The sequence below is a fragment of the Hoplias malabaricus genome, chromosome 6 (assembly GCF_029633855.1).
Source record: "Hoplias malabaricus isolate fHopMal1 chromosome 6, fHopMal1.hap1, whole genome shotgun sequence".
Classification (NCBI taxonomy): Eukaryota; Metazoa; Chordata; class Actinopteri; order Characiformes; family Erythrinidae; genus Hoplias; species Hoplias malabaricus.
Genome location: NC_089805.1, coordinates 51,504,330 through 51,576,418, shown reverse-complemented (window position 1 = coordinate 51,576,418; position 72,089 = coordinate 51,504,330). Strand labels below are relative to the sequence as shown.

The window sequence follows — 72,089 nt, the reverse complement described above, 5'->3', positions numbered from 1 at the left end:
TACTAAAACAGTGGATTTTAGTCCATAAAATCCCCAATAAACACTCATCTACACTAAAACAGGATATATTAGTCCATAAAATAACCGAATACACATTAATCTACATTAAAACAGGACATATTAGTCCATTAAAACCCCAATTAACTCTCATCTACACTAAAACAGGAGATATTAGTCCCTTAAAACCCCAATAAACATTAATCTACACTAAAACAGGAGATAGTAGTCCATAAAAACACCAATAAACACTCATCTACACTAAAACAGGAGATTTTAGTCCATTAAAACCCCAATAAACACTCAGCTACACTAAAACAGGAGACATTAATCATAAAAACACCAATAAACACTCATCTACACTAAAACAGGAGATTAGTCCATAAAATAACCAAATAAACACTAATCTACACTAAAACAGGAGGTATTAGTCCATAAAATAACCCAATAAACATTAATCTACATTAAACATGAGTTATTAGTCCATTAAAACCCGACTTAACTCTCATCTACACTAAAACATGGACTAATGTCTCATTAAAACTCCATTAAACACTCATCTACACTAAAACAGGAGATATTAGTCCATTAAAACCCCAATAAACACTAATCTACACTACAACAGGAGATATTAGTCCATAAAAACCCCAATAAACACTCATCTACACTGAAACAGGAGATTTTAGTCCATAAAATAACCAAATAAACACTCATCTACAGTAAAAAAGGAGATATTAGTCCATTAAAACCCCAATAAACATTCATCTACACTAAAACAGGAGACATTAGTCCATAAAAGCCCAAATAAACACTTATCTACACTAAAGCAGGAGATATTAGTCCATAAACCCCCCAATAAACACTCATCTACATTAAAACAGGAGATATTAGTCCATAAAATAACCCAATAAACACTCATCTACACCAAAACAGGAGATATTAGTCCATTAAAACCCCAATAAACACTCATCTACACAAAAACAGGAGACATTAGTCCATAAAAACACCAATATACACTCATCTACACTAAAACAGGAGATATTAGTCCATAAAATAACCAAATAAACACTCATCTACACTAAAACAGGAGATATTAGTCCATTAAAACCCCAATAAACACTCATCTACACTAAAACAGGAGACATTAGTCCATAAAAACACCAATAAACACTCATCTACACTAAAACAGGAGATATTAGTCCATTAAAACCCCAATAAACATAAAACAGGACATGTTTGTGCCTGTAAGAGACTCCACATTATTTTACTGCATCCTCTTCCTGGCAGTCTGGAACCTGCCATTTCCCATGGAGTGCGTCCTGTCCAAACCAGATTTCACAAACTAAAATAAAAAGGGCTGCTATGTTTGAAGATCAGGAGCATAGGAAAAACCGATAAACTCAACATTTAGATATCTGTGTGTGTGTTGAGAGTGTGTTTGATGTGTTCTGTGTATATTTTTGATTGACTTATGGGAAAGTATAGCAAGGAATTTTATGATTTGGACTTTATTTTACAAAATTATTACTGTTTAATTAAAAATTACTAACACTGCAGTGACGCTGATGTGGTGGTGGTGTGTTAGTGTGGGCTGAGAATAATCAACCAACCAAAAAAAATACAAAAAAAAAAAACAGCATCCTGTGGGCACTGATGAAGGACTAGAGGATACTAACACAGCAACATTTGAGTTATTGTCTTTGACTTTACATCTAGAAATTGGACCAACAAGAGCGGTGTATCCAGTAGAGTGAACAGTGAGTGGACACAGCAGCACTGATATGTCTGATTCTCTTACACCTGTACAATACACACTAACAACACCACCACCATATCAGCGTCACTGCAGTGCTGACAATCATACATCACCCAAATAATACCTGCTCTGTGGGGGTCCAGATCACTGAAGAACAGCACAAAAGGTGGATAAAAAACTAAGCAGAAAAACAGATAGACTACAGCCTGTATCTGTAAATATCTTAAAAAGTGCAAGTGTATGGTCAGTTGAGCTGATAAAATGGACGAAAAATGTAGACACAAGAAGGTGCATTTAATGTTATGGCTAATCAGGGTGTGTGTGTGTGTGTATCTATTTATCTATCTACACATACACAAACATACTTAACATAATTAATTAAATAAATGAGGCATTTTTGAATGTCTGCCTTGAGTACAGACATTGGTTGATGTAAATCATCTCAAAAAATTGTATTAATTGAAATTAATATTAAACGACTACTAATATACATATCTGTAGGTACAGTTAACAAAGTCTGAGGTCATGGATTCAGTTTACAAAACAGGGAATATGGATTACAAATCAATGGCTACAGTTTATAAACTGAGAGATGGATAACTGTGGGGACATTTGGTAATGTTGTCTCAGGCCGGGATCCAACGGTGGAGAGTAGGTTTTAAATGGTGATGTGTAAACCCTGCAGAGTGCTTTTTGTTCTGACATGCATGATTTGGCCCATGTGTGGATGGATACAATTTTGCTAGCTGGGTATGAACCAAGATGTTGGGACACAGCCTTTTCTAAGATCTTAGATATAAATGTCAGGTTAGAAATAGACAAATCAGTTGCATCAAGATCTCTTAAAAGGGGACTAATTGTAACTGGTAGTAAATCTTTGAGTATTTTGAGGGAATTGCATTGTGTGCAAATTGTACAATTTAGTTGTACAATCTAGTTGTACAATTTTTTGTACAATTTAAATTGTACAAAGACTAGTTCTAGCTGTGGGAGTGGGTACAAATTTCCAGCCTTTCTTCTAAAACTACATTGTTTTATATCAGTCACATTTAGATGACAGCTAAGTCAGATTAAATATTGTGGGTTGAATTTGTTGTGTAATATTTTAGATTTTATTATTAAAAATTCCATAAAAACTTCACTAGTATTAAGGTACAGGTCATTGTACCGTGAGGTCGGTCCTATCCTTTTCATTTTAAGTGACGCCACATTATCTGAAATACAGTACCAGCCAAAGTTCGCACACATCCGCTAATTAGTGATTGTATAGAGCTGTGTACCAACCCCTACCCCTGCACAACCCCAGTTAAGGTCTCAAACACATTAAAAAGGGAGCAGTTCTACAAAATAACTCTCAATGAGGCCACAGCTTTTCACCAGGTGATGACCTCATGAAGCTGACTTAAAGAACAGCAAGAGTGTGCAAAGCTGTCATCAAAGAAGGGCTACTGTGAAGAGTCTAAAGTATAAAACAAATTCTGGTTTGTTTGACACTTTATCTGTTTACTACATATTCCCATAGTTTTAATGTCTTCCACATTAATTTACAATGTAGAAAAAAAAAGTAAAACCATTGAATGAGAAGACATTTGACTGATATTGTAGATGCAAAGGTATTTTCTAAATAATCAGTTAGTACATTTAGCTCCTTTGGGACTAATGGAGTGCAAACTGGGGTTGATAGTTTTTGGAGGTTTTCTATAAACTGTAGGGTGGTAGATGGTTTTATTTAGCTCTTTGTAGTGCAAGGGGATGTACATATATTATGACTAAGACGTAGCTCATATGAAATCTCGTTGAACTTCTGCCGGCTGGCTGTGGTTATTTCAAGGAAGGAAGGTTAAGAAGAGGTGTGAAAGGAGGGGTATGATATGATTGGTGGGAATGGGGGATGGGACTATGAGAGGGATAACAAAAGGTCACACAAAGATAAAAAAGACCATATAATTTATTTCAATTGGAACACACTGAAAGTGAATTTTAAGGTGTGGGAGAGAAAACACACACAAACAGACAGAGCACATACTACTGGACAGTCCATATGATTTCCTTCTGATATTCTCTCCCATATTGTTTTACAGATTAGTCATCTGTAATCTATCAGTGATGTCATGTGAGTATCTCCTGTCTGCTCTACAATCAGAGACCTGCTGTCTGAGAGAACTGGACCTCACTCACAATGGCCTGCAGGATTCAGGAGTGGAGAAACTCTGTGATGCACTGAACAGTTCACACTGTAAACTAGAGATCCTCAGGTTAGCTTTCTAGGAATTAATTACATGTTTAAAACTAACACCTGAGAACACATTGTAAGGTAATCGTCAAAGACTACTGTGTGATTTAAGCTGCATTACAGATAAAGTTTTAGGACATTCACTCATACAACCACACATTTCTTTTACTTATGTTATATAAAATGATATTGAATGCGAAGGAACAAAATTACTTAAATTATTATTTTCGATAAACTTGTAATGATAAAGTTTAAGTATTATTTTTTAAATTATGCAAAACTGTTATATTACACTGAATAAGACAAAAATAATTAAATTATCATTAATTTCTTATTTTCCATGAAGTTATAAGAAAATAAATAAGTTTCATTTCAGTTTAGTAGGGTGACTAAGACTTTTAAGTGAAAAATAATCAAAAATGTAATCTACCCTATAGTGTCCCAGGCTTATTCTAATGTAAAAACCAGTGAGCCCTGGACATTAAAGGGCTAATTCTGTGTGGGTGTTCTGTAAAATATTTCCTCTGGTTTTAGACTAGCCTTGTGTGATTTGAGGGAAAATTCTTGTGAAAGTCTGGGTTCAGCTCTACAGTCAGAAAACTGCTCTCTGAGAGAACTGGACCTCAGTACCAATGACCTGCAGGATTCAGGAGTGCAGAAGCTCTCTGAAGGACTGAAGAGTCCACACTGTAAACTGGAGATTCTCCGGTAAACATTCATTTCTCAAAGGATCATGTTCAGCTGTTAATCTCAGTGCTTCTATGATATAAATTTTATTATCAAAACAGATTACTAATCCAGTGAACAGAGCCGTCTGTCACAAACAGCTGGTTTTACCGGGTTACTGAACTACTACACACCACTGATTTCCTGTGTTCTTTATGTTCTTCCTGTATTTTAAAAGACTTTACTTTATCTCTAGACATTACCTTTAGATTTAATCATTACATATAATGACAAAATTGTTTTTATTTGAGATAAATTTATACCAGTGAAACAAGTGCAGAGTTCTATGCAGAAAGCTTTAATTTCATTCCAGTGTTGTGTTTGTAACTAGAACATATTTTTTTATTAGGATCTAAATTTAATTACTATTTTTGTGTGTAATGTTTTGTTGTCTTTGTACAAATGTATATTTTTATTTATATTTTATTCTTGTTTATGTATAATTTTAACAAAAGTGAATGTAATTAATGTAATGTAAACATATTGTTAACAATCAGGAATATGTCACAAAATGAGTTTCATTTACGAGATGACATATGTGTAGTTGTGTTTGGTGAATCTTCTTTCACTACATTCTTCTCTAGATTATCTGGTTGTTTAATAACTATGGAAGGCTGTTCTTCTCTGGCTTCAGCTCTGAAATCAAACCCCATCTACCTGAGAGAATTGGATCTGACCTACAATCACCCAGGAGAGTCTGGAGAGAAACTGCTCATTGATACACACTGCAGTCTACAGACTCTCAGGTATGAAGAGAGAAAGACAGAGAGAGAGAGAGAGAGAGAGAGAGAGAGAGAGAATCAGATTATGTAAAGAATTGACAGAATAATGCTGAGAGAATACACCTGAGAGTCTCTTACTCTCCAGTATGTTTTTCCAGGTAAAAATATAAAAGCCCTGAGTGCATCTGTGCCACTGATCACCTGTGTCCAGGCCAAAGTCATCCACCTCTCTCCTCCAACACATTTTCAGCAACGTTGTCACTCTCAGCAGTCCCTTCCCACGCCTTTTTCCTTTTACTAATGTCTCCTCTAAAAGCTCTTTGAGAATAAAGGGGACATTAGTATGACCTACTTCCTCCATCTGGACAAAGACCAGCACAAACTCATCAGGACAGATATATTACTTTGGTGTCATCACACTCTGTCCTCTGTGTGTGTGTGTGTGTTTCAGGATGGAGAATTCAGGGCAGAAGTGGATCAAATCCAGTCTGACAAAATGTAAGTATCATGCTCTCCCTCTGTCTTCCACATTCTCTTTTACTTTACCATTTGTTTCCTCTCTCTCCCTTTCTGTCTTTTTACTTCTCTATCTATCAATCTATCATTATTTTTGTCTCTCCCTTAACCTCCCTCCACCTCATTGTCTCTCTTTAACTGAATATGTTCATCATCTTTCATCATCGACATATGAACCTGCGGTCATATAGGCTCCTATATAGTGGGGTACCTTCTGTCATCCTCCTAAAGTGACATGTATAAACCAGAGGTTAGATCCATTGTACTGAACTGTGCATTTCCTCGAAGAGCAACCAAATTCCTATCACACACACATGTTGTTATGTTGTCATGACAGTTTCTGGGTAGATGCCTAAGCACTCTTTTTCTGTATATTATCCAGGACCTGTTCAAACATTTTCATCATACGATTCAGCATGACAACAATTGGGCTGGAATGTTATTGAAACATCACCACAATAAGGTTGTCAAAGCTAGATATGTTATTGCTGCCTGCAGCTACTTATTGTCCATTCCGAAACATGTTACTCTCTGCCACACAAATCACAGCAGTATTACATCATAAATGTGATGCATCTGATACACCAGTGATAGATTTCACAATATTTTCACAATTTTAGCATGGTGCTAACTGGTGATGTGTTTCCAGAAGGGTTAGCATGCTGCTAGCTGGAGACACAAGTCTATCTTAGTCTCAGTTTTACTCTCTTTCTATCACAGTCTCTTTCTCACTCCCTCACTTTGTTCTCTCACCATTCTTCTCCCACTGTCTCCCTTATTGCTTCTCCCACTTTTCTGTTTCTTTCTCTCTCTCTATATCACTCTCACCCTCTGTCTATCAATGATGGTGTGTTCTCTAATGTGTGTTTATTGTGTGTGTAGATGCATGTGATCTCACTCTGGATCCAAACACAGCACATACTACTCTCTCTCTGTCGGCGGGAAACAGGAAGGTGGACTGTGTGGAAGAGAATCTGCTGTATTCAGATCATCCAGAGAGATTTGACTATTGGGCTCAGGTTCTGAGTGTGGAGAGTTTCAGTGGACGCTGTTATTGGGAAGTGGAGTGGAGCGGGGGTGTTTATATCTCCGTGTCGTACAGAGGAATAAGGAGAAAAGGAGGCGGAGCTGAGTGTAGATTTGGACGCAATAAAAACTCCTGGAGTTTGATCTGCTCTGGGAACAGTTTCTCTCTGTTCCACAATAATCAGGAAACTAAGATCCCTGCCCCTCCCTTCCCCTCTAAGAAAGTGGGGGTGTATCTGGACTGGGAGGAGGGCACTCTGTCCTTCTACACCATCCCCCCCAACAAACACACACTCACACACTTACACACACTCACCGCCACATTCACTGAACCCCTGCACACTGGGTTCTGGGTTTGGGGTGGATCATCAGTGCAAGTGTGTGAGGTAGAGTAAACACTGGTCTGTGTGTGTAGTTCCTCTCCTCTTTTTCTTTCTCTACATTACTTTTTCCTATCACATTTTTAAAATATTTTTCTCTTCAGCACGTTTCCTTTTATCTCACTCTTTTCTCTCTCTCTATTCTCACATTTATCTCCCTGTCTTCTCTTTCCATTGTTCCATCTGTATTCTCACCTTTACATCATTTTCTTCCTCTGTCTCTGATTTTAATCTTTCTTTCTCCATTTCTCTCTCATACCTTTTTATACACCTCTTTCTCCTTTCATTCTCTCTCCATCTTGATTCCATTTTTTCCCTTTCTCCCTCTTCCCTTTTTCTCACATGTTCCATAATAATTACACATGAATTTCTGAAACATTGAAACAAATATTTTTTTAAATGTATTTTTAATTTACAAAAGATAAAAATAAATAAAACAATAAAAAAGAAAGTTCATTTTAAATCTCTCTGTTAAATTTATTTAAAAAATTAATTTTCTATTCTAAATTATAAAATGTATGTATGATAAGAGAGAATGTATTTAGATATATTCATCAACACCATTATCTACTACTCATCATGGTCTGGTTTGTGGGGGTAGTCCAAGTAAAGAAACCCAGACCTCCCACTCCCTAGCCACATCTGCCTCTAAGGGTGAGTCCAAACACCCTGCAGAGGAAGCTCATTTCGGCTGCTTTTACCATGTCATTATTTCAGTCATTACCAAAAGCAGATGACCATATGTAAGCATTGGGAAGTAGATTGTGTGGTAAATATTGAGTTATGAAACTGAAAATAGGGCGGCACGGTGGCTCAGCAGGTAGTGTCGCAGTCACACAGATCAAGGGACCTGAAGACTGTGGGTTCGATTCCCATTCCGGGTGACTGTCTGTGAGGACAGTTGTGTTGGTGTGTTCTCCCCGTGTCCGCATGAGTTTCCTCCGGGTGCTGCAGGTGTGCCCTGTGAAGGACTGGTGCTCCAGGGTGTATTCCCACCTTGCGCCCAATGATTCCAGGTAGGAATTGGATAAGCGGTTACAGATAATGAATAAATGAATGAATGGACTCAAAATAAGTTTGTGAGAAGGACCACACCCAGACTCCTCTCTTCTCACATTCTCGTGAAGAAATTCACACAGATGAAACGGTTTCCTGTTCACCACCAGCCCTACTGCTCCTCTTTCACCAATGATTTTGCATCTCAAGGGGGGTCCAGGTTCACTTTTCACTAGCAGAAGCCACCCAGAACCCTAGCCCAAGTCCTTCTGAGTTCCCCTTGCTTGCTCTGCTAACATCAGGCATGGTCCTCACTTTGCAAACAAGAACTTTTGTTTCATCTCAGCTCTCTTTTTAGCACAACGGACCCATAGACAGTCTGCAGTACTGCAGATGCTGCACCAATCCATTTGTAGTTTCATGTGTCCTCACCAATGAACAAGACCAGGTGCAGATGTTATGACTTTTGACATGAACCATTTGTGTCCTCATGAGAAGACTCCACCCACATTCAGTGGACACTCAATAGAAGAGGAGCAAAATATAAAAGATTCTCTGCATGGGAGTCCTACCAACATTACATTATGTCAGGCAGATCTTTACAAAAAGACCAGCTGAAACAAAAGGATGGCAGTCCAGGAGGCTCTGGAAGTCATCATTGATCATGACAGTGGGATAGGAGGATGTGTCTGAAGAGGAAGACTATCTTGAGTTCAATTTTGATTATAATAATTCTGATATTGGGGTTTCACGGTGGCACAGCAGGTAGTGTCTCTGTCACAGCTCCAGGGACCTGGAGGTTGTGTTTGAGTGCCACTCTAGGTGACTGTCTGTGAGTAGTGTGGTGTGTTCTCCCTGTATCGTCGTGGGTTTCCTCCGGGTGACTGTCTGTGAGGAGTGTGGTGTGTTCTCCCTGTGTCTGTGTGGGTTTCCTCCAGGTGACTGTCTATGAGGAGTGTTGTGTGTTCTCCCCGTGTCTGAGTGGGTTTCCTCCGGGTGACTGTCTGTGAGAAGTGTGGTGTGTTCTCCCTGTATCCTCTGGGTGCTTCGGTTTTCTCCCACAGTCCAAAAACACACTCAAGTGTCCATAGGTGTGAGTGAATGTGTGAGTGTGTGTGTCACCCTGGGAAGGACTGGCACCCCCTCAAGGGTGTGTTCCCACCATGCGCCCAGTGATTCAGAGTAGGCTCCGGACCCACCGCGACCCTGAACTGGATAAGCGGTTACAGACAATGAATGAATGACAAATCCTCCGGGGTCTCTGGTTTCCTCCCACAGTCCAAAAACATGGAGGTTACGTGAACTGGCTTTTCTCATAACTGTCCTGGTGTGAGTGAATGAGTGTGTATGTGAAAGAATATCTGTATGTGTGATTGAATGTGTATGTACCCAGGTATGGATCGGCGCCCTTTCCTGGGTGAAACCCTAGTGCCCAATGCAGTCCTCCAGGTGGACAGTCATTCCTGGTTGAGAGTATGGTGTGCGCATTTGGCTGCTGCTTCTTGCCAGTGTGTGTGTGGATCGAATGATGAGTGTTGATTGTAAAGCATCCTTGGGTTTCTAGAAAGGCGCTATATAAGTGTAACGTTAAATAAAACACATTTAGATGCATATTTGGGGCTCCTCATCCTGGCTGGCGTCTATAAGTCAAAGGATGAATTGACAGCCAGTCTTTCAAAAGTAATAAAATAGTGAAACATTAAAAAAGGTGTATTTTTATGCAAAACGAGTGTATTATCCTAATTGAACCATTACCTGTTAGAGGTAAGTAACACCACTGCACAAAATATTGATTGAATAATTAGTAATGGAGTTAGTAATGAAATATCCACACTGCTTGCTATGATTTTGTGGGTTTCAGACATCTTTTGGATAATTAAACATGCACCAGGTCAAACTGACCCAGGAACACCATTGCTTTTCCTGACAAATGAACATAACAGGGGGGTTAAAAAGGTTAACCACCACCCCTGTATTCAAGTCTAGAAGCCCTGCCCCCAATGTCCAAGTGTCAGCCAGGACAGCACCTCAACATCCAGAACCTTGAGGAACTCGGGGCATATCTCATCCACCCTCAGGGTCCTACCACCAAGGAGTTTTCTGAATACCGTGGCAAACTTGACCTGGGTCATAGTTGAGCCATTCCCGACGTCCCCTAAACTCTGCTTCCTCTGTAAAAATGTTGGTGGAAAAGTGCTTTACTCTCTCTGGGATTGCCACCACAACAGGCATCAACAAACTTACAGCCACAGATCCAGTCAGTCGCCTCAGCAATGGAGACACAGAGTGTTTGGGCCTGCCAGTTCTGTCCAGCTGATCCGACTCACCACTAGGTGGTGATCAGTGGACACCTCAGCCCCTAACTTTACCCGAGTTTCCAGAACATATGGCCACAGTTCTATATTTTGACTGTGGAATCAGTCATCGAATCAAAATGTATTTAAGGATACACATGCTCAAAATCTGTGTTTATTACAGAACGACTGTGATGAGCACAGAACTCCAATAACTGAACACCGCTCAGGTTCAGATCGGGGGCCGTTCCACTCAATCATGCCCCTGCATGTCTCACTGTCATTGCCCACATGAGCATTGAAGTCCCCCAGCAGAACAATGGGGTCACCAGGTTGTGTCTTGTCCAGCATTCCAAGGTCTAAGGTCTCCAAGGAGGCTGGGTACTCCAAACTGTTATTTCGTGCATAAGCACAAACAACGGTCAGAGCCAGTTCCCAATCCAAAGAAGCAGGTAAACTATTCTTTCATCCACTTAGGTAAATACCAAAATGCTCACACTCAGGCTCCTTTCTCATAGACAGGTTACAATACATGTTCCAAGAGGGAGTTTTTCTAACCGAGGATCAGAGCACGAGGGTCTCTGCTCTAGGCTGCCACCAGCACCCGAGCTATAAAGTGTCCATAGGTGTGAGTGTGTGAGAGAATATGTGGGTATCGCCCTATGAAGGACTGGCCACCCCTCCAGAGTGTGTTCCTGTCTTGTGCCCAGGTGTGCCCCAAACAATGAATGAATAAATGAATGAATGTGTTTATGTTTTTGTGTTATTTGTACCTAATCTTAGGTATCTTCTATTTATACGGTTCTGTAAACTGAACATTAGAACAATGGAGACAACTAGGGACAACAGAGCTAAACCACAACGAGAATCTAAATACACCACAATCACATACACCAAAGAAACACAGGCAAAAGAACAGGGATCAGCTCTGGATCATCAGTCACTGAGGAATTGTAAATTCATGTGTGGGAGAGCACAAGGAAGGGCAGAGGCAGAGACCAAAACTTAAACACAACACAGTTCAGTAGTGGAGTCTGTATTTATTCTTACAGACAACAAAGGGTGCTGTGCTGTAGATCAGTCTGAGCCTGAATACACTGTTTATAACTGATTATAACTGTTACAGTTCAGGATTGGAGTCTGTATTTACTCTTACAGACGATAGAGGGTGCTGTGCTGTAGATTAGTCTGAGTCTGAACACACTGTTTATAACTGAATATAACTTACAGTTCAGGAGTGGAGTCTGTGTTTACTCTTACAGACGATAGAGGGCGCTGTGCTGTAGATCAGTCTGAGTCTGAACACACTGTTTATAACTGATTATAACTATTACAGTTGAAGATTAAAATGTTCTTTTGGACCGTTCTCAAAGTAATTAAAATATAAAAATATCCAAAAGATCCAAAATACACCCTCCCTCTTCGGGGAGACGTCTTCGTTCTGGAAGAGTTGCAGAAACCAGTCGAGTGAAGTTCAAAGCAAATCAAAGTATTTATTTAACAATATTGGATTCAAGAGAACTAATACATGAAAACAGTCTGATGCCCTTCCCAAGTAAAGTTCTGACCTCTCCCCCCTCTGACTCCACAGTTATACCCCCTATGACGTGTACCCTTATGGTGGGGCGTTTCTGGCTGATTAACATATATTAATATGCATAATAAGACATGTTAGTACTCAGCTCTCTCGTGCCAGTTTCACATGCACCCGAGACCCCAAAAACATTCATTATTAGCGAGGGTGACAACGTACCTTTCCTTTCCCATGCCTTTTTCCCTAAAAAAAGATTTAATGATCTGGCTAATGGACTTCAGGGTCAAAATGGCCCTAAAGTTCAGCCCCCCCTGGCTAACACTTGTAATTTATATCAGCATGCTAAAAGCCTTAAAGTGCACATCTGTTCAATGTTAAATGTTTAAGAATTTAGAAAGGTGTAAATATCAGTGAGTCATCATGCCAGTCAGTGTGCAGGATCTAAACTGTTTACTACATGGGTAAATACTGGTTAATCATTCATATGAGTGCATATAAAATACAAGTTTTCATACAATGAATATGTAATTATACTTTCTAATTTTAACTAATCATCATTTAAGGATATTTGTCCACTAATACAAAGTAATAAAATTGTTTCCTACAACACAGTTCAGGAGCGGAGTCAGTATTTACTCTCACAGACGACAGAGGGTGCTGTGCTGTAGATCAGTCTGAGTCTGAACTTACTGTTTAAAACTGATTATAACTGTTACAGTTCAAGAGTGTAGTCTGCATTTACTCTTACAGACGATAGAGGGTGCTGTGCTGTAGATTAGATTAGATTAAACTTTATTGTCATTGTGCAAGTACAAGTACAGAGCCAATGAAATGTAGTTAGCATCTAACCAGAAGTGCAATGTATAACATTATTTACATAAAGTGCAGTTTTGATTATTTACATAAAGTGCAGTTGTGATATAACATTGTGATTATGGAAGTTAAAGTAACCATATATACATATTGAAATATAAAACATGTAAACAAAGTAACATTGTGTAGGTGATGCATTATGTACTGATGGATGAATGAAATACAATTTTACAGAAGGTGCAATGAAATGATTGTGCAATGTTTATTTAAAGTGCCTGAATAATGTTCATCCGGATAACAGCCTCAGGAAAAAAAACTTTTACGAAGCCTGTTAATGCGGGAACGGAGGCTTCTGTAATGTCTTCCAGATGGTAAAAGGCTGAAAAGTCCATGATTTGGGTGTGTGACATCCTTGACGATATTTCTTGCCCTGTCCAGGCACCGTTTATGGTAGATGTCCTCGATGGTAGGTAATTTGGTGCCTATGATGCGCTGTGCTATTTTTACCACCCACTGGAGAGCTTTGCAGTCTGCAACACAGCAACTGCCGTACCATACAGAGACGCAGTTGGTAAGTATGCTCTCGATGATACAGCGATAAAAGTTCACTAGTATCCTGAGAGACAAGTGAGCTTTCTTCAGACTCCGAAGAAAATAGAGGCGCTGCTGTGCCTTTTTGATGAGGATGGAGGAGTTCAAGGACCAGACGAGATCATTGGAAATTTGGAAACCAAGGAACTTGAAACTGGACACCTGATCAACTGCAGTTCCGTTGATGTAAATGGGGGCGTGAGCTTGATCCCTTGTCCATCTGAAGTCCATGATGATCTCCTTTATTTTGAGCGTGTTTAGTACCAGGTTATTGTTATGGCACCACAAGGACAGATGCTGTACTTCATCCCAGTAGGCCGTTTCATTATTGTCTGTAATCAAGCCTGTGGTGTCATCTGCAAATTTCACTATGGTGTACAGAATCGGGCTCAAAACACAACCTTGTGGAACGCCAGTGTTCAAGGTGATGGTTGATGAATGAAGGTTGCCTAATTTAACAAATTGGTGTCTGTTAGACAGGAAGTCTAAAATCCAGTAGCAGAGTGATGTGCTGATGCCCAGATGGTTGAGTTTGGATATCAGCATAGACGGAATCACTGTGTTGAATGCAGAACTAAAATCAATGAACAGCATTCTCACATATGAGTTTTGACAGTCCAGGTGGGTTAGTGCAGTGTGTAGTGCTGTTGAGATAGCATCCTCAGTGGATCTGTTGCTATGATAAGCAAACTGGTGTGGGTCCAGCGTAGCAGGCAGGCAGGATTTCAAGTGGGAAAGAACTAGTCTTTCAAAGCACTTGGAAATTATTGGGGTGAGTGCAACAGGTCAAAAGTCATTTAAGTCTGAAGCAGTAGAGTGCTTAGGCAGAGGCACAATGTTGGCAGACTTAAAGATGGATGGTAGAGCTGCCTGGGCAAGCGACACATTAAAGATGTGAGTGAAGACACCCATGAGTTCCACAGCACAAGCTCTTAGCACGCAGCCTGGTACACAATCAGGGCCAGCTGCCTTTCGTGCATTCACTTTGCTCAGCATGCGACTGATGTCTGAAGTGGAAAGTACAAGTAGGTTGTCGTCTGATGGAGGATCGTTTATTGAAGATATTTGTTGCCCTGGTTGAACCGAGCGTAGAAGTTTTTTAGCTCATCAGGGAGTGAAGCACTGTTATTGATCTGTTATTTGTCAGGGCCATGTCTCCACTTTTAGTCGTGGGCCTGATAAAGCCCCTGTTTCCACACTGAGGGACACTGGATCAGCTCAGTGGTGTATTTTAGCCAGTGATCTCAGAGTTAATAAAGACTGGCACCGCAGATGGCAACACTTGTTTGGAGCCCCATTGCGCTTTGCTTGTATTTTCTTGTTTGTTTCATTACAAGTGAACCAAACACTTTCACATACAGTGCAGAAAACCTGCTGGATATTCATAACATCATGCATTGCTCCTGATTTTTCATTCTCATTAGACAATGGGAAGGCACCCCTGAGAAAACCTATCCACTTGAGAGTTTTGTTCCAAAACTGCTTGCAAAACTCAGGAATCAGGTGCACAAAACCCTGAGCATTGGCAGAACTGATGGAGTTCTCATGGAAACTCATACACAATTCATGGAGCACAATCATCAGAGCTGGATATTTTGTTTGAAAGTTATAAGTTTTATGTTTGAGATTAATTTTTTGTGCAATTCTTTTTGGCACAAATCTGATTCTATATGATTACAGTTATTGTGGTCTGTGTGAAGGCATAGTTAAAGTTCTGGACAGGTGCACGTCAGGCTATGGCATAGGCTATAGTGTAGGATTTAGGTCGACGCATGGCCTATGGCATAGGCTTGATGCAGAAGCATAAATTGGACTTAATACACAGGAGACAGTGACCTCTGCTGGTTTGGAGGGGGAACACACTGGGTGTATGTGACAGCTGATATAACATTCATTCATTCATTATCTGTAACCGCTTATCCAATGCAGGGTCGTGGTGGGTCCAGAGCCCACCTGGAATCATTGGGCGCAAGGCTGGAATACACCCTGGAGGGGGCGCCAGTCCTTCACAGGGCAACACAGACACACACATTCACTCACACATACGGACAACGTGTGTTTTTGGACTGTGGGAGGAAACCGGAGCACCCGGAGAAATCCCACGCGGACACGGGGAGAACACACCAACAGACAGTCACCCGGAGCGGGAATCGAACCCACAACCTCCAGGTCCCTGGAGCTGTGTGACTGCGACACTACCTGCTGCACCACCGTGCCGCCCTCTGACATAACATCTTTAATTATATTTTATCTTTGGCCATTTCTGCTGTGTTAATCTATGTCAAACTAATTAATAACATTCTATTAAAGGACTGGTAAACCAAGAGTGACACCAGAATCTTTTCACCCACAATGTGTTGATTAACCAAGAGCCTATTTTTAATTTATGGTACTTTTACACTAAATACTTAAGTGCATTTGAAGGTAAATACTTTTGCATTTTTAGCCAAGTGGAGATCTACAATGAGGACTTCTAATTTTATTGGAGTAATATTTTATTTTGAGTATTTGTTAACAAATTCACTAATTAATTAAAAGTACATAGTTTGTGTACTTTCATCCTGTTCTTCAGCGTCCCAACTTGGATTGGAATTGAGGTTGTACACTGGATGAGTGCCCCTGTGTGGTCAGTTGAGCTGAGAGAATGGACTGTCAATGTAGAAATAAAGAAGTGGTCATAATTTTATGGCTGAACAATGTACCAAATATTTAAAATTTAAATCACCCAAATTGCTGACCTATTACTTCTCCCAGCCCACCATAATATAGCAGGCTACAACAAGCCCTGTTGACGTCACTACATCCTCTCCCTGGAGGTATGCAGCCTGACCCTTCCTTCAGAGACTGTCTAATCCAGTCCAAACCGGAATTTAAAAACAAAAGTAGCAGGGCTGCTGTTTGTGAAGATCAGGAGCAGAGAGAAACAAAGGTAAACTTAATATTTTACTACTGACCTGATGTTTAAACGTGTGTGTGTGTGTGTGTTTGTGCATGTCTTTATATTTGTGAGGAACAGACGTATTAAATATAATTTAGTAATGAACTACATTAATCTTTATTTGTTTGGAAGTTCCACACAAGCAACAAAAATAGCAAGAGCACCTGTGCATGTGTGTGTGTGTGTCTTCATATATTTGTGTCCTCAAGTATAGGAGTATCTCACATTTTATGGTAATGTCAGGATAATTTTTCATGTAATGATTTTTTTACTTTACTTTTTTGTACTTTAATGTGAACACTGAAAGTTTCTAAAAATAAATGATGTATGTTTGTTTAGTGAGGTTAAGTTTAGAGTTAAGTAGGAAATGTATTAGTAAACCACATTTAAAATCAGTGCTGTACATAAAAGGACAATACAAACACACAGCACATTGACTTTAAGACAAAAACAAAGACCAACTCAATCAAAGAGAAGAGTTGAAAGCTAAGCCATATAAAGTAGGAACAAAATGCAGACCTAACATACAAGGAAAGGCTGCTAGTCTATTAAAATGATATTAGTCCATTAAAACCCCAATTAACTCTCATCTACATTAAAATGTGAGACATTAGTCCATTAAAACCCCAATAAACACTCCTCTACACTAGAATAGGAGATATCAGTCCATAAAAAACCCAATAAACATTAATCTACATTAAAACAGGAGATATTAGTCCATTAAAACCCCAATTAACTCTCATCTACACTAAAAGAAGGACTAATGTCTCATTAAAACCCCAATAAACACTCATCTATACTAAAACAGTGGATTTTAGTCCATAAAATAACCCAATAAATACTCATCTACACTAAAACAGGAGATATTAGACCATAAAAACCTCAATTAACATTCATCTACATTAAAACAGGAGATATTAGTCCATTAAATCCCCAATTAACTCTCATCTACACTAAAAGAAGGACTAATGTCTCATTAAAACCCCAATAAACACTCATCTATACTAAAACAGTGGATTTTAGTCCATAAAATCCCCAATAAACACTCATCTACACTAAAACAGGATATATTAGTCCATAAAATAACCGAATACACATTAATCTACATTAAAACAGGACATATTAGTCCATTAAAACCCCAATTAACTCTCATCTACACTAAAACAGGAGATATTAGTCCCTTAAAACCCCAATAAACATTAATCTACACTAAAACAGGAGATAGTAGTCCATAAAAACACCAATAAACACTCATCTACACTAAAACAGGAGATTTTAGTCCATTAAAACCCCAATAAACACTCAGCTACACTAAAACAGGAGACATTAATCATAAAAACACCAATAAACACTCATCTACACTAAAACAGGAGATTAGTCCATAAAATAACCAAATAAACACTAATCTACACTAAAACAGGAGGTATTAGTCCATAAAATAACCCAATAAACATTAATCTACATTAAACATGAGTTATTAGTCCATTAAAACCCGACTTAACTCTCATCTACACTAAAACATGGACTAATGTCTCATTAAAACTCCATTAAACACTCATCTACACTAAAACAGGAGATATTAGTCCATTAAAACCCCAATAAACACTAATCTACACTACAACAGGAGATATTAGTCCATAAAAACCCCAATAAACACTCATCTACACTGAAACAGGAGATTTTAGTCCATAAAATAACCAAATAAACACTCATCTACAGTAAAAAAGGAGATATTAGTCCATTAAAACCCCAATAAACATTCATCTACACTAAAACAGGAGACATTAGTCCATAAAAGCCCAAATAAACACTTATCTACACTAAAGCAGGAGATATTAGTCCATAAACCCCCCAATAAACACTCATCTACATTAAAACAGGAGATATTAGTCCATAAAATAACCCAATAAACACTCATCTACACCAAAACAGGAGATATTAGTCCATTAAAACCCCAATAAACACTCATCTACACAAAAACAGGAGACATTAGTCCATAAAAACACCAATATACACTCATCTACACTAAAACAGGAGATATTAGTCCATAAAATAACCAAATAAACACTCATCTACACTAAAACAGGAGATATTAGTCCATTAAAACCCCAATAAACACTCATCTACACTAAAACAGGAGACATTAGTCCATAAAAACACCAATAAACACTCATCTACACTAAAACAGGAGATATTAGTCCATTAAAACCCCAATAAACATAAAACAGGACATGTTTGTGCCTGTAAGAGACTCCACATTATTTTACTGCATCCTCTTCCTGGCAGTCTGGAACCTGCCATTTCCCATGGAGTGCGTCCTGTCCAAACCAGATTTCACAAACTAAAATAAAAAGGGCTGCTATGTTTGAAGATCAGGAGCATAGGAAAAACCGATAAACTCAACATTTAGATATCTGTGTGTGTGTTGAGAGTGTGTTTGATGTGTTCTGTGTATATTTTTGATTGACTTATGGGAAAGTATAGCAAGGAATTTTATGATTTGGACTTTATTTTACAAAATTATTACTGTTTAATTAAAAATTACTAACACTGCAGTGACGCTGATGTGGTGGTGGTGTGTTAGTGTGGGCTGAGAATAATCAACCAACCAAAAAAAATACAAAAAAAAAAAACAGCATCCTGTGGGCACTGATGAAGGACTAGAGGATACTAACACAGCAACATTTGAGTTATTGTCTTTGACTTTACATCTAGAAATTGGACCAACAAGAGCGGTGTATCCAGTAGAGTGAACAGTGAGTGGACACAGCAGCACTGATATGTCTGATTCTCTTACACCTGTACAATACACACTAACAACACCACCACCATATCAGCGTCACTGCAGTGCTGACAATCATACATCACCCAAATAATACCTGCTCTGTGGGGGTCCAGATCACTGAAGAACAGCACAAAAGGTGGATAAAAAACTAAGCAGAAAAACAGATAGACTACAGCCTGTATCTGTAAATATCTTAAAAAGTGCAAGTGTATGGTCAGTTGAGCTGATAAAATGGACGAAAAATGTAGACACAAGAAGGTGCATTTAATGTTATGGCTAATCAGGGTGTGTGTGTGTGTGTATCTATTTATCTATCTACACATACACAAACATACTTAACATAATTAATTAAATAAATGAGGCATTTTTGAATGTCTGCCTTGAGTACAGACATTGGTTGATGTAAATCATCTCAAAAAATTGTATTAATTGAAATTAATATTAAACGACTACTAATATACATATCTGTAGGTACAGTTAACAAAGTCTGAGGTCATGGATTCAGTTTACAAAACAGGGAATATGGATTACAAATCAATGGCTACAGTTTATAAACTGAGAGATGGATAACTGTGGGGACATTTGGTAATGTTGTCTCAGGCCGGGATCCAACGGTGGAGAGTAGGTTTTAAATGGTGATGTGTAAACCCTGCAGAGTGCTTTTTGTTCTGACATGCATGATTTGGCCCATGTGTGGATGGATACAATTTTGCTAGCTGGGTATGAACCAAGATGTTGGGACACAGCCTTTTCTAAGATCTTAGATATAAATGTCAGGTTAGAAATAGACAAATCAGTTGCATCAAGATCTCTTAAAAGGGGACTAATTGTAACTGGTAGTAAATCTTTGAGTATTTTGAGGGAATTGCATTGTGTGCAAATTGTACAATTTAGTTGTACAATCTAGTTGTACAATTTTTTGTACAATTTAAATTGTACAAAGACTAGTTCTAGCTGTGGGAGTGGGTACAAATTTCCAGCCTTTCTTCTAAAACTACATTGTTTTATATCAGTCACATTTAGATGACAGCTAAGTCAGATTAAATATTGTGGGTTGAATTTGTTGTGTAATATTTTAGATTTTATTATTAAAAATTCCATAAAAACTTCACTAGTATTAAGGTACAGGTCATTGTACCGTGAGGTCGGTCCTATCCTTTTCATTTTAAGTGACGCCACATTATCTGAAATACAGTACCAGCCAAAGTTCGCACACATCCGCTAATTAGTGATTGTATAGAGCTGTGTACCAACCCCTACCCCTGCACAACCCCAGTTAAGGTCTCAAACACATTAAAAAGGGAGCAGTTCTACAAAATAACTCTCAATGAGGCCACAGCTTTTCACCAGGTGATGACCTCATGAAGCTGACTTAAAGAACAGCAAGAGTGTGCAAAGCTGTCATCAAAGAAGGGCTACTGTGAAGAGTCTAAAGTATAAAACAAATTCTGGTTTGTTTGACACTTTATCTGTTTACTACATATTCCCATAGTTTTAATGTCTTCCACATTAATTTACAATGTAGAAAAAAAAAGTAAAACCATTGAATGAGAAGACATTTGACTGATATTGTAGATGCAAAGGTATTTTCTAAATAATCAGTTAGTACATTTAGCTCCTTTGGGACTAATGGAGTGCAAACTGGGGTTGATAGTTTTTGGAGGTTTTCTATAAACTGTAGGGTGGTAGATGGTTTTATTTAGCTCTTTGTAGTGCAAGGGGATGTACATATATTATGACTAAGACGTAGCTCATATGAAATCTCGTTGAACTTCTGCCGGCTGGCTGTGGTTATTTCAATACCCCGCGGACGTCAGGTCGGGGAGGAGGAACGGCGACAATTTTTAAAAATAATTTTAAATGTAAACAGCACGCTGTATCACCTTCATTTTCCAGTTTTGAAGTCACTTTATTTGAGGTGGGCCGCTCTGACCCGGTGCTGTGTGCTGTCATCTATCGGCCCCCTAAATACAATAAGGATTTCATAAATGACTTTTCTGATTTTTTGGCGGGACATATGCCGAAATATGATCGCATCCTTATCGTCGGGGACTTTAACATTCACGTCTGCTGTCCAGATAAACTGCTGGTGAAGGACTTTGTAAACATCATTGATTCTTTTAATTTAGTGCAGTATGTGTCTGGGCCCACACATGAACATGGACATACCTTAGACCTTGTTCTGTCTTTTGAGTTGTCTGTGTTTAATTTAGAGATCCATGATAGTGGGTTTTCTGATCACATGCCTGTTTTATTTGATGTTGCTTTATCCTGTGCTGCTTTTAAACCTTGCGCTCCTGCTCGGCTTGGTCGGAGTTTTAACTCTTTCACTGCCAGTCAGTTCACCTGCGCTTTCGACCAGCTTTGTTCTCCTCCTGACTCAGCCTCTGTTAATACGGAGGACCTTAGCTCCTGGTTTCACTCCTCCTGCCGAACCATACTGGACTCAGTGGCTCCTTTAAGAACTAAACAGCCCAAAGTTAAACCTGAGCCCTGGTTCAATGACCGAGCGTGTGCAGCAAAGCAGAAGTGTCGCAGAGCTGAACGCCGATGGAAAAAGGATAAGCTGCAGGTTTCATTTCAAATGTTAAAAGACTGCTGGCATTCTTACCACAGCACCATCGAAGAGGTTAAGAGAGAACACTTGTCAAATATTATTATGGCAAATTGTCATATGCCACGTGTGTTATTTAAAACCATTGACTCTGTTCTTAAGGCCCCTCAGCCAGTCTGTTTGGAAGCATCTCCTGACATATGTAATGACTTTCTGCACTTTTTTATTGATAAGATTGTTACTGCAAGAGCTCTTATCACAGCTCCTGCTGTTGACCCCTCTGACTCTGCCCCTTGCTTGGCTGTGTTTGATAGGTTTGAGCCAGTGACTCTGTCGCACTTGGAGGATGTGGTGGGCCATTTAAAGCCCTCAGGTTCTCCTTGTGATGTTTTGCCTCCTCACTTTCTAAATAAGATTTTTTCATACTATAGGGCAGCAGGTTCTGGCCATTATTAACAGCAGTCTGTCTTGTGGTGCTGTTCCTGTGAGTTTTAAACATGCTGTAGTACAACCCTTGCTCAAGAAACCTGGCCTCAACCATACGGTATTGGCTAATTATAGGCCTATTTCCAAGCTGCCTATTATTTTAAAGATCTTGGAGAAAGTTTTTTATGCTCAACTGAAATTATTTTTGGATGAGCATAATATCCTGGAGGTTTTTCAGTCTGGTTTTAAAACCTTGCATAGTACAGAGTCAGCGTTGCTTAGGGATTTCAATGACATTCTCCTGGCCAATGATTCTGGGAACCATGCAATTCTTGTCCTGCTGGATCTAACAGCTGCTTTTGACACAGTGGATCACAACATTTTAGTTTCCCACTTGCAGCATCTAGTCGGCATTTGCGGTAGTGCGTTGGAATGGTTTAGGTCCTATCTGACGGACAGAACTTTGTGTGTGAGTTTTGCTGGCTCAGAATCCTCCTCAGCTCCCCTATCATATGGAGTTCCACAGGGCTCAATCTTAGGACCCCTCCTTTTCTCACTTTATCTGCTCCCATTAGGCTCCATCTTGAGAAAACATGGCATTGAGTTCCACTGTTATGCTGACGACAGCCAGATATATGTCCCTTTGAAGAAGAAAGATGCTTTCTCGATTAAACCACTTTTGTTATGTCTCAATGACATTAAAGACTGGATGGCTTTAAATTTTTTACATTTTAACGAAAACAAAACAGAAGTGATGGTGTTTGGTCCCAGTGGTCCCTGTGAAGCCCCTCCAGTTGATTTGGGCCCCTTGACTTTGTATGTGAAGCCAACTATCTTAAATTTGGGTTTTAAGATGGACAGTGATTTTAAATTGGACCGCCAAATAAGCACAGTAGTTAGGTCCAACTTTTTCCACCTGAGGCAGCTGGCAAATGTGAAGCCATTTCTCACACATGAGCACTTTCAAACAGTAATCCATGCCTTCATTACATCCCGGCTGGATTACTGTAATGCACTGTATTTTGGAGTCAGCCAGTCCTCCCTCAGACGTCTCCAATTGGTACAAAATGCTGCTGCCCGACTTTTAACGGGCTTGTGTAAGAGGGAACACATAACTCCCATTCTGGCCTCTCTCCACTGGCTGCCTGTGCATTTTGGAGTACATTTTAAGATTCTCTTATTTGTTTTTAAATCTTTAAATGGACTCGCCCCACCTTACCTCACTGGGCTGCTACATCCCTGAGCTGCCACGTCTCTGCTCGGTGCCTCAGGTCAGCTGATCAGCTGCTCCTGGAGGTGCCGAGGTCAAAACGTAAGCTCACAGGAGATAGAGCCTTTTCAATTGCTGCGCCGAAACTGTGGAATAGCCTACCATTAGAGATTAGGCAGGCTTCTTCACTTTCGATTTTTAAAACTTATTTTAAAACCCATTTTTATTCCTTGGCTTTTAACCCACAATGAGACATTTGTTTTGTTTTATTAGTTTTGTTTTTATTTAAGTTATTTATTTTTCCTTATTGGTCATTTTATTTTATTTTGTTTTATAAACATCTTTTGTACAGCACTTTGTTTTAGCTGTTGGCGTTTTAAAGTGCTCTATAAATAATGTTGAGTTGAGTTAAGACCCAGTGTCAAAACTACATCTAAACCTAGACTTAGGTCTAAACCCAACTTCACCCAGCTCACACTTTACAACACATACAGGACTTACTGCACAGAATTTTCATTTGTCACTTTATTTTTTGAACTGCATTAATTTGCACATTCAAATGCACATTATGCACTTTAACTCACATCTGTATGCCATAAGGCGAGGCAAGGCAAGTTTATTTATTGGGCACCTTTCATACACAATGGCAATTCAAAGTGCTTTACAGAGCGATACAGAAAGGTTACAGTAGAATTTAAAAAGTAAAAAAAAAAAATAATAACAGTTAGAAAGTATAAAACAGAATTAAAACAGAATATATAATTTAAATAAATAAACAAAATGATTAAAAGGTATTCATTCAGTAACATTTAAAACAGTAATAAAAAAATGGACAGTTATTAAAATGGTACAAGAAATAAAATAAGTATATCTACATTTTTATTTAGTCTAAGTGCAGTGCTACTCAAATGCACAGGAGAACAGTCTTTAGTCTAGATTTGAAGGTAGTAATATTTGGGGCAATTTGGGTCTTCCAGGAGTCTGTTCCAGGTGCAGGCAGAATAGTGACTGAGAACTCCCTCCCCATGTGAGGTTCTGACCTGGGGCACCACTAGCTGACCAGTCCCGAGTGATCTGATGGGCCACAGGGTTCATACACTTCAAACAAATCTGAAAAATATTTTGGTCCGAGGCAGTTTATTGATTTATAAACAAATAACACTTTAAAATCAATCCTGTGTTTAATAGGGAGCCAGTGTCATGACCCAAGGACAGGAGTGATATGCTCGGTTCTCTTGGTTTTGGTAAGAGTTCTAGCTGCAGCGGCCCAGCTGTGCACTTTGGAAGTCCAGTAAAGAGACCATTGCAGTAGTCCAGCTATCACCTGATGACAGAGCTAAATAGATCTGAGTGTCATCTGCATAACTATGATAGGCTATTTTATCACTTTTAAGGATTTGTCCAAGTGGTAACATGTAGAGGTTAAACAGTAGATGCCCAAGAATTGATCCTTGTGGAACACCGCAGGTCAACCATGTTCGTTTTGAATTATAATTACCAATAGCAATAAAGTAGTCTCTATTCACTAGATATGACCTTAACCACCTGAGAACTGTTCCTGAAAGCCAAACCCAGTTCTCTAGTCTGTCTAAAAGGATGCTGTGATTGACAGTATCAAATGCAGCACTAAGATCGACAAGCACTAGCACAGATATTTTACCGCTATTTTTGTTCAGACAGATGTCATTTAGGATCTTTATGAGGGCAGTTTCTGTGCTGTGATGTGGCCGGAAGCCTGACAGGAAGTCATCCTAATAATAGTGTTCATCCAGAAATTTGCTGAGCTGAATAAAACAACTTTCTCAATAATTTTGCCTATGAATGGAAAATTAGATATTGGTCTGTATTTGTTCAGGAGAGTGCTGTCTAAATTGCTCTTTTTAAAGAGAGGTTTAAGTTTAGAGCTTGAGGGAAGGTCCCTGAAAGTAGAGACCCATTTATTATTTGCAGTATGTCCTCAGATAGACAACAGAACACTTCCTTCATAAAGTGCACTGGCAACACTTCTAATGTACATGTGGAAGGTTTTAGATGCTGGACAGTTTTCTCTAGAGTTTTCAAATCAATAGCAGTGAATTTGAGAGCTGTAGCTGAACAGATCTGCTGTCAAGAGACGTATCGAAGATCGCTTGCCAGATGTCAGGAATTTCATTGCTAAAGAAAGTTGCAAATTCATTAAATTTTTCCACAGAGAGTAGTTCAGGGTGGTGGTGGGTTTCTCAGCTGATCAGATATTGTGAAAAATGAGCGGGTGTTGTTAGAGCTTTTACTAATGATGTCAGAGAAGTAGGTTTGTCTGGCTTTTCTAACTTCCAATTTGTATTTTTGGAGTTTTTCTTTATAAATTTTCAAGTGAATGTGAAGTTTAGTGTGCTTCCATTTACGCTCAGTCTTTCTGTGCTTGTTTTTCTTGGAATTTACCCCCATGCTGCATCTCCATGGTGATTTCTTCTTACCAGATACAGTTTTTGTTTTCAGAGGGGCCAAACAGTCAGTAAGATTCAGAGCTTTGGAGCTAATTTCGCAAGAGCACTTTCAGAAGAGTGAGATATTATGCACTGTTTATATATATATATATATATATATATATATATATATATATATATCCATAAACAGCTCCTTCATGTTCTCAGTAAAATATCATTTCTTCACACTGACAGACCTGGTTTGAACAGCTGGAATGGTTTCAATATTAAAACAGACACTGAAGTGGTCAGAGATCCCAAAATCATTCACAGATATAGATTAAATATTCAGCCCTTTGGTAATAACCAAGTCCAGTGTGTGCACGTGATTGTGGGTAGGTACATTCACATGCTGGGACAGACCAAAGACATCAAGTAAAGAATAAATTCCTTAGTAGTTTTGTCCAAGGCATTATCTATGTGCACATTAAAGTCCCCTGAGATGACAAAGTGATCAAAGTCAGTCATAATCACAGTTCAATTTTTATTATTTTATACAAAACAGATTCCAAAAAAGTTGGGACACTAAACAAATTGTGAATAAAAACTGAGTGCAATGATGTGGAGGTGCCAACATTCATTCATTCATTCATTATCTGTAACCGCTTATCCAATTCAGGGTCACGGTGCCTACCTGGAATCATTGGGTGCAAGGCGGGGAATACACCCTGGAGGGGGTGCCAGTCCTTCACAGGGCAACACAGACACACACACACATTCACTCACACACTCACACCTACGGACACTTTAGAGTCAGGTGCCAACATCTAATATTTTATTCAGAATAGAACACAAATCACAGATCAAATGTTTAAACTGAGAAAATGTATCATTTTAAGGGAAAATATGTTGTTTCAAAATTTCATGGTGTCAACAAATCCCAAAAAAGTTGGGACAAGGCCATTTTTTTACCACTGTGTGGCATCCCCCTTCTTCTTACAACACTCAACAGACATCTGGGGACAGAGGAGACCAGTTTCTCAAGTTTAGAAATAGGAATGCTCTCCCATTCTTGTCTAATACAGGCCTCTAACTGTTCAATTGTCTTGGGCCTACTTTGTTGCACCTTCCTCTTTATGATGCGCTAAATGTTCTCTATAGGTGAAAGATCTGGACTGCAGGCTGGCCATTTCAGTACCTGGATCCTTCTCCTACGTAGCCATGATGTTGTGATTGCTGCAGAATGTGGTCTGGCATTATCTTGTTGAAAAATGCAGGATCTTCCCTGAAAGAGATGACGTCTAGATGGGAGCATATGTTGTTCTAGAACCAGAACATAGTTCTCTGCATTAATGGTGCCTTTCCAGACATGCAAGCTGCCCATGCCACAAGCACTCATGCAACCCCATACCATCAGTGATGCAGGCTTCTGAACGGAGCGTTGATAACAACTTGGGTTATCCTTGTCCTCTCTGGTCCGGATGACATGGCGTCCCAGTGTTCCATAAAGAACTTCAAATCGTGACTCATCTGACCACAGAACAGTCTTCCATTCTGCCACACTCCATTTTAAAAGACACCTGGCCCAGTGCAAATGTCTGAGCTTGTGGAGCTTGCTTAGAAATGGCTTTCTCATTGCACTGTAGTTTCAGCTGGCAACGGCGGATGGCATTGTGGATTGTGTTCACTGACGATGCTTTCTGGAAGTTTTCCTGAGCCCATTCTGTTATTTCCTTGACAGTGGCATTCCTGTTTAAGGTGCAGTGACGTTTAAGGGCCCGGAGATCATGAGCATCCAGTAGAGTTTTACGGCCTTGACCCTTACGCACAGCAATTGTTCCAGATTCTCTGAATCTTTTGATGATGTTATGCACGGTTGATGATGATGACTTAAAAGTCTTTGCTATTTTACGCTGGGTAACACCATTCTGGTATCACTGCACTATCTTTCTGCGCAACAATGGTGGAATTAGTGATCCTCTTACCATCTTGGCTTCAGAGAGACACTGACACTCTGAGAAGCTCCTTTTATTCCTAATCATGTTGTCAATTGACCTAATTAGTGTTAATTGGTCTTCCAGCTGTTCGTTATATGCTCAATTCCTTTTTCCAGCCACTTATTGCTACTTGTCCCAACTTTTTTGGGATTTGTTGACACTGTGAAATTTTGAATCAACATATTTTTCCATCTCCACATCATTGCATTCAGTTTTTATTCATAATTTGTTTAGTGTCCCAATTGTTTTGGAATCCGGTTTGTACATTTTTATATATTTAATTTTTCTTGTGTCTTTGTCATACAGTTTTAGCTTAATTTTTCAGTTTAGTATTATTTATTCTGAAAATGTCTATATTTTATTTTATTCTATTTCTAGTTCCTATTTCCTTAACTCCTAATTTTGTTAATGTGTGTGGACAGTTGTTAAAGCATTTCACTGCAAGTTGTACCATGTGACTAATAAACTTTAATTTGATTTGGTTTGACATCTAAAGTGTGACTAAAGTAGTGCCTAGGCCCTGTTACATTTTGAGTAATACAAAAAGAGTCTAGGACTGAAGTAAATTCCTTTTTTCGTGGGTCTTCTGCCTTCTCAAAATGTATCTTAAAATCTCCTACTATTATTACAGTATCTTTGCACACCTAGGTTTGCAGCAAAATTACTAAATTCCTTTAGAGATTCCGAGTAGGGCCCTGGTAGTCTGTAAATATTAAATAATGAAAATGCTTTCTTGATTATGACCGGATTTTTAAAGATGATGGAAGAACCTCAGAAGATGTAGTTGTCACATGGTTTCTGATTGATTTCGAGGGTATTTTGGTAGATTACACATATTCCATTAATCTTGGGCTATGTACATAATTATAGCCTACAGGGGTGGCTTGAATAATCATCCGGTCAAAGCCACATTTCTGTGAGGCAAAAAACATCAGATTTATGATCACTTTAATTTAATTTAATTTAATTTTGGTGATCTTATATTGAGTAACCCAAATTTTAGATGTGAGTCTATATGTCTATATGCTATGCTGCAAGAAAGTAAGACATAACCCTCGTACATTGGGTGGACAGCATCCCTACCTATAAGGCAAGGCAAGTTTATTTATAGAGCACCGTTCATACAAAAGTGCTTTACAGAAAAAAGATTTAAAAAACAGTTAAATTAAAAACAAGAATAAAAATCATAAAAGTCCAATAAAACAATTAAAATAGTGCAGTAAAAGGAAATAAAAGTAATTTAAAAGTGTCTAAAGTCAGGGCTCTTCTAATATTCTCAGCTGGTTCCATTTAAAGCAGTTACCCAATCAGCATTTTAAGAACTTAAGTAAGATCAGAGATTTTCTGACTAAACGAGACCTGGAGAAACGTATCCATGCTTTTATTTCTAGCATTGATTACTGTAATGGTCTCTTAACTGGACTTCCAAAAAAGACCAATAAACAGTTTCAGCTGATTCAAAATGCAGCTGCTAGAGTTCTCACTAGGAGCAAAAGAATAGATCACATCACCCCCATCCTCACATCCTTACACTGGATACCAGTCTGTTACAGAATAGACTTTAAGGTGTTATTACTGGTCTATAAATATCTAAATGGGGTAGGACCAGTGTATTTATCAAATCTACTACAGAGATATGAGCCGAGCAGAGCTCTCAGATCTTTAGGAAATAGTCAGGTAGTCCTGCCTCAGGTCAAAACTAAACATGTAGAAGCAGCATTTAGCTCCGGCGCCACCCTTAACATGAGACTTAAAATGATCTGATCCATTAATACACCAAGGTTGTGAGCCAGTTCTTTTTGAGGGCTCTCGAGTCCAGATATGCAGCCAATCATTGCTGTTCCCAAATATTATAATCTCAGTTTTATCTTTGTTCAGCTGCAGAAAGTTGTGTCCCATCCAGTTAGTGATGTATTCAAGGCACTTACACAGTGAGTCATTGGACCAGAGTCGTTTGGGGACAGGGCCATGTAAATCTGAGAATCATCTGCATGGCTGTGATAGGAACAGCCCATAGTTTTGTAGAATCTATATAAATTAAATAAAAGTGGACCAAGAATAGAACCCTGGGGTCACCACAAGTCCCTGGCATGTTCTTTTAAATATTATTTTCTATTTCTACAAAGTAGTTCCTGCATTCCAGGTAAGAAACAAACCACTTCAGGATGGTTCCTGAGAGTCCAACCCAGTTTGCGAGTCTATCTATAAGAATCTTATGGTCAATGGTATTAAAGGCAGCACTGGGGTCAAGAAGTAATAGAAGAGATACCTTTCCATTTTCCATATTTAAGTGAATGTCATTAATTACATTGATTAGAGCAGTCTCAGTGCTCTGTGATTAGACCAGAACTCAGAATGGAATTTGTCTAGTCTACTGTTTAAGGACAAAAAGCTAGTGATTTGCCTGAAAATTATTTTCTCAATGAATAAATGAATAAATTAGAAATTGGTCTATAGTTACATTTCTGAGACGATTCTAATCTTTTCTTTTTTAGAAGACGCTTTACAACTGCAGTTTTTAGTGATCTCGGAAAGACCCCTGACATGAGTGAGGTGTTTAGAATGTGGAGTAAGTCTTATATATAACAGTATATATATATATACATATATATATATATATATATAATATATATATAATTTATATAATATAATCAGCTATCATTGACCATTTAAATCCTGGTCCAAACCAATAGGGTTGCTGTGGCTGTTTATGCTCTGATCAGCAACCAGCTACACCTAACACTGAAGGTTACTCATTGGGCCCAGCCCATGCTCACACATCTTGGCCTCTGCATCTCTAGCTCTTTACAGGGATCATCAGGTCGGCACCTCCCCTCATTAATGTTTCATTCAATTAAGCCTATGACACCTCCGGAAGGCTCAACATTATAATCTTGCTGCCCAGATCCAGCCCCAGCTTTACAACTCTCTACCATAATTTTAACCATGACTGACAGTAAATGCACATTGGCCTCCCTGGTAATTAAGGCTGTACCAAGCCCTACTGGCACCACTCAGTGCCACCAGTTCCATGTAAACTTATATGTAATACATCACTGGCAGTTGTAACAAAACAGCACTCACCTGTCCTGTCTATTTCCCCGACTGCTTTACAAATACTACCTAGACCTTTCAGCTGCTTCTGATAACTCCTTCACAGCTGCCCTTAATTTTTGGCCCCTGATGCTATACCGCAGAAGAAGGGCTGTAGCAGACTTGGTTACAAATGCCCTAACAGCTATCTGCACCGGTCTTACATGTGCCTGCCACCAGCATTTCTTCACCTCATCCGACAGGTCTGTGTACACCAGCTTCTTCCTTTCAAAAGCTTCATGTACTGCATCCTAAAATAAAATTGTTACCTCCATGTTATAAACTATCTGATTATGTTCAGTGTATAACACCATGTCTGGCTCAGTGTAGTTAACTTAATACACTCTTGGACATGTAGTTTTACCTACATTCACCAGCAATGTATTTCAACCCATTTATTAATATTTATACCCTGCACATGCTCCTAAATATTTTCCCCCTCATGCACAAACCTAACCACTCTATTACTACAACCACTCAGCAATGTATTAAACTCTAGACATTTGCTGTCCAGCCCTAAGCACCTGATTATGTTTCCATGTATACAGAGCCTGCAACAAACTAACCTTACAAGCTGATAGAATATGCTTCAGCATGCCAACCCCTGTACATAATCTACAACTAGAGTCTTCATCTACCTACTCTACACGATTTTGAGGACGTCGTAAGTTGCTCCCAGCAAAACCTAATATAACTTGACTCCATTGCCCACAGCTCTTGCCAAGTGATCCTCCATTACTCTAAATTCTCCTTGTGACACTGCTGTTGTGCACCTTGACTCCTCTTCCTGCTTGTGTTTAAAACTAGTCATCATATGGCTTCTTTCTCATAATGTTTCCATGAATCACCACACCCAAAACCTGCTCTTCCACATTTCACTTGGCCAATCACATCCCTTAGATCTCATGAGCTAGCTACCTCCACTGCCACTTGCAGATTCCACTACCTTTTTGGTTTTGTGATTAGCACTGCTGCTTCTACCACTGCATCCTTAGACCATAATAAAATAATCTAATCTTCATTTAACCTCCCCAGCAACTGCCACATGCAAGGCACCATACTCATACCCTAACTGGGGGAACTGCAATTTCTCCCTGCTCTATTCACAGCAGTCACAAGGTAAACTAGAAATTGTAATTATACACAGGATATACTATAAATGAATGTGTGAGTGGGTGTCACCCTGTGAAGGACTGGCGCCCTCTCCTGGGTGTGTTCCTGCCTTGTGCAGTACATAAAGTGGTTACAGATAATGAATGAATGCATATAATATAAATGAATGAAGAGCAATATACTTAAAAATGAATTCATCAGATAATTTTCCAATTAATACACAATTAAACAAATATATTTAAAAACATTATTTAAATTATTACTTAATATATTTACAATTATTTTAAAGTACAATGCATTTTAAAGTGGAATTAATCAAATGATGTTCCAAAAAAATATATCATACATGAATTAAGACCATTCATTTAAAAAATGAAATAATGAAATACAAATAAATAAAAATTATATCGATTTAAAATTAATTTAATCAAATAAATAAATAACTATAAAATTAAATGTATAAATGAAAACCAGTAACTTGATTTCAGCTGCAAAATAATTGGCGCTCACGTATGTATTTACATAAGTAGTTGTAAAAAAAAAATCTGAAATACAAACTAGAAAACAGTGGTCTCAAAAAAAGCATTATAAAAATTAAGTGGATGTCATGTATAGCCCTGTCTACTGTTTTCCTGCTGTTTGTGTATCATTATTTCCTTTGTTTATCATGTTTTTAAGCACATGGCTCTTTGTTTTGTTCCTGTCTTCCTTGTCTCTGCCTTTGCTCCTCCCTCATGTGCCTCCTTTGTGTTCCTGCCCCCTTGATATCTGTCCCAGGTGTTTCTTTTGTGTATATATATCACCTTATTTATAATATAGAATATAATAAATATATGAATAAATATATAAATAAATACATTATAAACAAGTTGTTTAGAGTCATTTGTCTTTCTAATAATCTACACAACTATGCATAGGAAAAATTTAAACAGAATCATTTCCAAATACACCAAAATTAACTCCACCTCTCACCAAATAAAAAGTGTCCTTGGTTTGTGAAAGCACAACATACATTAAATGTATTATTGTTATTGTTTGTTACATCCCACCATCTATTTTGTATGACGGCATCTAGGGGTATCAAGGAATGGGTATAACAAGTAGTGTGTGATGCAATATGGAAGTGAGGGAAACACACAAAGTGCTCTGTACAACTTTTATCTGAAGCTAGTTTACAGGGTACAATAAAGCAGCAATTGTAGTGTGATATGGTGTAAAATATACGACATGTAAAGGCAAATGTAGTTATAGAAGTAAAGTATAAAGTAGAAGACAAACAATCCAACATGCTAAAACCAACCAAATACCAATACTGGGTGGATAGTGCCAAAGAAAAGAAATAAACAAAAAAACAACTTCCCTAACAAATAAAACTAACCTACACCAAAAATACAGATATGACACCCACACCTTACCTAGTGTATATATACACAGGTTTGATCCTAACATGGAAGTGTACAGGCACCTGTCAACACCAGCAGTGGTGGTAGAGATTTTTAATGAGGGGAAAGGAATCAACAGTTTTCAAAATGGCTAATATGAAGCTAGGCTAAACCTAAGCTAGTAGCAGCATAACTAGGCCTCAAGCTCTAGCTAGAGAATGTAATGAAGTAACTGTAATGGAAAAATGCAGATTAACACTAATGAGTAATGTTTCATAATAACTAATGACAAAAGATATGGGGTTTTGATTAATCTTAGTTAATTCTTAGTCATATAGTAGGCCTTAGTGCTTGAAGTTGTGGTTACAGTGACCTGTGGAAAATTACAGGCCTGAGCAGTTTAGAAGGAACTGAAGGACATTCTCACCATTTCTCCACCAATAAGGGAATGTTAAAACGTTGCTGGTGTACGTGACTGGGACACTATATGTATGACTTGATTTTGTTCAATAAACTCGTGAGATTAGAGAGAATCTTTGACTGTGTCTTATTCCTCTGTTCTCCCCAAATAATTCTTTGAGCAATTGATCTATCGATCTTCCCTTCTGGTCTCATTTATTAAAAAGGAAAAATTTAGGAAAAGGAACCTTAACAGCAACAACCTCAATAACCTCAATTTAAGCTAGCACAAAGATCAAACAAAATAGCAGCAACCTCTGTAAACCTAAGCTAGCAACAACAAACCTCAAACCATAACCAACAACAACACACTCTCATACAAAAGCAGAAATCTCCCTTTGCTTGTTACCCTTCCTTGTGTTCCACTTGGTGGGCTTTATATCCAAGAAGTCCCGCCTCTTTAATTTATAATAATTATAATTATTATAATAATAATGCATTATTAGGTGCTGTCCTGCTGATAATGACACCTTCAGTTGTAAGTAATATACTTTTTAAATTTAAAATTATTGTTTATAAAAAAAATCTGAGCCAAATCCAATAAAAAATCTGTAGACTATTTAATGTTAGTAGGTTATGGCATCACATCAATGTCAAAAGTAGAGGGTGCAAAATCACCAGGGGGAAAATATAAATCTGCAAGTTTGTGTGTGTAAATCTTTTTCTTGGGAGCACAGACAGAGGAACTCTTCACACACACATCATAATCTTGCTCTCTAACTGTCCTATTTCCCTCTGTTACCTTCTGCACTCTAGAGGATATTCCATGCTCAGGTTTGAATTGGCTGGGTATTGACAGTTTGGGGACGGGGTCAGGGTCATTTCTCTGAGTGAATGTTATTGGCTGAGGTTTCACTTTTCTGTGACTGCCCGCCTCATATATTGTATATGGCCCACATTAGACTGTGTGTGACCAGCACAAACTCATCAGGACACGGATCTGTTTATTCTTTATTAATTCTGTAATATCACACACTGTCCTGTGTGTGTGTGTTTCAGGATGGGGAATACAGGGCAGAAGAGTCTCAAAGCCAGTAAGAGAAAAGGTAAGTTTCTCTCTCTCTCTCTCTCTCTCTCTCTCTCTCTCTCTCTCTCTCTCTCTCTCTCTCTCTCTCTCTCTCTCTCTCTCTCTCTCTCTCTCTCTCTCTCTCTCTCTCTCTCTCTCTCTCTCCCTCAATTGTTCTATCTCTCTCATCTCTCTCCATCCCTCACTCATATCTCCTTCTCTCTGTCCCCATTGGTCTCTTTCTCCCTCACTGTCTATATCTGTTTACTTCCCTACCATGATTTCTTTCTTTCTCTCTCTAAATTTACATTTACAGCATTTAGCAGACAATCTTACAAATGTGCTTAGTGTTCCAACAATGTTTATCCTCGCTAGTACAAATAGGTTAGAGTCAAATCTCCTCTTGAGCTCAGACACTGCCAGGACAAGGGCCAGTGATGATACCTAGAAAGAGCTAAATATATTAAGTGCAATACACATCATATAGTCAGTGCTATACCAAGAATGAACAACTCATTCTCACTCTGCCTCTTGCCTCTAAATGACAGACCATATAAGATCATAGAAGGACAGACATTTGTCTTGCCCTCTATTTGTCCTTCTATGTTGTCTGTCCTTCTCTGTAATCTGATAAGTGTGTAAAATTAATCACATGAAGCGCTGAAAGCACTGTGAATTCCAAAATTCTGAGAAGGCTAAAGATGGAAGATGTCTGTCGTTAGATAGCTGAAATTGTTTCCTAGGCTTGACATATCAGTTGTTGTAGCTGGGATTTAGGAAGTGTATGGTTTCTGAAAATGGTGGCACTGGTGTGGGTTAAATGAAGTGAAAGATGTTAGATAAAGTTAGTGAGGCCATGAGCTGGTGGTGAAGAAAGGCGATCGATAACAAGAATATCACCAAGAAAATGGAGAACAAAAGGAAGGTTTTGTACACAGAGCAGGATCCAAAAGAGGGTTTCTGCAATGGTAGATTATTTTTGGACTGGTTTACAGTGAAAGGTGAGAGACAGAAAAGTAGTATTTTTTGTTCTAGCAGATGCCCCCAAAAATATACCAGAAATCCGGGTGGAGAGGCAGAACCTTAAAAGCAGAAATGATATCGGACTTTGTCAGCTAAGCACCACGAACGGCAAGTTTGATTAAGGTGATGTCATGACCTACACTCATAAAGCAGAGTGAGAATTTGGTGGGCCCAATTCATAATCAGGTTCATACACTGGATTTAGTGTTCACTTTATGCTTGTGTCCCCACAGTTTCTGTGACTGATTTATTTGCATCTGACCATAAATGCATTACTTTTAATATGTCATTATTTATGAATAGGTTTGGCTCTTTGTACAATCAGGGATTTTAACACTGAAGTGAAATCATAGTTTTCAAATGAGTTTACAATGTTTAGTGACCATTTGTCCCTCATTGTACTAATGTTAATGAACTGGCCAGCTCTTTTAACAGTGTAGGTTTAAATGTTTAGACAAGGTTGTCCTTATTAGAAGAAGGATGAAAAATCTGGTATATTGTACCCCATGGATAAATGATTAAATCATGCACTTGAAAAGGATATGTAGGAGAATAGAATGAGAATGGAAAAGGTCACTGCTTCAGATTAATTATTTATATTTAATGGATTAGTTGTTTAATACTAAGATAAATGAGGATAGGGCCATATATTTCAATAACTAAAAAAATACACAACCCAAGGTTTTTGTTTTCTAGGATAGACACTTACTAAATGGGGTGGCTGTGAGCAAACCTAGTCCTGAGATTGTTTTAAAATTACTATTACATTTCTTGTGAACCTATATTACATTGTGTAGCAGTGGGGTCTTGTGAGATACCTCTCGCACGTGGCAAGTTCATATGTTTATGTTTCTATGCACTTTCAAAGGTTTTTTAGCCCTGAAAGAGAGTAGAGGAGCTCAGAGCTCTGTTTGTGTGTATGTGTGTCTCTAGAAACAAATACAAAAATTATATTTTACATTATGTCATGACTGACATGGTCCTTGGAATACTACTCTGGGACTGGCAAAGGGGTGTTTGTCCCTGTTTAAAAAAAAAAAAAACGGGACAGAAGATGGCTTAAGAATGTCTGTCAGCCTGCCATCAGAAATACTCCATCACAGGCTTACACAGGTATTGGCTGGACTGACAGGAGTGTTTACTATTGCAGATGGTATCTTCATCACTGAAGAAGACAAGAATGATGATGCATGTGATCATGACCTTAAGCTGAGGAGATCCTAGATGTGTGCAGGGAGCCCAAGTTTAAACTGAACATTGAGCAGAAGAAAGAAGTGCCTTAGATTGTCACAGATTAACATCTGAAGGACTGAAATGAGAAGTGCCAATTCCAACAGACATAAAAGGTCTGCAGAGGCTAGTTGGCATGGTGAATTATCTCAGCCATGTCTGTGTGCATTTAGCCCATTATAATGAGGTCCTGAGACAATTGACATGCAAAGATTAATGTGGGACTGGACAGATGTGCAAGAGCATGCATTCAATTAAATAAAACACACAGTCACACTAGGACACTTAATTCATCTAGCAGACACACTCAGAAGAGCCTACTGACTGAAATGGGACACTGTGGGTTCTGTTTTAAGCTGAAATTGAGACCATAAAAATGATCCAATATTTGCACATGTTGGGGGGAAATCAGCAAAGAATTAAGGGACATGCAAAATGAAACAAACCACTATAATCCCTGAGATTGAATATACAGTATTTCTGAGTTCTCAGAGAAGTGTTACTGATGATACAGTATCTGCTCAAACACAGGATCAGCACGTGACGACCACATGAATCGTGCAGTATGTTGAACTACCAAAATATAACATATGAGCAGAGGGTGAAGAGGGTGTAGGAACAGGAAGAACTACCAAATGTGTAAGACAGAAGAACCAGGCAGTCAGTTTGGGAGAGAGAAGAGCCTGCTGGTTTAACAGATATATTCTAGCAGTTATCCCACTGTCAGTAGAGAAACTGTGCTCCTTTATTTAGACGTATCATCACTGTCACTATAAACACGTTTAACAGTAAAGGGGAGTATGATCTGATCAGTGGGTCTCTGCTATAAATCATAAAGTAAAATATTACTTTTGTGTCTCTCTGTTTGTTGTTCACCACTAAAGGCATGAAACTGGATTATTTTATTTACTTTCTGTGTGTTGTACAGCATCTTCTCGACTACACACAGCTCACGTAGCCCTTCAGTTACACATTCTGTTGAGTTAAATGATGTGTAAATAGTGTTTTCAGTGTTATGTTGTAACTAACATCAGGTACATGGCAACACCACTCTGAAATTGTTAGTTTTCTCATGCTGTTCCAGGTTCACGAGACTCCAACCTGGAGATCAGTGCCCTCAGCAAACCACTGGATCTGGGCACGCTCTGCAGTGCCCTAAACGACCAACTAATCCCAGGTACTCACCACACGCCTCATGATCCCCTTCCCAAATCCACATTTCTTCTCAGTTTTTTTTCAGTAGTAAATGTAAAATTGGCAATCTGTTGTTATTCTGCCTATCTCTTGGTGTTTTTGATTAATGGTGTGATTGATTAATATACAAAATTAAGCTATTTTTAAAGGTTGATGACAACAAAAGCACCTGAAAATATTGGCCACATACACAAATTGTCCAGAAGTTGTATATTATAGCATTAAATACGCCTTAATAAAGTTAGCTTGCCTCACCAGTAGAGGCACTAGTGCACCTGGAGATCAGTCACATACATAGACAACATATAGAATAAAGAATAGAATGTGTTGGATGTAGAAAATCAGAATAAGAATGCTGTATCTGTGCCAGGCTTGGGTAAAAGAAATCAATACAAATAAAAGTAGTATTCACGTATTAAATAATCCCAGAAATGTATTAACCCTTAGTGTATGAATGAAAGTTTCCACTGACCTTACTATCTAGATTCACATTATTTGCATCATTGTTCCACTGCTTCCAGGAGGAATACAGTGGTCCAGGTGGGGATTGTAGTCAGATGAATGTGGTTTCTTTTCTTTCATAAGAAATTTGACTTTTGGGACTTTTATCTTCAGAAATATAGCTTGGTCCTCTTGTGAGTTGTCACCTAAGGGCACCAGAAGGTCTGAAAGGCTGATCCACTCACCATTGATATGTAAAATACATACCAAAACAGCCTCTGTCTTTCCTGATCAATGTAAGATCTGGAATAAAAACTTTCAGAAACAATTGTGTCCACACCTGGTAAGAGAGAGCCCTCAGCGCATGCTCAAAAATATGACACCATGTGACACCAAAGTCTTCTGTGGTCTAGCATGTCCTTCTAAAAATCCCTGTATAGTTTGAATGTTGTATATTTGTTTCTTTCATCCTAATGATATAATTCTCTCTGATTAAGATTGTATAAATCTAAGAAAAACTTTCTTACATTCCTGAAGTCACTGAGGTAACACACCCAGATTGTAAGTCTGAATACATTGCATCTGCCTTTGTATTTGAAACTAGTTTGTTTGTATGCCCTGAGCAATGAACTGTGGAAAAGTCCACCAGGAAACATGTTATTCCAATATCTCTCTCCTGAGATAGTTTATTATTAAGACACTATCTGAATGAATCCTTCTTTGTCTTAATTCCCACCAAATCCAGAGGGCGGTTTCTCAGGACTAAACTCCAGCCTGAACCCTCAGGACCCATCACCAGTTGCTCTGCTGATCAGACTGCAGGCTCCTTCCTTGAAATGGGACCTACCAAACTCTTAAAAATGGCCCACGCAGTTGAGTTAAGTCAGTCAGAGAGAAAAGTCAAGCCAGAGAGGAGTCGAGTCAGAGAAAAAAGAAGTGAGTCAGAAAGGAGCATGCAAGGAAGGAGTAAGCAACAGCAAGTTCGAAGTCAACAGCAACCGCAACAAATCCAGTTCCTACCCAAAGTTTTGACTTGAGGATCCACAATCATAATTCACTCCTCTCAGAGAAGCTTGACTTCACATAAATAAATTTCCAATAGAACTGACTACATTTTAAGTACCTTCTGAAGAAAAAAAGAAAGAAAATTTGATAATTATTTGTTTTTGTTTTATTTTACAACAACTTTCCTCATATTCTTCCAGTCCTAGGCTCTGCAGCTTCCACACCACACAGAGATGCAGCTTGTCAGAATGCTCTCTATGGTGCTTTTGTAAAAGGTAGTGAGGATGGGCAAGGGCAGGTGGACTTTCCTCATCTTACGCATAAAGTGCAGATATTGCTGTGTTCTCTTGACCAGTGACACTGTGTTTAAAGACCAGGTGAGTGTTACGACTCAGTCTAGGGTTGAGCCGTAACAGAATGAGCTGTGTGTTGGGATTAATGTATGGGAAAGGAATAACTGTAACAGAGATGTGAAGGTGGACAAAGAGGACACAAACAGAAATATAGAATGTATAATGAATAGAATATATATTGTATAGGTGATATTTACAATGACACAAACACCCCTCCTAACTGACCCACAAACTGCTCTAACTTAAAAGTAAACAAAAGACAATACATTACCTTACTCCCTATATATATATATATATATATATATATATATATATCATCATCATCATCATCATTTTATTTTCCGTGTCTCCATTTCAGGGTCGCGGTGGCAACAAGGCGAGCAAAGAAGCCCAGACGTCTCTGTCCCTTGTTACATTCACCAATTCCTCCTGGGGGATCCCAAGGCGTTCCCAGGACAGCCAGGAGATATAATCCTTCCAGCGTGTCCTGGGTCTACCCCGGGGCCTCCTTCCAGTTGGACATGCCTGGTATACCTCCAGTGGGAGGCATCCAGGAGACATCCTGATCAGATGCCCAAACCACCTCAACTGACTTCTCTCAATGCGAAGGAGCAGCAACTCTACTCCGAGCTCCTCCCTAGTCACTGAGCTTCTCACCCGATCATGGAGACTACGCCCAGCGACCCGTCGGAGAAAGCTCATTTCAGCTGCTTGTATCCACGATCTTGTTCTTTCGGTCATTACCCAGAGCTCATGACCATAGGTGAGAGTGGGAACGTAGACTGACCGGTAAATTGAGATCTTTGCTTTATGGCTCAGCTCTCTCTTCACCACAACGGTGCGGTACATTGACTGCAATACTGCAGACGCTGCACCTATCCTACGGTCAATCTCACCATCCCTCTTCCCATCACTCGTGAACAAGAACCAGAGATACTTGAACTCCTTCACTTGGGGCAGGTTCTCACCCTTTACCTGAAGGGAACATGCCATCTGTTTCTGGGAGATAACCATGGCCTCAGACTTGGAGGTGCTGATCCGCATACCGACCGCTTCGCAAACTGCTCAAGTGAATGCTGGAGGCCTCCGTGCGAAGAAGCCAGAAGAACAACATCGTCCGCAAAAAGCAGAAATGCCACCTCCTGAGCTCCTCGACAAAAGCCCTCCTGCCCCAGACTATGCCGCGCCACCCTGTCCATGAATATCAGGAACAGGAGTGGAGATAAGGCACAGCCCTGACGGAGTCCAATGCCCACACTGAACAAGCCTGACTTACTACCAAGGATGCGAACACAACTCAAACTCTGAGAGTACAAGGACCGCACGGCTCGCCGGAGCGACCCTGGCACCTCATACTCCCGGAGCACCTCCCACGGAATCTCTTGGGGAACACGGTCATATGCCTTCTCCAAATCCACAAAGCATGTGTAGAGTGGAGTAGCAAATTCCCACGCCCCCTCAATCATCTGTGCAAAAGTGAAGAGTTGGTCCATAGTTCCACGGCCAGGATGAAATCCGCATTGTTCCTCCAAAATCCTAGGTTCGAAAAAAGGTCCCCTTTTTTGAAAATAGGAACCACCACCCCGGTTTGCAAATCCAAAGGCACCGTTCCCAAGGTCCATGCGATATTGTATAGGCATGTCATCCAAGACAGCCACACAGTATCGAGTGCCTTCAGTAACTCTGGGTGAATCTCATCCACTCCTGGAGCTTTTTCACCACCTCAGTGACTTCAGCCAAGGAAATGGAATCTGACTCCCCAGACACTTCTGGCCCTACCTCCTGCACAGGAGGCATGTCTCTCGGGTTAAGGAGTTCCTCAAAGTGCTCCTTCCAACGCCCAACAATACGCTCAGTCGAGTTCAGAGTTTCACCATCCTTGCTGAGCACAGCTTGGACAGTGTCCCCCCTCCCCCTCCTGAGCTGTCGGAGTGTTTTCCAGAACCTCATTGAGGCTGCCCGGAAGTCATTCTCCATGGCCTCTCCAAACTCCTCCCATGCTCTGGATTTTGCTTCAGCAACTGCCACAGCTGCAGCCTTTTTCGCCTGGCGGTACCAATCCGCAGAATCGTAAGTTCCCCGAGGTAACCAATCTTGAAAAGCCTCCTTCTTCCGCTTGACAGCTTCCCTCACCCCCGGTGTCCACCAACGGGTTCTTGGGTTGCCGCCATAACAGGCACCGACAAGCTTTTGACCACAGCTACATGCAGCCGCTTCCACGATGGAGGTCCGGAACAGTGTCCATTCAGACTCCATTCCCCGTACCTCCTCTGGAACATGTTAGAAGTTCTCTTGGAGGTGAGAGTTGAAATCCATCCAGACAGAGTCATCTGCCAGCTTTTCCCAGCACACCCTCACTATACGTTTGGGTTTACCAGGTCTGTCTGGCAGCTTTCCCCGCCATCGGATCCAACTCACCACCAGATGGTGATCGGTTGACAGCTCAGCCCCTCTCTTTACCCGAGTGTCCAAAACATACGGTCTCAGGTCAAAAGACACAACCACAAAGTCGATCATTGACCTTTGGCCCAGAGTGCTCTGGTACCAAGTACACTTATGAGCAATCTTTTGTTCGAACATGGTGTTCGTTATGGACAAACCATGGCTAGCACAGAAGTCCAACACCATCACACCACTCGTGTTTAGATCATAGCAGTCCGTTCCTCCCAATCACTCCTGAACTCCTGAGGCAGCTGATCTGAACATATCCCATTCAGTGCATTCAAAACAGTCCAGTAGTGACTCCATAGCCCACCTCAGGCCACAATCTCACCTGCCTCACTAAGTTTTTCTCTGATCATCAGGGGCTTATATGCAGGAATTTGCATAACAGATAAATGGTCTGAAGAGCCAAGGTGGTGGTGGGGGCAGCTCTGAATGTATTCTTTATGATGGTGTAGGCCAAATCTAGTGTGTTCATTCCTCTGGTTTCACAAATCCATATGTTGATGGAAGTTTGGAAGAATAATCTTCATATTGGCCTGGTTAAAATCCACAGCTAAAACGAAAAAGTCTTCAGGGTGGGTGATTGCAACTCACTGATAGTCTAGTAGAGAACATTTATAGCCTCCTTTGTATTTGCACAGGGAAGCAAATAAATAGCAATGATGGAAACTAGGGTAACCTTCCTGGGCAGATAGAATGGTCTGCAAAATGGTCATATACTTAATGTCTGATGAGTAGTGACTTGAGACTAACTTAGCATTTCTGCACCAGTTGTTATTCATGTAAATACATAAAACCACCCCTTCAAGATTTACCAATGAGTGCACAGTCCCTATCAGCACGGAATGTAGTTAGCTCCTCAATGTTAACAGCATTAATTTCAGCTGTAAAAATCTATTTTGTTCTAAAGAGAACAAACATCGGAGTGAAAGATAGAGGGATGTAACTTTCTGTAAGGGTTAAATAGAAAGTAAGCAAAGCAGTTCTCTGGGAATGAGTTCTCATGTCTGATTCTATAATTTGATATGCCAGTCTCAGTGCAGTCAGACAGCATTAAACAGCTGAAATCTGGTCCCACCTGCTCAAACATAAAAAACGTAATTCTAATCTTGGTCTTGGATTATCCACTGTGGTGATGGACTATGACACCTTGCAGTTTTATGTGGTTGGTGCTACTACAATTCAAGCAGCATTGCTGATCTCAGACAGACTTGTGTGAAGACAGACATAAATGTGAACTTATATGTTAATGTTAAGAGTCTGATTTAGCAATAAACGAAGGAAAGGATGCACAGAGAAAGGCAGGTGGCATAAACATGCCTTTTCAAGGTAAGTCCTCAGACAAATGTTACTGATTATGCAGTATCTGCTTAAGCCAGGATCAGCACATGCAGACCACATGAATCATGCATAAGTATGTTGAACTACCAAAACTACCAAGATTAGTTGAGGAATTTAAATGTGCAAAGATGAGTCATGGCATGCTGAAGGGTTGGCATATTCTATCAGCTTGTAAGTTTAGTTTGTTGCAGGGGAGTTATACATGAAGACATAATCAGGTGCTAAGGGTTTTAGGACATTTGTTGGACAGCAAACACCTAGAGGTTAATGCACTGATGAGTGGCTGTAGTACAAAAAAAAGTTTCTACATGAGCTGTAAAAGAGTTAGAAACAGCTGAATCGTCTAGTCAGTGGTTGTGGATAAGGAGAGCACAGATTACTTTGGGAAATGCACTGGAGAGGTGCTATTGGGATTGTTGGTGATGTAGCACGTAAAGTTCACCTGGAACTGGTGGCACTGAGTATGCATTATCGGTGCCATCGGGGTTAGGTACAGCTTTAGTCACCTCGGAGTCCAGTGTGGATTTACAGTTGTTGATGGTTAAATTAACTCAGAGGAGTGTGTGTCTGGGATGTCAGACTTCACTGTTGAGGCTTCTGGGAGGTGTTGTGGGCTTAATTCAGTGAAATGCAGATGAGGGGAAGTGCCTGCCTGATGACCCCTGTGAAGCACTAGTGATGAAATGGGTAGTTTGTACCCATGTGCTGGTAACCATAGTTGTTAATGGTTGCCAGTTGCTGATCAGATCATAAACGGCCACAGTTAACCTAGTGGAAGCGGATTGCCCATCATGTGAAACTCTAATGGAATGGCATAGAATATTTTACATCTAATCCTGTATATGATTATAATTAATATGAGCAAGGGTGTAGGAAGAGGAAGAAATATCAAAAATATAAGACAGAAGAACCTGGCAGTCAGTTTGGGACAAGGGCATAGAATTAGCATGGACAGAAGTGACGTGTCCTCACAAAAATCCAGCGATTATTGAATTGTTCCCATCAATAATTTGAAAGGGTTAAATCATGTTCTCTGCTCGAGTCCTACCTGCCCGTAACACATATGGCAAGTGTGACCGGCTGTGCCTTTTCCCCTGCTGTCATGTGAGACTCTGTTGCTGTATTTGGATGTTACTAGCTCCAAGAAGGAAACAATTCCAGTCATATGAGAGACTTAATGTGCAAGACTCAGGTGGAAAAGTGAGTGATGATGGCAGCAACAAATAAGAAGGTGGACATAAGGAGCTATTTTTCAAAGAAACATGTAAGCCACTTAAAGTCAAGTTCGCTAATGAAATTAATTAAAATATTATTAAAGGAAATTATTAAAGGCAATGCTAGGCTTTGACACACATCATACAGCAGACTACAACTGTCTGTAGCTATGATTAACTTTATTTGAAAATTAATTGCACAACAAACTGACAATGGTCAGTTATATTACCATCTCCCAGAGTAGCATGTCAACTTCAGTTGAAACTCTCTATGTCAAGAGAAAAATGTAGCCTTGTGCATGGATATTATTAGCCTGCAGAGGCTGTTAAGTTTACATGTCTAACCTTAGAATTTTGGTAACACAATAACTTTTCATTCTAATGGTACTGGTGGGTTCATTGGGTTAACATGTTTTTGAGACATAAAGTATCACGAGGAAGTTATGTGCTTTTGCAAATATTTCACTTTGCAGAGCAGTCGGCACAAATTGTTTTAAAAATGCACTCACTGTGCAAACATTAATGAAACAGAATGGTTTGGGTAACAGAATGGCATGCTGGTTTAACAAATACATCCTAGCGCGTATCCCACTGTATGTAGAGAAACTGTGCTCCTTTATTTAGATGTATCATCACTGTCACTACATTTTACACATGTTATGGGACTACGAACTGATCAGTGGTTTTCTGCTAAAATAAAGTAAAATATTAATTTTGTGCCTTTTATTTTGCATTATCAAGGGAATGATATTGGATGTTATTATTTGTTTTCTGTGTGATGTACAGCATCTTCCCAACTATACAGTCCACGTAGCCCTTCAGTTACACATTCTGTTTAGTTAAATGATGTGTAAATTTGAGTGTTTTCAGTGTTATGTTGTGAACTAACAGACTAACATCAGGTACATAGTACTACTGCTCAAAAATGATTTGTTTTCTCGTGCTGTTACAGGGTCAGGAGACTCCATCCTGGAGATCAGTGCCCTCAGCAGACCACTACATCTTGGTATGCTCTACAATGCCCGGAATGACAAACTAATCCCAGGTACTCACCCCTTTCCAAATCCACATTTCTTCTCATTTGTTTCAGTAGGAAATATAAAATGGACAGTCTGTTGGACTGTTCTTCTGCATATCTCTAGGTATTATGATTGATTAATGTATAAAATTAACCTGTTGGTAAATGTTGATGACATTAAAACACCTGAATACTCTGGTCACATACCCAAAAATGATGCTTTGTTTATTATAGAGTTCATTTGCCTTACTAAAGTTAGTTTGCTTCTCCCAAGGGTGTAAAATCAGATCCATGGAGGGACGGGGTGTGTGTGCAGGTTTTCATACGAACCAAGCAGAAGCCGCACCTCATTCCACATGGTTTTAATCAATGGATCTATTCAAAAGATCATGACTTTCAGTAGTGTGTGGCTTCTGCTTGGTTGAAAGGGAAACCTGCACCCACACCGTCCCTCCGTGGATTTGGTTTGACACAATTTGCCTAGCCAGTAGAGATACTAGTGGACCAGGGGATTAGTCACATACATATACACCATATAGAACAATGGGTAGAGTGTGAAATGCAAAAAATCAAAATATACTCAGGCTTGGGTAAAATAAAACTGAATAGTTGAACGTTTATATTATTTTATTAGACAGTATTTTATTTTAGATTATTTTATTTTCATTGTATTGTTGTTGAATTTTTATATAATTTTGTTTAAAACAAGGGTGTACTTGTGAAAATAAAGCCTTTAACAAAAGATTTCATTTAGTAACTTTTCAATGACAACCATTTTTATTAGGCCCTCCCATGCGAGAGAATACAAACACAATTCCACTTTTTTATCAGACATTAATTAAGCAAAGACATAAACAATAATCCTAATAAAACCTAAAAAAACTATTTTGTCAGAATACATTTGCTCCCTCTAATGGCTTTTGTTTTGTGAAGCAAACTTGGGTTTGTGAAAGTTGCTAAATAAATCATTAGTGTTCCAAGCACTAAAGTAATTTGCAAATTTCACAAAACCTATTTTCGTGAACATTTTCCTGGTGTTTGATCTTATCCTCGTGAACTTGGTGTCAAATGTTTGCAGGAGTATGTTGGTCAATATTTTTCATAAAAATCGGGAACTTTCGAATCAATCCAATCAATCGAATGGCCACCATATGCAAATGAATCTGTACCATTAATGGCATGTTTTACTTTATCCCTTGTAATTCCTGTATAATTTACTCAAATTGACTGAACTTTTAGATATTGCTTCGACATGATTCTGAGGTAGAATGCCTTTGCTGGTGCATGAAATATTATAGGGGCGCTATAATAGCTAGACCTTGCTAGATCTAGGTCTTTTTGGCAATACTGCAGTATTTACAAGGCATATCAGGTTGACATTTGGCATGTAGGTCCTGTGAGCAAGCATATATTTGGGAAATTAAGTCCAATCAACCTAGACCCCCCAGAAGCTGGCGCAGGAGGGAGCACGGAAGACAAGACAGACTAAGACAAGGAACCGTGGGTCTAGAGACAAGAGACTAGAATTTGGACAGAACGGGAACAGACACAGGAAATGGAGCTGGGAACTTGACAGGACTGGAAACTGAGGGCTGGACCTGGGACAGGACAGTAGACTGACAAAGGGGGGTGACAGGAGACTGAACAAGAGACTGGAACGAAGACAAGACAGGTGACTGAACAGGGCTAACAGGGGACTGGACTGGGCTTGGCAGGGGAACAGGGACCATGACGTTTACCGGGACGGACACGAACACCGTGACAGGGACAGGAATCGAAACAAAAGCAGACACTGGTACAGGGACAAGGAGAGAAACAGGAACTAGGACAGGGACAGACACGGGAACCAAGACAACATGGGGGCACCCAGGACTGGCAAATGTCTGAGGGGAAGACCGAGGAACCAGCCTGGGCACAGTTCTGGGGATCGGCCCCGAAGTCCTTGGGGCCGTCCCATAGACACGACCAAGAGTGGCCGGGGCTACCGTCACGGGAGCAGAAACGGCCGTAGCCACAGTCACGGGGGGCAGAAACGGTCGTACAAACCGCCTTCCCTGGGGCTTGAGTGGCTGGGGAAGCCGCCTGCTCAGGGACTGGAGCAACTGGGGGAGCCGCCCTCACGGGGAATGGAGCGGCTGTAGGCGTCACCTTCATGGGGAATAGAGCGGCTGGCTGCGCCACTTTCACAAGGACAGGAGCGGCTGGCTGCGCCACTTTCACGAGGACAGGAGCGGCTGGAGGCGTCGCTTTCATGAGGACAGGAGCGGCTGGAGGCGCCACCTTCACGGGGAATGGAGCGGCTGGCTGCGCCACCTTCACGAGGACAGGCGCGGCTGAGGGAGACGTGCTCATGGAGACAGGAGCGGCTGAGGGAGCCGCACTCACGGAGACCTCTAGACGTGCCATGAGGCTTGTAAGCTTCTCTTGGAGGTCAGGAGGGAGTGCAGAGAGGTGCTTGGGAGCTGGGGCCCTTGCGACGACGTCCATGGAAACAGGAGGCCCTGCAGCGACGCCGTCCATGGAGGCAGGGGACCCTGCAGCGACGCTGTTCATGGAGGCAGGGGACCCTGCAGCGACGCCGTTCACGGAGGCAGGGGACCCTGCAGCGACGCCGTTCACGGAGGCAGGAGGCCCTGCAGCGACGACATCCACGGAGGCAGGAGGCCCTGCAGCGACGATGTCCATGGAGGCAGGAGCCCCTGCAGCGATGTCCCACACTGTAGCTGTTAAGGGTTTAGGGGGTCTGATGGGCGCACTCATGAGATCCCCTAGAGGTGCGCCCCTGTTAGCCTCACCTCCGTAGTCCTGAGGTTGGAGGCTAACAGCCCCTACCCTTAACCCCCCCAAAAAAAATTTACCCGGACCTGAGGGGGTAATCCACCAGCGAGGGGGAGACTCCAGCACGCTTCCTTCACCGACTCCTTCGACTCGCACTGGTGCAGTTACTCGATTCATGAGTCGACTCCTTTGGTAGAGGATAAGGAACTGCGCCAGGCATGAGCTGGAGCCGGCTACTCCACTCCACCGCCCTTTCAAACAAAGTCTTTGTGCTAGCTGCGTCCATTTGAGGGTCGTTCATTCTGTTAGGAGCGAGGGGAGGACTGACTGAGGGCGGACACAAACGCTAATAACACAGACTTTATTTGACAGGAAATAAACAAAACAAACATTAACAAACTAAAGGGCAATCACGAAACGAGGAAAGAGCAAGACTACGAACGAGAATGACAGAAGACGACGAAACAAAGGTGAACATTACAAAGAACAAGGCGAACATAGTAAACCATACGAAGAACACTACAAAGAACCATGAACGACACCAGGAAGTGAGGGAAGGGGACTTAAATACAACAACAAACGAGAAACACCTGAAACGGATAACGAGAGTGACGAACAAGAGGGTGGAACAAAGGCGGGGCGTGAACGACAACTCTCTGCTGAGACAGAGAAAACAAACCTGACGAGACAAGGGCGTGACAGCACTCTTTGAGCTATAACTCAATCAAACCAATGGGTACACATGTGCATGACATTACGCTGAAGAAGTGTGCCAAATATGATTAAAAAAAATGCACATACAGGGAATGCTACAATTGGACAATAACTGAAAATTATTATTTTTTTAATTATTATAGTGCCACCCAAGTTTGCAGTAACAACAAAATATAAAGATAGTTTCAGAAGCCAATATGAAAAAAGTTTGTGCATTTTCATAACATATGTCAAAAGCATGTAAGACTTACATGTGATGTATAGAAGGCAAGCTGTGCAACAGTTTTAAGCAGAGCCTGGATGCAATGCAATTATGAAATTTCATTTTTTTATGTTTATTAAAATAAAGGTTCTTATGATTCTGATGATACCACATATGTCCATATTAGGTTATAATTTACTAGTTTTCAAATATATGCTGGTGATATTTAATCTCACTAATGTATTGCTTTCCTACCTACAAAGAATGAAGGCGTCTGGAATTGTGAGAGACAAACTCTAAAATCACATTGTATGATTTTTAAATAATTAATTTGGATTTCATTGAATAAAATAAGTATTTTATCACCTACTCACAAGCAAAAATTGTTTTTCTTTAAGAAGCCCCCCTATTCTGCACTAATTACCTGTATTAATTGTTCAATGAGTTTGAACTCATTATATACAGTATAAAAGACACCTGTCCACACACTATATCAATCACACTCCCAACTCTCCACCACGCCCAAGATCAAAGAGCCATCTAAGAACACCAGGGACAAAGCTGTAGACCTGCACGAGGCTGGGATGGGCTGCAGGACAATAGGCAGCAGCTTGGTGAAAAGGCAACAACTGTTGGTGCAATTATTAAAAAATGGAAGAAACACAAGGTGACTGTCATCTTCCTCGATCTGAGGCTCCATGCAAGATGTCACCTTGTGGGGTAAGAATGATTCTGAGAAAAGGTCAGGAATCAGCCCAGAACTACATGGGAGGACCTGGTCAATGACATGAATACGGCTGGGATAACAGTCTAAAAGATGACCATTAGTAACACACTATGGTCTCATGGATTAAAATCCTGCAGGGCCCCTGCTTACGCCAGCAAATGTCCAGGCCCATTTGAAGTTCACTATTGACCTTATAGATGATCAAGATGAGGCATGGGAGAAGGTCATATATATATATATATATATATATATATATATATATATATATATAATTTACAGCAGGTCAAGTCTATTCACCTTATCCTTTTGTTCTCTTAAGATTTTCTTTTTTTAAAAAAAAAAACAGTTAAATATAATGAAACAGTAAAGGGAATTATTTCTCTCCTCATAACTTTGGCTGTTTCACATTGTGTGTGAGCTGTGACTTCAGGGTGGACACTGGTTTCAGTAAACTTTAAGAATTCGTATCCCTTAGTAAAGATGTATTAAAAGAGGCAAATGCTGATGATCTATAAAGGTGATCCTGATTGGTACAGGGTCCACATGGTAATGATATTTATACTCGAGATGATGACTCTACGTACAGTGGAACTGTTGGAGAAGAAGTAATTATGCAGGAGTATGTTTTATGGTGAGGGGAATAGTATGAGTTCTCTTTGCCTCCAGGGTTCTGCACCCTCCAGATATCTACCAGTCCATAGTCTAACATGTCTTGTTTAGGAAGGGTTGTGGAGTTTTGCAAGTTCGGAACACTTTTAAAATATCCACAGAGTATGATGGATGACCGCAGGAACCTTGATATTTCTGAGAAAAGTGAGTGAAAGAATGCAGGGAGTCTGTGTGAGGACCAAAAATAACTAAACAAGGTCAGGTTCTTTTTTCAGCAGTGACAGTCAGTATAGACTTATAGGAAATTTGTATACGTTTCCTAAATTGGATGGATACAACACATGTTTTGGATTTGTATATGGTGGCATAAGTCTGACCAATTCATTAAGCTGAGTGTTTCTGAGATTCTAACTCGGCGAGGTGGGTTTGTTGAACAAATCCTATGTCTGATTTAAATGAATTTTCAAAATGAGTGGCAGTTCTCTGGAAAGAACCAAGGTTTCAAGAATCAGGAACGGAAGTGGTTTCAAGAACCGGAGTTCATTTGGTGGAAAAGCACTACGGATGACAGCAACAAATCAATGTTCCGATTGGTTAAATAAACCTCACGATGTGATTGGTCCAGCTAAAGCTTTCCTATTGGTCCATCAATTGGTCAACTGCAAAAAGGGATTTGCACACGCATTAGAAAAGGTGAATGTGTGGATTTTTTCCACCTCATTCAAAAAATCCCACAGTCACATTTGGAACCTTAAAAAGGTCTGCTCTTGCACATTTTAGGCCGTTTGAGAAGGTACTGATTCACACATTCACGACACTTGATTTACAAATGCAATTCTTTTTACACATTTGTGAATTTAAATTATTATTATTGTAGTTGTTGTTTTAAATGGTGTGCATTCCAATACATTTGTGGATTTTAGTTTAACGTGTATGTAGTTGCTCAAACACAGTTACAAAGTCTGTTATATTCATGAGTATTGTTTTACAAACTCAAAATCTTTTTGAGCTTTTTTTGACTCCATAGAAGCAGGTGGGCTACAGCAGCAGAAAACCAAATACCAGGTGCCACCCCTGTCAGATAAGAACAGGCAAGTGAAGCTACACCTCACACAGGCTCAACCAAATTGAACAACAGAAGATCAGAAAAAATTGCCTGGTCTGTGGAGTCTTGATTTCTGCTGCAACCTTCAGGTGGTAGGGTCAGAATTTGTCATAAAAAACATGAAAACATGACTTATATCAGTGGTTCATGCTGGTGGTGGTGTGGGGGATATTTTATTAGCACACTCTGGGCACCTTAATACCAAATGAGCATTGTCTAACTGCCACAGAAATCCTGAGTATTGTTGCTGACCATATCCATCTCTTTATGACCACAGTGTACCCATCTTCTGATGGCTACTTCCAGCAGGATATTGCACCTTGTTACACTTTGGCCTTTTGAGATATGGTGGAACAGGAGATTTGCATCATGGATGTGCAGCTGACAAATCTGCAGCAGCATTTGCATGTTTCTGTCAGGTCAATATTGACCAAAATCTCTGAGAAGTGTTTCCATAACCTTGTTAAATCTGTTCCATGAAGAATTAAGGCAAAAGTGGGTCCAATCTGGTACTAGCACAGTGTACCTAATGCAGTGACCAGTGAGTGTTTGTGCATGTTGATAAATGTGTGTTGCCTGAGCTGTAGGTTCCACCTAGATACACTGGGGAATATCTCCAGGGTGGGCTATGTAAGCTTAGTGGTGTTTTTAAAAATAAGTTGTTTTTTTGTCTGTCCTTTATTCTACTTCTCTTCTGCTTCTCCCTCTTTCTTTCATTTTCCCCTTTACTCTTCCTTTTTCTTTAATCTCTTCTTTTGCTTTATCTTTTTTCCATCTGTAAGTCGCTTTGGATAGAAGTGTCTGCCAAATGCATAAATGTAAATCATCTGTTTTCCAGAGAGCTTGTGTTCCTTCATAATGGGATATAACACTTGCATAGTTCATTAATATCCCAAGGGAACTGGTCATGTATTTTCTAATTCTCCGCTTTTACCCTAATTTAAAAATTTGTTTCTTTTTAGTGTCCAAATTTTGCAGTTAGTCTCGGTACATTTGTTCAGTGGAATAAAATTTTGTACATAGTGGAAAGTATTGTTGGTTACTATGTTCTTGTAAAGTTATGTTTGTTTGCAAGAAGTCTTTGATTAATAATTCTGGATTGTCTGATTCATTTTTGGTTACTCTATAAATTATAAGACTGCATTTTGTATACAACCAAAGCTCTTTTGCACACGTCATACAGTCATTACATCTTTACATTACCACGTAATCCATTTCAGGTTCGCGGTGGCAACAGGGTGAGCAAAGAAGCCCAGACATCTCTGTCCCTTGCAATTTCCACATGCCCCTCCTGGGGGATCCCCAGGCCAGCCAGCAGATATAATCCCTCCAGCATGTCCTGGGTCTACCCCTCCAGTTGGTCATGCCTGGTATACCTCCAGTGGGAGGCGTCCAGGAGCAATCCTTATCAGATGCCCAAAAGCACCTCAGCTGAGTCCTCTCAACATGGAGCAGTGACTTTATTTCATGCTCCTCCCTAATCACTGGGCTCTTCACGCAATCATGGAGAGTTCACCCTGCATCCCACTAGAGAAAACTCTTTTCGGCCGCTTGTATCTGTGATCTCGTTCCTTGGGTCATTACCCCGAGCTCATGACCATAGGTGAGAGTGGGGACATAGACTGACCAGTAAATTGAGAGCTTTGCTTTATGGCTTAGCTCTCTCTTCACCACAACAGTGTGTTACAATGACCGCATTACTGCAGATACTGCACCTAACCTATGGTCAACATCACAATCCCTCTTCCCATCACTCGTGAACAAGATCCCGAGATACTTGAACACCTTCACTTGGGGTAGGTTTTCACCCACTAGCTGAAACGAGCATGCCATCTGTTTCCGGGAGAAACCATGGGCTCAGACTTGGAGGTGCTGATTCACATAGCAACCGCTTCACACTCGGCTGCAAACTGCTCAAGTGAATGCTGGAGAACTCCATGCAAAGAAGCCAGAAGAAACAACATCAACCGCAAACAGCAGAGATGCCACCTCCAGAGCCACTCGACAAAAGCCCTCCTCTCCCAGGCTATGCCTCGCCACCCTGTCCATGAATATCTGGAACAGGAGTGGAGACAAGGCATAGCCCTGATGGGTCCAATGCCCATACTGAACAATCTTGACTTACTGCTGAGGATGCAAACACAACTCAAACTCCTAGAGTACAAGGACCATACATCTCGCAGAAACGACCCTGGCACCCCATACTCCTGGAGCACCTCCCACAGAATCTCTGGGGGAACACAGTCATATGCCTTTTTCAAATCCACAAAGCATGAGTAGAGTGAAGTAGCAAACTCCCATGTCCCCTCAATCACCTGGACAAAAAACGCATTGTTCCTTCAAATCCTAGGTTCGACTATCAGGCGGATTCTCTTTTCCAGCACCCTGGCATAGACTTTCCCACACATTCTCCTTTTTTAAAAATGGGAACCACAACCCTGGTTTGCCAATCCAAAGGCACTGTTCCTGAGGTCCATGCAATATTGTAGAGACGTGTCAGCCAAGATATTCCCATAGTATAGAGGGCCTTCAGTAACTCCGGGCGAATCTCATCCACTCCATTTGCTTTGCCACTGCATAGCTTTTTAACCACCTCAGTGACTTCAGCCATGGAAGTCACAAGTGGAATCTGACTCCCTAGACCCTTTTGGCTTTAGATCCTGTCCAGGAGGCATGCCTCTCAGGTTTAGGAGTTCCTCAAAGTGCTCTTTCCAATGCCCAACAATACACTCAGTCTGTATGTTCAGAATTTCCCCCTCCTTGCTAAGCACAGCTTGGACAGTGTGCCCCCCCCCCAAAAAAAAAAAAAAACATGTCAGTGTGTTTTCCAGAATCTCCTTAAAGCTGTCTTAATTCGTTCTCCATGGCCTCTCCAAACTCCTGCCACACTCTGTATGTTGCTTCAGAAACTGCCACAGCTGCAAGATTTTTTTCACCTCCTGGTACCAAATCTTGATGCTAGTACACTGTCTAATTACAGGCCTATTTCTAATCTGCCATTTCTGTCCAAGATCTTAGAAAGAGCTGTGGCCCAACAACTTAGTTCATATCTACATAAGAATCATATATATGAAAAATTCCAATCTGGATTCAGGCAACATCATAGTACAGAGACAGCTCTAGTCAAGATAACAAATGATCTTCTTCTTGCCTCTGATCAAGGCCACGTATCCCTGTTGGTGCTTCTTGACCTAAGCGCAGCCTTCGATACAATAGACCACAATATTCTCATAGAAAGGTTAGAAAACATGGTTGGAATCACAGGGACAGCCCTATTATGGTTTAAATCTTACTTAACGGAACGTTATCAATTCGTAAAAGTAAACAATCTAAATTCAAATTATTCTAAAGTAAGATTTGGAATTCCACAAGGCTCTATTTTAGGACCATTATTATTTACATTATACATGTTACCGCTAGGCACAGTTATAAGAAACCATGACATTAACTTTCACTGTTACGCAGACAACACACAATTGTATATTTCAGCCAAGCCCGATGACAAACACAGATTAAAGAAAATAGAGGACTGTGTAAAAGACGTGAAAGGCTGGATGTTGCGTAATTTCCTCCTCCTAAACAGCAACAAAACAGAGGTCCTGCTTTTGGGTCCAAAAGTGACAAGAAATAAATTATCAGACTTAATTTTAAATCTAGCTAACTTTCCAGTTAAACCTGGTTCAGCAGCAAAAAATCTTGGTGTCATAATTGACCCGGATTTATCATTTGATCAACATATAGGTAGTATCACTAGGACAGCTTTTTTACATCTTCGCAATATTGCTAAGATTAGAAATGCCTTATCCCTCCAGGACGCAGAAACATTAGTACATGCCTTTATTACTTCAAGGCTTGACTACTGTAACGCACTACTGTCAGGATGCACCAGCAGCAATTTAAGAAAACTTCAACTAGTTCAAAATGCTGCAGCTAGGGTCCTCACTAAAACTAGAAAATTTGAACATATCAGCCCAGTTTTATCATCACTTCATTGGCTGCCTGTTAAATTCCACATTGACTACAAAATTTTGTTATTAACATATAAAGCTCTACATGGGCTTGCTCCTGAATATCTTCAAGATACAATTTCCTATTATGAGCCCCCACGTTCACTCAGATCACAGAATACTGGATTTTTAAATGTTCCCAGAATTCAGAAGGCCTCAGCTGGGGGAAGAGCCTTTTCTTATAAAGCCCCCCAACTCTGGAATGATCTTCCAGAAAATGTTCGGGACTCAGACACAGTCGCAATCTTCAAATGTAGGCTAAAAACTCATTTGTTTAGTTTATCATTTGGTAGCTAATGCTCCCCCATAGATAAAGGCGGCAGATCCGGGGGGTCCATGGACACAGGGAATTATAGTAAACTGAGATGCTGGTGCTGTCGTCCCGCCGTTTCTCGCGATCACTCAGGTTTGTTGACGGTGGAGCGGAGGGATGCCAGTGTTTCAGGATGCTCCCGTGTCTGTGTGTCCTCCTGGTTCTCTCCTTTTAGTTAATGCTGTCATAGTCAGATCTGCCGGAGTCATTAGCCACACTCTGGAAATTTTCATATTTTCTACTTTACAAACACAAAACAGTTCAAAACTAATTCCATCCCTTTACATCTTTCCGAGTAAACGACTGCCCACCTGTCTGTCTGGACACTGATGGATGACTGTCGAGATCCTCCTCCACGCTTCAGACCAGCTGCCCACGCTCCAGCAACCACCAAGTGCCTTGAAGCTGTCCCTACACTGAAGTTCTCATGGACTACTAACTATCATCACCAGTAGATTGACCAGAGGAGGATGGGTCACCCCTTGTGAGCCTTGGTTCCTCCCAAGGTTTCTTCCTCAGCTGGGGGAGTTTTTCCTTGCCACTGTCACCCCTGGCTTGCTCACTTGAGGGTTTTACATTTGTCTTTACATTTCATGTCAAATCTTGTCTTACTGGAATTCTGTGAAGCTGCTTTGTGACAACATCAGTTGTGAAAAGCGCTATATAAATAAATTTGATTTGATTTGATACCCATCTGAGGAATTGGAAGCTCCCTGAGCCAGCTAAGCCTGAAAAACCTCCTCCTTCTGTTTTACAGCTTCTCTCTCCTCAGTGTACACCAACAGGCACCAACAAGCTTTTGACCACAGCTATATGCAGCTGCTTCCACAATGGAAGACTGGAACACGGTCCATTCAGACTCCATTCCCCTTAACTCCTCTGGAACATGTGAGAAGTCCTCTCGGAGGCGAGAGTTGAAATCTTTCTGGATAGAGTCTTATGCCAGCCTTTCCCAGGACATCCTCATTACACGTTTGGGTTTACCAGGTCTGTCTGTCATATTTCCCCTCTATCCAACTCATCACCAGGTGGTGATCGGTTGACAGCTCAGCCCCTCTCTTTACCCAAGTGTCCAAAATGTGCGGCCTCAGATCAGAGGACACGGCCACAATGTGGATCACACACAACAGTCAAAGATTTCCTCTCTGCAAGCTGAAACCACGTTGAGGAAACCCTCTCATTTACTGGGACAAACTCCTACTGCACAGCTGCCCGGAGCCTCTCACCCTGTACAGATCCTGAGTTGAGTTACCATCCCCTAACAAGGAGTTTGGCTCTGGAGTCTACACTGTGTGTAGAGTTGAGCCCAACTATATCTTGTTGGTATCTCTCAACCTCACACACCAGCTACAGTTCCTTCTCCCCCAGTGAGGTTAGGTTTCATGTACCAAGAGCCAGTTTCTGCTGCCAAGCTTTGACACCCAGGGCTCCTTTGCCCCCACCCTGTGCCCAATGGGCATTGCACCACATCCCTACTCTGGATTGTGTGGGTGGTGGGTCCAAAAGATCTTCCCACATTGCCTTTTTGGGGTGAGCCCGGCCAGGTTACATGTGCTGCCTGGCCACCAGGCGCTCACCGTCAGACGCTACCCTAGGCCTGGCTACAAGGGTAGGTCCCTGTAACTCCTTTTCTGGGCAAGGTACACTTTGTTCTAATTGTCATGTTCACAGGGATGCTTTTTGTCTGGATGTTCACTCCAGACTTGTTCACCCTGGGAGAACCTACTGGGAGCTAACAGCTCCCGATGGCATAGCCCTGGATGTCATTAGACCACAAAAGCCCTTCTGCCACGACAAGGCCCAGATTCAGGAAGGGATCATACTTTTAGAAATGGTCATAGCATAGAACACACTGCCACAAAATTCAAAATGTTGGTGTAGGATATCTATAATGTGGACAAAACTACTTTTCTCTATGAAACAAGTTTATTTTGTCCCTGAATGTGAGCACTGAGCCTTTGGTACACAAAATTACAGCACTCAATTTAATGCAGAACACAATAATCAGTTATGTTTTTTGAACATGAAAGAATGTTTTCTTCAATGTTTCATAGACACAATTCATGTATATTCATGTATATTCATCTGATGTAATTATCAAATTAATGTATATGTGATCACCACTTTGGAGAAATTTGGGACAAACATGTCAGATATCTGACATGTTTGCCAGACAAAATGTAGAGAAAAGTCACATGAAATATCCCCACACAGAACTACCTCAAACTGACAACTCCCAAGGTTCCATCCACTCGAGCATATCTGGCTCTTTTTAGTGAGGCTGGATAGTGTGCTGGTGACAAAAAATATTAGGTCAATACTAACTATAATTGCCAGCCACAGGAAGTGCTGCAATCCATTTATGTCTCAGGCAGGCCACAATCACTGCTGTCTTACCCCACCCAAGTAGAACCCGAGTTAATGTACTTCTACTCACTCAGTTGCACACTTCCTTGGGTTTTCTGTTTACAAAGTCTAAAAGCCACATTTGCACATTCTTTAACTTGTGTTATTTGAGTTTTGTTAACATTACCATTGATATGTTTCTAAGATTCTGCTCCCTTTGCAGGTGGAGGGGGGATCTCAGTGGCTTTAATGGCTTTAACCGTCTTCTCAAAAGCCCTTAGTGCAAAACATATGACATTTTAATAAAGACAATGACACAATGCTTATATGGTTCATGCAGGAATGGCAGCGTGCAATTCACACACACCCATAAGGTACAGGTTTGTGCCTCAGGCTGGCCACAAGGAAAGGCCACTCTAAAATTCCATTGAGCAAGGCACTGAACCCCAAAGGCTCCCTGGGTGCCATGGATGGCTACCTACTGCTCTGGGTTTGTGTTCACAGCTCCTAGTGCATTAGTGTGTGTGTGTTCACTGCCACAAATGGGTTAAATGTGGAAGACAGATTTCATTGTGTGCTGTACAGTGACAAATAAGTTTTAATTTACATTCACATACACATGCCTAGGAACTTTTTTTTTCTCCAGTTCGCCTGACTGAATGTCTTTGGACTGAGGGAGAAAACTAGGGCTCCAAGAAACCCATGCAGACATGGAAGAAAATATATCAGGGAAAATATTTTTGCATGCACTATATATATATATATATATATATATATATATATATATATATATATATATATATATATATATTCTGTCAATATATATGGTTATTCTGTCAATCTTTTTAGGATTCAGCATCTGGAAGACTGAGGATATTGATAAAGCTACTCAAGTCAGCCCACAGCCCAGTACAAGATTCCAGGTAGCAGGATCAGAGTCTCTCAGCGAGAAAAACAGTCTGTTAGAAGTGAGCGCCTCAGTGAAACTCAGTTTCTGCTGTGGGCTGATAGAGGCTGGAGGTTCTGCCCATTATCTGAAGAGCAGTACATCCTCCACTCATCAGTGCAGTGTTTCCCTGCTCTACCATAAGTCTATTGAGTTTAAAGAGCTCAGAATATCTGAGCTAGACTCTCCTAATGCTAAGAAATTGGAAGAGACAGACGCTACACATGTTGTGGTTGGGGTGCTCTATGGAGCTGACGCAATCATGGAATTCCAACAAACAGCCAGCGATGCTTTGGATAAGCAGGAAATTGAAGGAACCCTACATGTGATGATCAAAAAGATACCCTTAATTGAGATCAGTGGGGATGGAAGTCTTAAAATGGATGATGATGACAAGAAGAAGGTGCAGAACTTCAGCTGCAAATTTTTTGGAGATTTTGATCTAAAACAGAACCCTTCTACATTTGAGGAAGCTGTGAAGGTGTACAAAGAACTGCCCACCCTGCTGGGGGAGAAAGGAGAGAAGGCTGTGCCTATGAAGGTCTGGTTGTACCCATTGAGCACAATGAACAACACAGAGTCCAAGTTAAAGAAAATGATTACAGAGGCACTGGTGTCTGAGGTGGAGAAGGTGATGGATGATTTCCACCAAGCTGAGAAAAGAACCAAAGACCTACTGGAGAAGAGCAAAGGGAAAAAGGCTGCAGACCTTGTCGACAAACTAGAGCAGTTCCAGAGCAGTCTGAGGGTTTTCACTGTTGAGTTTCTGAAGAAAATGGCAGTTCTGATTCCAGAAATCAGAGGAGGAACTGTGGAGGAAACAACCCTGAAAGACTTTCTGATATCCCTGAATAAATCTGGCTTCAGTGGAAGAGAAATGAAGCAGTGGCTGGATGGAAAGGATACTGAGATTGATGTTGTGATGAAGTACATCAATAAGATACAAGATTACACAATTAAACCTCCAGGACCTGAGCTTGACTCATTCCTCATGGACCCAGATGTTACTGATGCCCATGTGTTCAGCTTCACCTCTCTGAAGTATGAGGAACCATACCTCAAAAAAATCTCACAGGCAGTTGAGAACTTCAGGAGTGGTTCCTCCAGTGGCCCGGCTGAACAGAACACAACAGAGGAAGTCCCCTGGTACAAGAAAGAGGGTGTCAAAGAGGCCCTGGATTCCACACTCAGATTGTACAACACCATTAACCCCAGCAAGAAAGTGATCAGTTTTATTTCAGACCCAGAGCACCCAGGAGCTTCAATACGCTGGTATAAAAATGCATTCATCAAGGATCCACAAGTAACAAGTCTCACAAGAAGCTTAATAAGAAAATGTAAGTTTTAATTATATTATTCTTTATCATATTAACAGAACATTATGCAGAAATTTGCCACATTTGAGGTGTGTTTTCAGAGTCAGCTCTTGGAATCATATCCAAGTTTATTTCATATTATCAAGTGTCCTTTCGAAGGCACTATATAAATGTAACAATCAATCAAACAGACAATAAATAAATATGATATTAGCAGGCAATAGCAGCAGGTTAGAATGTCTCTACTTTCATTGATATTTTTCTGTGTCTGTGTGTTGCCTAATATGTGTTTACTGTGTGTTTAGCTGTGTGTGTGATGGTGTGTTTCCTAATATGTGTTTATTGTGTGTGTAGATTTGTGTGTGATTGTGTTTTCTCTAATGTATGTTTATTGTGTGTGTCAACCAATTAATCAAATTTTATTTATATAGCACTTTTCACAAAAAGTTGTCACACAGCAGCTTTACAGAGATCTGGGTTCAAGCCTCCTATAAGCAAGCCAGGGGCAACAGTGGCAAGGAAAAACTCCCTCAGCACATGAGGAAGAAACCTTGGAAGGAACCAAGACTCATACGGGGAACCCATCCTCCTCGGGTCGACACCGAAGACACAACACTGAACTGGTGAAAGATTAATGGATTATAGTAACGTTAATGTAGAATATTAGTGATATGAGTGAGGAAGGAGGTGGTCAGTGATTCTGTGTGAATTCTGTCCAGTGATCTGGACAGCAGCAGGAAATCACAAAGCATGAGAGAGACAGGAGAAAGAAAACCAGACAAAGGGAAAATATAAAAATAAAGAGGTTAGCAAAATTGTCCTCAAAAAAAAAGAAAGAAAAAAGATTCCACGGGCCCAGCAATAGAACCCAACAGTTACCAGAAAGCTAACTAAAAAGCTGTAGCTATGGTAGTATGACAGGGTTAATACAAAGTAGTGATAATATTAAAACCAGCTCTAACACCAATAGAGAAGGAGTAACCTGAAAGTGAGTGATTAACCAAAAGCTTGTTTGAAAAGGTAGGTTTTTAATCTAGATTTAAAGATTGAGAGTGTGTCTGAGCCCTGAACAGAAACTGGAGGCTATTCTAGAGTTGAGGAGCTTTGTGAGAAAAGGCTTTTCCTCCTGCAGTGTTTTTCTTAAAGCGAGGAACAAAGAGTAGATGGGCATCCTGTGAACGAAGGGTACGTGACGGGTGATAAGGTACGAGACGTTCAGTAAGATACTGCGGGCCTAAACCATTTAGAGATTTATAAGCTAAGAGGAGTATTTTATAGTCAATGCGAAATTTTACAGGTAGCCAGTGTAGGGATGAGAGAACTGGGGTGATATGGTCTAATTTTCTAGCTGTAGTGAGCACCCTGGCTGCTGCATTTTGAACTAACTGAAGCTTGTGTAACGCTTTGCACGAGCTCTCTGCCAGGAGCGCACTGCAGTAGTCTAGACATAAAGTTGTAAATGCATACACTAGTTTCTCTGCATCTTTTAAGGATAAAATATGCTGCATTTTGGCAATATTGTGTAGGTGGAAGAAGGCGGTTTTGACTGTACTGGATATGTGGGTATCAAATGTGAGAGTCAAAATGCTACCCCTAACTTTTAATGATGGCATTGTGTTTTACTGTTGAATTATTAAGATTAATAGCAGCATTTCTGAGTGAGTGTTTCTGAGTCTGTACCTAGTATCAAGACCTGTTTTATCAAAATTTGACATGAGAAAATTTTGTATCATCCACTCTTTAATTTTAGTTCACATTCTGTTATTTTATGTAGACAAGCAACAACATCATTGGGTTTGGCTGATATATACAGTTGTGTGTCATCAGCGTAACAGTGGAATTGAATACCATGCTTACAAATTAGTCTACCCAGTGGCAGCATGTAGAGTGTGAACAATACAGGGCCAAGCACTGACCCTTGTGGAACACAATGTTTAACTAAAGTATGATTAGAGGATTTATTATTCAGATCCGTTTATTCCTACCAGATTTTCCATCCTTTCAAGAAGCATCACATGATCTATGGTATCAAACACTGCACTAAGGTCAAGCTGCACCAGAATACAGATATAGCCCTTATCGAGTGAAAGGAGTAAGTCATTAGTTACTCTTGTTAGAGCTGTTTCTGTGCTGTGATTTGGTCTAAATCCAGACTGAAAAATGAATGTCATTGTTTCGTAGGTAAGAACACAACTGCTGTTACACGACTTTTTCTAGAATCTTTATAAAAGGGAGGTTTGACATTGCCCTGTAGTTTGTCTGTATGTGTGTAGAGGTGTGTTCTATAATGTGTGTTTATTGTGTCTGTATATGTGTGTGTGTGATGGTGTGTTCTTTTATGTTTGTTTATTGTGTGTGCAAATGTGTGTGTGTGATGGTGTGTTCTCTAATGTGTGTGTATTGTGTGTGTAGATGTGTCTGTGATGGTGTGTAACTGTTGAGGATGTTATAGTGCACTTTCTAATATAGCGTGGCTGTAGACAGATATCAAAGTTTAAGGCAATTTCATATGTGATTAGATGGTGATCAGAGTCTCATGTAGCAAGAGATTTGAAAGTTTCTTTATCTCAATGCCCCGTGTTAACACTAAGTCCAATGTGTGTGTGCATTGACGAGTGTAACATACTGAGTGAACCCTAGCGCATCCAAAATTGATTCAAATGCGGTTTTAAGCAGATCGTGATTCTTCTCAAAAGTGATCACCAACAATTAAGACCTTTTCTGAAACGAGAACTACACTTGGGAGAAAATCAGCAAATTCACAAAGAAATTCTGTATAAGGGCTAGGAGGACGATAGATTGTGATGAGCATAAAAGAGTGCCTCCTTTTTGATGCAGTAACTTTAAGAGTAAGCACTTCAAAAAACTGATTTTGGGGCATCTGTGATAACAAGCTTTGTGGGGAACATACACAGTCTCAATGCTGAAAAATGTATTAGTGTTAATCAGAATGGGTGATATGGACATGCTACTCATCATACTAACAGCAGAGAGATGGTCAGGTGGAATATAAGGAACTTTAATATTACTTACCTGCTCTCTATCCAGTCCACCTACTTGACTGATGTGACTGGGAAGGACCAGTCTGTCCCAGCGTAGAACCACCTCAAGAGTGTGATGGGGTATTCTCTAATGTGTGTTTATTGTGTGTGTGTGTGTGTGTGTGTGTGTGTATGTGTGGGTGTGTGATGGTGTGTTCTCCTATGTGTGTTTGTTGTGTGTGTGTGTGTGTGTGTGTATGATGGTGTGTTCTCTAATGTGTGTTTATTTTGTGTCACGGTTCACGGGGTGGACTGACAGAGGCGGACGCACTTGCTAAAATACAGATGACTTTTACATATACAAATATCAAAACAAAGAAACAAAACAAACACAAACGGACTGAAGGGCAAACACGAAATGCGGAAACAACAAGAGTAGGAATATAAACTAAACGACTTGACAGGGAGAAGGAAGGAAACAACACGACTGGGAAACTGAACGAAACGACATGACTAGACTTAACTTGAACAGAGCAAAACAACAAATGACCGATCACGGGAAGAGATACAAGGGGACTTAAATACTGAACACAGACGAGACGCACCTGGACAGATAACGAGGAGGACGGGTTAACATATGACACAGACTAGGAGGCGGGACAAGGGCGGAGACAAGGACAACAGACAAAGCCATGTGCAGATAAAGCACATGGCGGGGACAACAGACTTGACAGGACGAGGGCGTGACATTTTGTTTGTAGATGTGTGTGTGTGTGTCATGGTGTGTTATCCAATGTGTGGTTATTGTGTGTGTGTCATGGTGTGTTATCTAATGTGTGTTGTTGTGTGTGTGAGATGGTGTGTTCTATAGTGTGTGTTTATTGTGTGTATAGAGGTGTGTGTGTGATGGTGTGTTCTCTAATGTGTGTTTATTGTGTGTGTGTGTGTGTGTGTGATGGTGTTTTCTCTAATGTGTGTTTATTGTGTGTGATGGTGTGTTCTCTAATGTGTGTTTATTGTGTGTGTGTAGATGTGTGTGTGTGTGATGATTTGTTTCCTAATGTGTGTTTATTGTGTGTGTGTAGATGTGTGTGTGTGTGTGTGATGACGTGTTTAACTAATGTGTGTTTATTTTGTGTGTAGATCTTTGTGTGATGATGTGTTCTCTAATGTGTGTTTATTGTGTGTGTGTGATGGTGTGTTCTATAATGTTTGCTTATTGTGTGTGTGTGTGTGTGATGGTGTGTTCTATAATTTATGTTTATTGTGTGTGTAGAGGTGTGTGTGTGTGATGGTGTGTTCTCAAATGTGTGTTTATGGTGTGTGTAGATGTGTGTGTGTGTGATGGTGTGTTCTCTAATGTGTATTTATTGCGTGTGTGTGTGTGTGTGATGGTGTGCTCTCTAATGTGTGTTAATTGTGTGTGTAGATGTGTGTGTGATGGTGTGTTCTATAATGTGTGTTAATTGTGTGTGTGATGGTGTGTTCTCTAATGTGTGTGTAGATGTGTGTGATGTCACTCTGGATCCAAACACAGCGTATCCGTATCTCTCTCTGTCGGAGGAAAACAGGAAGGCGGAGTACGCGAGAGAGAGACAGTCATATCCAGATCTTCCGGAGAGGTTTGATGGTTGGCATCAGGTTCTGAGTGTGGAGAGCTTCACTGGACGCTGTTACTGGGAGGTGGAGTGGACTGAGGGAGGTGTTTCTATCTCAGTGGCATACGGAGGAATCCAGAGGAAAGGAGGTGGAGATGAGTGTCTGTTTGGAAAAAACAAAAACTCCTGGAGTATGTTCTGCTCTAAAATGTATTTTTCTGTCCTTCACAATAAAAAGGAATCTAAACTCCCTGAACCCCCTCCCTCTCCCTCTAACAGAGTGGGGGTGTATCTGGACTCGAAGGGGGGCACTTTGACGTTCTACACCATCCCACCCAACACAGACACACTCACACACTTGTACACATTCACCGCCACATTCACTGAGCCCCTCTACGCTGGGTTTATGTTTTGGAATAGTGGCTCATCCGTGCGAATGTGTGAGGTAGAGTAAACACTGATCTCTGTGTGTACATAGTGCGTCTTTTTCCACAATTTCCTGTCTGTCTCTTTCTATACTTTTCTTTGACTCTGACATTTATCCTTCTTTCTCCTTTCTGTTTAGTTTTCATTAACTCCCTCCTCTCTCTCTCCAGCCCTTTTTTCTGTTTTTCTTTCCTTTTATCCATCTCTATTCTCTTTTAACACGTTTTGTTCTTCCTCTTTGTCTCTCTCTCTCTGTCTGTTCTCTTTTGTCTGTCATTTTCTTTCCCAAACTTAACCCACAAATCTCTCTCTGTGTCTCCATTTAAAATACACAATTCTATTCATTGTCTGTGACCCTTATCCAGTTCAGGGCGGCGGTGGGTCCAGAGCCTACCCGGAACCACTGGGCGCAAGGCAGGAACACACCCTGGAATGGGTGCCAGTCCTTCTTAGACTTATTTAGAGACATCCTAGAATGTAACTACAGGTTGTGCCAGAACAGGACCATGCCTACCTTAACATCTGTTGTGGACTTACCAACAAACCTTTGTCCAAATGCACAATGGCCCAATAAAGGTCTAGAAATGGATAACGTATCTGCGTCTAATGCGGAAAAGGACTGGCCCAGTATAATTTAATAAGTTTCCATATTTGGTGCAAATGTGGTAGGGATCCACGAAGTGGAGAGCTCCACACCCTCCGCTGCAACATTAAAATGCCTCTAGAAAATAGGTTTAAAGATTGTAAACTGAACATTCATACATGTGAAAAGTTTGTCACTCAAGTAGTTCAAAAATAGAACCTATAATCATGTTTTATTACTAAAATGAAGCTCTGTTCTAAATCTTTAACCCCCAAACCAGCTCGCCACTCAACCCACCAAATTTGTATGTATTTTACTACACTGTAACGTAACAATATATTGCAGTTTAATGACAACACACAAAAATCCTTTTCTTTTGTGCTTGAAAGTCAAAATGACTTTTTCATAAAGTAACATTAAAAAACTAATAAATTAAAATTACTCATTTAATGCATATAGCTAAAACAAACACTATAAAAAGAGATTAAACATTTATTTTCCATGTAACAAACAAATACTTAAGCAACAGTTAACATTTTTTAACATAACTAATATGGAAAATCTTAGTATGGAAAACATGTTTACTGCAGCTTACATGAGAAAAGAGTGCAAGAGTCTGACAAGAATGAGCGATGAGAGCAAGCTGGGCTGAACCAATGTCATGTGAAAAACTGCCTGCCTATTGCGAAATAAACCGCTTGTCCCTTTTTATACATATATGAGCATATTACACTGACGTACACATACGTACGTAAAGATGCTTCTTATTTCTTGATGGGTTATGTACTAAAGTGATTACCAGAAGTCTAGAAGTGTAGCTGAGATTAAATGTTAAACACACACAAACACGAGTCTTTCCTGTCAAACTGGGCAGGGACAACATGCAGTGGGTTTTCCCCAGGGTCATTAGAGGATGCTGTAGGGGTAATGGCCACATATATATAAAGCTGCAGACCAGAGCATTAGTGGGCAAGGTCTGTGGACAGGGCACCTGTCAATCATTTTCGACTGCAGCCAATCAAAAACTATCGTTGTCAATCACATTTTATTAAGCCAATCGACAACAGGAGTTACTTCTCAATCATTTTCCACTGCAGCCACTCATCTTAACAGAACGATTCTGTACATGTATTTCATAAAATAATATAGTATTCTGGGCGGTGGCGCAGCAGGTAGTGTCACAGTCACACAGCTCCAGGGGCCTAGAGGTTGTGGGTTTGTTTCCCGCTCCGGGTGACTGTCTGTGAGGAGTTGGTGTGTTCTCCCTGTGTCCGAATATTAGAAGAGCCCTGACTTTTAAATCAAGACCAAAAACATTGTTGTTTGTGCAGTTACAGCCCAGTTTAAAATATTCCTCACTTTTTGTTCTTTTTCATTTATTGTATCATTTAATTTTTTTTAAATGCTTATGTTTTCTGCTTTTTTATTGTTTCTTTTCACTCTGTAAAGCACTTTGAATTGCCCTTTTGTATGAAAGGTGCTCTATAAATAAACTCGCCTTGCCTTTAGTTTGTTAGTTATCCATCATATATCACCTTTGCATGACATTTAACATAAAAAAACTAACTTTAATGTTACTATCAATATTAATATACATTTACTGTTTTTGTTTACTGCTGTACTGTTATGTGTTGTATACAGACCACTGCTTATTTAGGACACCCACATTTGTCTTGCCGTCTTAGAATAACTTGTATCAGTGTTATATGGAATTATCTAATGTGATTATACATTTATAATTGCTTATACATAAACAGTTACTTGCTTTTATGAAAAATTCAACAGACAGTAAATGAGAACTGTCTGGGATCCTGTGCTACTGCATGAATTTAAAGTTGTATTCATAGTCCTTTTTTTGATAATTCAGTGTTTTATTATACCTTTGTATTATTATTAAATTGATTTTTAATCTTTCTAATGAAGCAAATGAATGAAAAGAAATTTTATTTTTCCACAGTGATTTATTTAAAACACACACACACACACACACACACACACACACACATCCCTTCACATATGCACTATGCTAATGACATCCACACACTGAAATACTCATTGTGAGGCTGAGAAAATGACTCTACAGCTGTACAATACAGTGTATACAGGTGACTATAATGTATACTGTACATTCAGATATGTACTAAAGTTAAAATAATGTGCATCTCCACATGTCATATTATGGAAATTTAATAAATAAGCATGTGTGCAATGTGACTATAGCTAACCATAGTGCAAAGACAGAAGACAACCAAGCTGCAGTGTCATTGCTTTAAATATAAATAAATAAATGTGTGTGTGCACAGATGCAGTGATATTTAGCAACTGTCCATAACTAACACCACAAAGTGACATATTTTTCATTTTAATTTGAGGTGTTTGGGACATGGAAATAGCCAAGTAAATGCAGTTTTATTTTATAAATACATTGGGAAACGAAAAACATGTGAAACAAGTTCCTGTCTCTCATTTATGAGAAAATAAATCTTGTGGAAATTTACATAAAGTTTATTTTTCATAAAATATATGGGAGAAGAGCTTATTTTTAGTAGTCGGTATGAAGCTGTATAAATGTAGCTCATGGAAATATTAAACTAATGACAGCGCTCGTCTGCTTCTCTCTGGAAACATTGTCTACGTGAGAGATCCAGGGAATTTGCGCTTAGAGTGAAAGAAAAATCCTTTCACGTTTTAATATTCTCTTAAGTCTTTTTTAGAGCTCATTTGGAACCAAGAACAAGGAGGTTTTGTGATACAGGGCTGCACACTCCTGTCCCATTCCTTAATTTCAAAAACAAAAGTGCTTGGAATGAAACAGAAAAAATATTGTCACCAAAAAGCAATGGAAGGTTTCTTACAAGACGGATTGTCTGCATGGTGTTGAGTTAATCCTTGTACCAAGATTTTTGCACTCCAAGTACCCATATTCAAAAGCATAAATTCTAGAACACAGGTCATGTTTTGACAAAATTCCAACAGTAACTTTATCTCAGAGTGTGCCAACCCTTCAAGAAGGTCATGCTTTATATGCAAAGAGAAATTTTGGCAAACATGATGTAAGTATGGGCTGAGAGTGGAATTCTACTTTAAACCAAGCACAGGTTGATTCTGTGGGTCTGACTGCAACTTATTGCAATGCATTTCAAAAACGGTAAACATTCTAAGCATCATTTTTTTTTCAATCAAACAAAAAAAATCGACAGAAATGAAGTCCATTAAAAGACTTTGTAAACCCCCGAATTTTGTGCAGCCCTAGGTTATCCTCAGTTATCTGCCATACAGTGCCATGGGCTTTTTCAGTAGAGAAGTGTAAATCAGGGCCATTGTTCTCTAGTGTTTTGATGTCATTAATCAGAGGATGCAGAATAGGATTAAAAACATATTCCTTTACATCTTCCGTATGAAACAGTGCAAACAAGTTCATTCATCAAAGTAGAGTAAAAAAAAACGGCAGATTTTTGAGTACATCACGATTTGAACCCAGTGGTTTAGAAGTCGTCATATTTTACCTGAATTGATAAAGACATTGGTTGTTGAGAACAACTGGTGTGTTTTAAATTCAGTCACAAAAGTCTTCATATTGGGCTTTTTATTTATACACAACACTCCCCAAGCAGTTTACAAATATCTGAAATTAATGTTTATTTTTCCCTGTATCAATCAGAGCGCAGCTCTCGCGTCTGGGATTTAAAGGGACACTGTACTCGGTGACGAACAAGTGTAAACATCAGAAATAAACTCAGTATTACTGTATTTTTGCAGTAAATGTAATCATTTTCCTTATGGAGAACTTGGGGCCTAAAGAGACACTTGGAGAGGCCATCTGTCCACTGTCTGCTCCAGCTACAATAACTTATCAGTATGAGGTATCAACTCCAAATTTTAGATTGTGAAAATAGACCCCTGGAGACACAATAAAAAAAAAACTCATGAACTCTTCAGTTTATAGTCACGTCACTAATATATATATATATATATATATATATATATATATATTCTAAAATAAAACAATCACCTACATTGTTACATTTTTTTTTGTGGTTTCCATAAGTTTTGACCACTTCATGTATATTTCAGGATCTCTAAATGGTTTCTTTTACAAATTTGAAGGGTTTTCTGTAAAAGTAAATCATGACAATGCCTCTAGTTTATTCACTGCCTGAACAGATAGCCTCTAGATTTGGGAATGTAACTTCAGACAGAAAATCTAAAAAAGGCCTGGATTTAAAAGAGGTTAATAACCACATGATTGAAAAGTGTAAATACCATTATTTGTTGGTTTCAAAGAAATTGAGGCAGATTGATGTGTGTTTCTCCATGGTGTGGGTGTGTGTGTTTTAAACAAATTAAGGAGTAAGAATTGTGTTAAAAGAGGATTGATAACAGCTGGTTGTACTTCTTTGAGTAATTTTGTGGGAATTGCGTCTTGTGCAGGTTGTACAGTTTGCGGAGGTGATAATCTTCTCTAGTTCTAATTGTGGGAGTGGGTAAAAGGTTTCAAGTCTTTCTTTTACATTATGTTTTATATCATTCACATCGGGTGGCAGCCAGGATGGATTTGATCCTGTGGCTAGAGTTTGTTGTCTAATATTCTCAATTTTATTATTTAAAAAGTCCATAAAATCTTTACTGGTGAGAGTTGCTGGAATTAGTTGTTCAGAACCTGCTTGATTTTTTGTAGTTCTGGAAAACACACTAAACAGTGCTCTCGGATTATTTTTATTATTGGAGATCAGCGAGGCCAGATATGCTGAGCGAGCTTTAGTGAGGGCATTTTTATACTCTATAAGGCTGTCCTTCCAGGCAGAGTGGAGTTTCCATGATGTTTGTTTAAGGTACGGGTTTTATCACTGTACCATGGGGCGAGCTTTTTCTGTCTCATACTTTTTCTTTTAAGTGGCACCACATTTTCAAGTAGATCGACAGGTATTTTCTAAGTAGTCAGTTAGTACATCTAGGTCCATTGGGTCTGATGGAGTGGGAACTGGGGTTGATAGTTCTGGGAGGTGTTCTATGAATTGTAGAGCGGTAGATGGATTTATTATACGCTTTGTAGAATATCGAGGGGACGTATATATATTATGGCTACGACGTAGCTCATATGAAATTAGATAATGGTTGGAGATTGCTGAGGTTTGCGGTAAGATATTAAGTTTGTCTATGTTAAGATCTATAGTATCAAAACTAAGTCTAAGTAGTGGGTTAGTGGGTTATCTGCCATCTGA

General features: G+C 40.0%; 2 protein-coding genes across 2 annotated transcripts in view; both read left to right on the top strand.

The window, feature by feature from the left end:
• LOC136699842 (butyrophilin subfamily 3 member A1-like) overlaps positions 1-7,576 on the top strand; it is a 45,097-nt gene extending 37,521 nt beyond the window's left edge. The window contains exons 8-12 of the mRNA XM_066674870.1: positions 3,835-4,008; positions 4,521-4,694; positions 5,297-5,458; positions 5,886-5,932; positions 6,833-7,576. Of these exons, the coding sequence (XP_066530967.1) occupies positions 3,835-4,008; positions 4,521-4,694; positions 5,297-5,458; positions 5,886-5,932; positions 6,833-7,371 (1,096 nt within the window). The 3' untranslated portion in view covers positions 7,372-7,576. The remainder of the gene's footprint in view (positions 1-3,834; positions 4,009-4,520; positions 4,695-5,296; positions 5,459-5,885; positions 5,933-6,832) is intronic.
• An 8,883-nt stretch (positions 7,577-16,459) lies between these two features.
• LOC136699927 (stonustoxin subunit alpha-like) lies at positions 16,460-68,777 on the top strand. The gene is made up of 6 exons (XM_066674995.1): positions 16,460-16,513; positions 34,946-34,992; positions 38,290-38,382; positions 46,151-46,243; positions 59,867-61,300; positions 65,765-68,777. The coding sequence occupies exons 2-6, from the start codon at positions 34,947-34,949 to the stop codon at positions 66,310-66,312; spliced, it is 2,214 nt and encodes a 737-aa protein (XP_066531092.1). The 5' UTR covers positions 16,460-16,513; position 34,946; the 3' UTR covers positions 66,313-68,777.
• The last annotated feature ends 3,312 nt before the right edge of the window (positions 68,778-72,089 follow it).

What these genes read in the sequence shown, in the direction of transcription:
- LOC136699927 (XM_066674995.1), top strand. Translation starts at nt 34,947, where the DNA reads ATGGGGAATACAGGGCAGAAGAGTCTCAAAGCCAGTAAGAGAAAAG. An exon ending in GAATGACAAACTAATCCCAG is followed by an intron (nt 46,244 to 59,866) that starts GTACTCACCCCT and finishes CAATCTTTTTAG; the next exon opens with GATTCAGCATCTGGAAGACT. An exon ending in AAGAAGCTTAATAAGAAAAT is followed by an intron (nt 61,301 to 65,764) that starts GTAAGTTTTAAT and finishes ATGTGTGTGTAG; the next exon opens with ATGTGTGTGATGTCACTCTG.